Genomic DNA, 72089 nt, shown 5'->3' with positions numbered 1-72089 from the left:
GGCAGAACTGGAATTTCTATGAATCCACCTGCACCCCCACTTTGAGCTGGCTCTTGGCACACACATTGTTTGGGCTAAGACATGTACCCTTAGGATTCATGCCACATGGTTAATCTATTACCTTCTTTCCCATTTAAAATAAGAACAGTGAAATAACTTCAGCGACATGTATGTGGGCAGCCGCATTACATACACACAGGTCTCTGCTCCAGGCAGCCGTCGGTGGCCTGTAGGCAGTAGAGCTCAGCGGTGATTTCTTCTGAAGCTGTCTGCCATATCACAGCCCCCGACTTGGGCCATTTTTAGGTCTCACGTATTTCCGCTGGGTTTCTAAGAAAAGGGTTCTGTGATTTTTCAGCTTGATGTATACCTGGAACAAGGGGACTGGACTGAAGCTCGGTAGAGTGGTTCAAAACACGGGTCAAACAACACGGAGCGTCATCAGGGAGCGTCGGAACAGCTTTGGAGCACAGTGCAGAGTCAGTCAATTAAAAAAATAGACAGGAAGAAGTTCTGGATTTTATTTTACTTTGAAACAAGCCAAGCTTTGCTGAGCAAAATCACGAATATTAACAGACAAGTGAGGAGGATTGGGGCTTGGGACCAAACCAGGGAGCTAAGCATTTGACAGCACAGATATACTTGCAATTTCAAACAACTCTATTTTTTTTTCCTTTTAAATTTGCTGTTTCCCTCTTGGTTTATAACAGAGATATATCCTCTTAAAGATGAAGGGTAAACATTGCATTTGAAAAATGCAATAAAAATCCATTTGCCATTTTTCCCCCCGCAAAAAGCAAACTATTTGCATAGCAATGCCCAGGCCGTCCTTTTCCTCCCCACAGGCAAGCTCTGATGCTTCTGAAACTCAAAGAGCAGAATACAAATCAGTTGCTACTTCCATGACATCCCATGATTTCAGCTGAGAGCAATTTACTTAAGATATATTTCTTCGGCTAGGAATACGCAGCACCAGTTCTCCTTATTGTCCTGGACATTTCACCCACTAAACCATTAGTTTCCTCTGAGGACAGAAGTAAATAGCACAATTTGTTCTCACAGAAGGCTAGCTGTTTCTGAAATGTGAAGAAGCTCATGGCAAATGGGCAGAATGTTAGGAATAAATAAGAAAAATGGGGCAGCAGAAATAAATCTTCTACGATGACTTCTCTCATTCATTTAAATGGGAAACAGTCTTTGCTGTTGCTTGCAGGAATCAAGACACAGTAAAGTTTGCAAGTTCCAGAGAAAATATCTTTAGTTCATTGGTAATTTTCTACACAGATTTGAAATATAAACTTTAAAGAAAAATGTGAAGACACAGGCTTCCAAAAACAGCTAGCAATTTAGGAAAATTATATCAGCAAGGGGAGAAAAGATGTATGCTATAGTCATTTAAACAATAAATTGCTTTAAACATGCAAGTAAACCAATGAAAATGCTAAATCTTATCCTATTTTTCAGAAAGCTACTGCTACACCAAGGCAGGAATTAAATAGTACATATTGTACCCGATCTTACAAAAAAGTTTAATCTCAGTCCCACTTCGTAAGTCTCTGAAACTCCATCTGCCAAAAGATTCACCTTTTCCAGGTACTATTTCATGCTTTTCCCTTGCTTATAGCAGAGTTTCCCCCCTGCAATTTAATCTAAGTCTCTTCAGATGCTCAAGAGACTTAGAAGAAAATGATAAGTAAGTCAACTGTCTTGATGCTTTTCAAATTATCAGGAAGATCCAGCACAAGTGCAGGTGACAAACCTGCCCCAGCTAGATTTCTTTGGGAAATTGCATGAGCAAAAGCAGAAGCAAGATATCTCACTTCTCTGAATTCTTCCTGAATTTTCAGATGATACAGTGGTCTAGCCACTAGATCTAGATCTAGTCTTCTTTTCCCAAAAGACTTTCAAATGATCATCCTTATCGGGGCAACACAAAGAGGGCTTGTCATCAAAGCTGCACAATCAGAGAGAAAAGGAAGTCTCAGAGGCAAACAATTCTTTGTTTGGAAACATTGGTTTCTGAGTATTTCTGGGTTTCAGCTGATGTCAGGTAGAAGATGGCTCAGGTCAATTAGGATCACAAGTGTATCTAAAGATGTTAAAACCCAAACTCCTGTCCCAAGTAAAAAGCTCTAGTATGCTTCCTTGTGCGTGGGGGCTGCTCCTTCCTATTACCCCTAGCAGATGCCTCACCCCTGCGAGCTGCAAACATAGTGGGACCTGCAACATATATCTTTGGTGTCCAAAGCAAATGTCGTATCCAAAAGGGTCTTTTAAATCAGTTTTTTCCCACCCTTTTGGGCCAGAGAGGAATTAAAATAAACTTTCATAACCAAAGGGGTCCAAAGAGGGTGGTCCCTCAGAAACATTTATTTCAGTAACAAATGTCCATGGGTTTGCTGAATAATCTCTAATTTGTTCTCCACAATATATACTGTGATTTCACTTCCCAAACAGTATTTTCATTTCCAACCTGACAAACTGATGGATCATTCTTGTTATCTGTCTCAGAGCTTCTTCACTGAATTCTGAAGGGAAGTTATAGGGTGAAATAAATTCAGAAGATAAAGTGGTTGAAATTAGAAGCCTTCAGATTTCAGACCAATTTCTTCTCTAACTTTCAACCAGTAGGGATGTGAGCATTACACAGGTCTTAAAGTGCCATGACTTGTATGTTGCAGAGCAGAGCAATGCACAAATTACGTTAAAAATAAACAATTTAAACTTTCAAAACATTTTGCGCTCATATTAAATGCCTTAGCAACTATACTCCTTCCTTTTATATTCAAGCAGGGTTAAATATAGATTCTTTTAGCATAAGAGGACAACATAGGTGACTGTAAATATGGTTTCACGTTGGTGAGGGTGAGTCCACACTCATCTATGAAATGGAAGCTATCTCGCATGCACAAGGGGATTAGCAAAAAGCATCAGTTATGAGCTACTTCTGTTTAGATTCCCTCTGAACATGGTCACACCTAGGAATCTGGTCCATAAACTTTAACGAATGTCCAATTAATTTTTCTATTCAAGTGTGTGCCCAGCATGAGCTCCATTAAGCCTTTTGTCTGTAATAATGCCACCAGCCAACCACAAAAAAATGCACCCCGCCACTCTCTGCAGATAGCATGTAGCTATTTTTGTGACAATCATTGTCATGGGAAAAGAAATGTCACGTCACAACTGCAGCTTTTTGAAGTGCATTAAAATGCAGCCTCGTCACTAACAGACTTTTACAAACCTACAGAATCCTACAAAAGGAAGACTGAAGATTTTCCTACCTGTGTATTTGAAGAAGCTGCCTTTCCGGAGTTTTATAGCCAATAAAATTTTATCACTGAGCACAGGATGCCCAGTGCCAGCACTGGTACCAATACACAGGAGATCTTTGCATCAGGCGTGAAGGCAGGGTGTAACACACAGTTTAGCAACAGGTTGTCCACTTACAGTCACAGACCTGGACAACAGCACCACAAGGAAGCCCTTGGACAACTCTGGGAAAAGATGGAGCAAGAGTGATTGAGATAATTTGTTTTTTAAATGTGAATAAAGGCAGTTCTCAAGAAGCTGCAGGCAGAGCAATACAGTATTAAATCAGCCTACAAAGCATGTTTCACTTACCTCTCTAAGAAACCTTAAAACTGGTAAGAAGAAAGCAAAAATAGCTCTGCAACGTGATCCTGGAAGAAGACGTAAGATACTGGAGGCTGGTCTAGGCTGAAGCTCAGATGAGCCATGTCAACCAAAATGCCCGGTGTAGCAGCAAGTTTTGTGGTGGTGGTTGTCACGGTGCTCGTGTGGAGCCCGTGGGTTCAGATTCGGTAAGAATCTGAGAAACTATCCACAGAAATAGCTTTAGACATGTTTACCAGCCCACACATCAAAATTTCCCACGTAATTACCAGGACAGGTTGGCCTCACACTCAGCCTTGGGGCTGAACAGTAAACCAGGTTTTCTCCCTCCTCTGATGCCAGAGGTGCTGCCATTCTGCTTACGTTCATTTCTGTTATTCTCATACAGATGTGTTAGTACCAAATGTTAACAGAATCATAATTTTAAAAAGAAGCAGTTAAAATACCTTTGGTCAGTGAAATAGTAAATCAGGTTGTTCAAACACAGGGGAGAACCCCTTTTAAATGAGAGTGTTTCTCGAGCAAAAAAAAGCACTGAAGAGGGGACGTATCAGAAAAATGCAAGATGAACTAAGCCTCATAATAAATTTTTCTCTATACTAATAAAAATTATGTCCACACAGAATGTTGGTAGTGTTCTACATTAACTTACAGCACTTGGAGCTAACAAACTTGGCAAGCTCAAAAATAGGTGCATGTAAACTATAATCTCCTTTCTAGATATATGTTTTAATTAGGGTACTGCAGTTTCCAAAGCAGATGCCATGTAGCCAAAGAGGAATAGATTTTATTTAGGACTTTTATTCAGGAATGCATGCTGCAAATAGTTTAATATAAATGTCAGCTAGGGAGAGGATTTCACCTTAGCAATATTCAAATGTTAGGACAGTATGTCAATGGAGATACTTTGTTAATGCTGGTACAATGTTTATATAAACACCTGCAACAGAGAGTCATGAAAAGCAACTTTAATAAATTGAAGACTCAGTTAGAAGGTGTTTATAAAACACGTTAAATTTCTCTGTAAGTTATTCACGAAAGAGAGAGAATCTGTTGTTGGAGTGGAAAGACCATTAAGTTGTTGAAAACAGCTATTCTGAAATCACAGCCAACACCCAGGCTCCATACAAAGTCTCCACTATAGTGAATTTCTGTCTTGATCATTAATTTTCATGTCTGAAAGCAGTCTTGCATAATTTATTCTCATTTAGAATACCTGAGAACAAAAAACGCCCAAAAAAGGAACGGATGCTTTGTAAGTTCGCCCAAAGTGATTAATACCTCTTAACTTCAATGTAACAATAGGACATGTCTGACCTACACCACTGAAAGAAATGATGAACAGACATGTAAATCTTCCTTAATTACCTCTCTTTCTAACATGGAAAAAAATGGGTGGTAACTTGAAGAAGAAGAAGTAATCAGTCAGTCAAATCACAGAGTTGTGGAAAGGTCAGATTCTTACAGCCTAAACATCGTGAATTACAAGAAATATAAAGCATTAAAATTCCAAATGGGCTTCTTTTTGACAGAGGTTTTAATGAGAATGGGAAAAAAGAAAGCAATCTGTCCTCACGACAAAAGCTGTAATGAGAATATTTTCCTCCTCTTTAAAATCTCTTCAATGAGAGAAAATATGTTTCTGTACCAGGACCATGAAGGATTCAATTCATGGTTGCTCATTATACATTTCAAGAAATCCACACGATCAATTGATTTGCCTGTCATTTCTCCATTCGAAAACAACTGTGCTGAATCATTTGGCGTGGCTTCCAGCTGTCCTCTGCCATGACTCCCGTTTCCCACTTGGTTTGTAAAACGCACATTTAAATTCTCTAGTGGGCAAGGAGTAATTAGGAAAGAAGCATGTATAATTACAAATAAAAGCTAAGCAAGCCTATCTAAATTACGAGATTTTAAATCCCCCATTAAAAGCATGCCCATTAGTGAAACCGTCAGAAGAACAAGATTTTATTTTTCCTCTGTAACACTCCAAAACCCAGATCGCCTTTGGACAAAGATGCCCGGAGCTCAGTGCCATCCTTTCCTGCACAGAGCCATGGACAGGCTGTGCCGGGCTCCATCCTGCACCCATGGTTGCTGAGTGGGTGCTCAGCTGCCATGTATCCACCCTGCAAGCACCAATGTGATTTCTCCAGCCTCTTTGCCCAGGAATTCCCGAGTCCCAGATTGCATTTCTGTACTTAACGACCCTTGTTAGGAACGTGTCTGATGATTTTAATTCAATGTGAAAAACAACATTTTAAAAGTTTCTCAGCATTTCCTTACTAATGTACCTCAAATGTGGCCAGGAGAACAGTGGTTCCTGAGTGTGAAAGTGTCTTATTCTGTTCTTGGCTTCTCTACTGCATATTCCATCAAGGATGTAAAAGTAAGTTTGGTTTTCCATAAGAACTAGAAAATAGACTTTTTTATGTTAGGTTGTTGGGTGTTTTTTTAATATATCACTAATCATCATCAATTTTGGTAAGTGGCAGACAAATAACATGCATTACTTCAAGGTGATTACATCTGAGGCTGTCTTTAAAGGAGCCTCATTCTGACACCAACATTACTACTACAAGTGGGTATAACAAGTACTTCTTTCTATGTTTAAAAAATAATCACGGGGTGTCATGGTGTTTTACCACTGCACTTCCTCTCTCTCTTGCTCTCTTACTACATCAAGCCCCACAGGAAGCAATCATTTCTATGCAAATGCTGCGTAATAGAAATATAACTTCTCTGTAACCTGGCTTTCCTTGGGGAAACCAATCTGCTGTCTGTGTTTGGATATGTGCAAAATAAAACCACTGTGGTTTCCAAGCAAAGCACTAAGCTGCAAAATTTTATGATATTAATGGCCTTCTGCATCATTTACATATTCATGTATCGCTTCTGACTTGTGCACACTTTATTATTTTTGGAGGAGCAATAATAATCTCATTTACATGGTAACTGACATTGGCCACATCCAATAACCTAGAGGTAACTGATACAAACACCACACAGACCTTATCAGCCATGCCACCTCCTGTAGTATTATTTCATAAACCACTCAGAAAAAATGTTTGAAAGACGATGACAGCTAAGAGGGAGACCGTTGGTAGGAACAGTCAATTGCAAAGTGCTTTATATTCCCTGATCTCAATAGGGAATGTCAAGGTTGTAAAGGTCAGAGACCATTTGGGGCTAAAACACGAGAAACTGGCCTGTTCACAGCAAAGTATGCAAGAGGCTTTGCATACAGACTGCTTGTCTCCTCCTGCTCAGAAGTGAAAAAATGGCAAATATGGATAATAACAGACAGGAATCATTAGCAGGGAGCACTTCTGTCATCTCCATCAGTCTGCAAAGCAACTGGTGATCTCTTGAGTAGGTACAGCCTGGCTGATGAAGGAAATCACCCACTCCCTCTGGATTGCAGACCATGCTGCAGCAAGGTTTGGGCTAACAGGGCCAGATTTGTCCTTTTTGCCTGGGGTCCAAAATGTCACACCAGGGTCTCACTGCAGGCAGGAAGAGGCTCTGCCCCACATTACACAAAGCCGTCAGCACTCCTCCTGAACACACAAGCTGTGCTATATTCATTACAGTCTAGCCACCAAAAATCTCTTTGCTTTTCTAAAAGAATTGAACTTCCAGGGAAAATTATAAACATGCAGGAAATTTAATACTGAGAATCTTTGAATTAATACATGGGCTCCTCGGTGCTGATCTCAACAACACTGCTCATGCTCTCCAGTGTGTAAGACTTTAAAAGTGAGCTGTACTATGCAGCCCTTTCATATTTGTGCCAAATTACCTAAAATAAATAAACATGAACCCTTTGCATGTGTAACTCTTAGAACAAATGTTTCAAGAGCTATTTCCAGTGAGCCTGCACTCTTTGCTTTTGCACATCTTACAGTCACATGGTGGATTTGATCTCTCCTGATCTTAAAAGGTCACCATATCAAGAAAGTAGGACCCTAATAGCTTCTCTCTAAACATCACCAGCATGTGTAATGCCAGCAATGTGTCTCGTCTTTGCCTTTCGTGACTGTCCAAGGACGTGGGAGTTAGTTTTTACAGCAATTACTGCAAGCAGATGTAGAGAAGGTTCTCAAGTGTTATTTCTGGAGCAGGTATTTGGGTAAATTTGCAGGCACTTGGAGGCACCACAAATTGCCACATTGCTTTAGTGCATATCCTTTTTGTAGTTTGGAGAAAATAATGCCTGGAGAAAGGATTTCTTCATATAAGAAGCCATGGCTCCAAATTAGGCTTTGAATGGAGAGAGATGCTGAAGTGTGCAGCAGTGAAAGAACTTCTGTCTAGAAAAGGTTAATCCAGAGAGGAATTTATGCTGTGAAACCTTAGTTACACAATTGCCAGCTCACTTCCTGGCATGGAAAATGGTTTTGAACATGGAAGAATATCAGATTTCCTTTAATGGGACCTTTCTGGCCAGGAGTTGCAGCTGTTGCTAGACTCACACTTTCAAAAGAAGAGATGCAATTAATGTTCATACCAGATACAGAGACCATTTGTGCTCACAGTTACTGTGGATATCTCGAGCACACACACACACGTTTCCATCTTCACCTCCAGAGGCAGAGTTCAGCCTTCTGAACACCCCTCTCCTTATCTCAGTGGTTAGGGACCCAAACACTTCTGACCACCAGCACCTCTCATGCCTCAGTTCTCCACCTGAAAAAAACATAAAACAGTCGCACTTTCCTGCTTAACATGGCAGTTTGGAGAGAAACTGCAGGGAAAGGTATGAAACCTTGCAGACTGGTAGATATAGGGAATGTCTAAGATTAAATATAGCTACAAAACAAGCACTAGCCACAGAGACTATGGCAGATTCTGAGCATCAAGATGTTCTGAATGTAAAAGGAAGACATGGTGAATTGTTAACTCAGAAATAAAAGAATTAAACCTTCCACTTTTTAAGAAAATGCATACAGTTGGAAAAAAATCTTGTCTGAAATATAAAATTTATTTCAAACAAGAACTGCCCAAAGGTAGTTTCATAGAAATTCCTATTTTCTATTGTTTCAATGTGAAAAGTGATAGCTGCATAAAAATCAGCAAGTAAAAAAAATGGCTCATAAAATATCTCATATTAAATTTAGCAGATTTTTGTCTTTCTTTTCATCAAAGTCTTGGTTGTACTTCACTTGAACTTGTTCATCTCTCTAATCTTATCCATGAGGAGGTAAATGAAACCAAATGCATTGCTTTTGTTTGATGAAGGATTTTAGCCTCCCCAGGCTCATCTTTCCATTAATAACACAGCCCTACCTCTAACAAAAGATTATATTTTCAAAAGAGAAAATAAAGAAGAAAAAAAACAATGCATGATTTGAGGAAGTAAATAGAAAAAAACCCTTTCCGTTAATCAAATAGAAATAAAGCAACACGAGAGTCCGCATTTTGGAGCCAAATCTCCATCCCTTTGAAGTTTCTGGTGTCTGCAGGTGTCTCTGGGTTTTCACTCTTTCTGTCTTTACTGTTTTGGTTTGGGTTCTTTTTTTTCCATTTTGATGTATATCCGTGGCCTGATAAGACTTATGGCAGGCTTATGTGCTAAATTATCATATTCTTCCATCAACCTGGATATGCCGTTTTTCCTGCTGCTGGTGAATCCGAGGCCCATTTTAGGAAGAGCTGTGATCACTGCTGGGTGCTGCTGGGGACTGCAGTTGGAGGCAGTCCCTTATTCAAACTGGAAAGATTTGAGCCCTGATCCCCTTGTGTTTGAAATGGCTGGAAGTGTACTTTTATAACCTTGTGGGAATTTAAAAACATTAGCCTAATTAAAATTGTTGTTGTATTTGTTTTGTCAGGCTCTCCCTTTTATCTGCATGATAATGATTTTGCCTCACCAGTTCAAGAAGTGTCTGTGGGTGGAAACAGTGAGTGATAGATTCATAATAATGAGGCTCTAAATGACTACAAAAGACTTTACATCGCTGTGAATCATCCATCTACAGTGCTGCATTATTCAGAAATTAATGCAACCCTATAAATGAATAATGATTTAAATGTACTTTTAAAAATTGTTAATGCTTCAGCATTTTTTCCTTCTCTACATAATCAGAAAATTGATTATGACTATGACTAGACCTATGTTCTTAATTTAACTTATGTAATGGTAAGGTAGAAAAAGTCTTGTGACAACAGTGAAAATGGAAAGATTTCCAGGAGAGTAGAAGTGGCTTTACAACCTTCAGAATTCCCTAGCCAAATTCAGTGGACTTCAGAGGGAATTAACACCAAAAAAGGTTCCTGAAAGGCTGCAGGGTCTAGAGAAAATTGAATTATTGCCGAAGTTGATGAAAAAGATCCAAAATAGATCAGAATACATGTCAAATAACTAAGAATAATATGACCATAGAAAACATTTTTCTTGTTATTTGTTTTCTCATATAACTCTTTTTTAAAAAACGAGTGATTAAGTGAATCATAAACCAAGGAGCTGTACGAGCAGTAGAAATAACACAAACTAAATTCCAGAGAATTTGTCTGAGGATGATCTCCTATGTAGTTTATCTGATGAACAAAACAGGGTGAACACAACCACAGCCTTCATCACAGTGGGATCTATAAAGGCATTTCACTCCTCTATCTGGATTTTTATTTTTAGAAAATACTGATAGCTCTCTCTCTTTGAGAGAAGATTGATAAACAGATTCGAAACTGGTAAAGGCAGGAAGTTAACATATAGATAGAGACAAAAAAATGTAGAGAATGGTCATATAAGTCTTCAGAAACCAGAATAAAATCAGGTATGATGTTACAACATTGGTTTCAGCAATACACAGGCTGCCCCTCCAGCCATGTCCTGAACTCAGTGTATATGCTGGTGTACTGTAACGCAGATTATGATCCCAATTCTAGTCCTGTAAATCTTATTATTCTATCAAAAATCACTAGAGGTATTCTGGTGTTTTTAGGAGGATGGAGGATGTGACCAAGACTAAAACTATCTATGCATTTTACTGAAAACTACGTGAACAACATATAAACCATTTCTTCAGGCACATGTTTTAAACCAGATATTATGTAAATTATTAAATGCTTTTCTGTTAAAGTCTTAAAAGCAATTTTTCGGAAGCAGACCAAAGATGAGAAATTCTTCTCTTTGCACTAAAATGCGTGAGCTGTAATAACTCGCTTCACCAAAAGACTGTTGAACAAGGTTTCTTTTTTGTGCAATAGTAAAAATATAAAGGACATGTATTTAGTGTTTCATTTAAACTAGATACTTAAAAGAATCTTCAACCATAGAAGATGGTTTCCATAAAGTCATCTTCCACTAGGATTGCTTTATGTTCTGCAAGTCCTTATTAAATTGTCGTAAATTACTGATGCTCTAAAGGACATGAACTCTACTAAGGCTAAGTCACAGATGTCCCCCTTATTAAAACCTTGCAAAAATTGCTACCAGTCGAGCAGCAGAATTGAGTTTGTATCAAAGACGTAGTGAAATATTGCCACCCACCTATCAAACTGCTGCTTCTTCCAATTACTTGGAGTTTGATAAACTTACCAATATGTACTTTCATTATTACCTAATTCTGCTGATAAACTGTGATCTCAACATTTTTGTCCACAAATGATTTACTAGGCTGAAAACAATATTGCCTGTCTTAATTCATCTTAGCCAGCGAGGTTTTATTAAAGGACTGGATGAACGCAGGGACTGTGCTGTTATCTGATTCTTTGGTATGGGACCACCCTGCCTGCAATGAAAATCATTTCGGGGTACCCAAAGACATCTGCCTTACACTCACCCATACTACCTAGTCTTCCAATTATGGAGAGACGTGGTCCTGCTCTATATCATATTTAATACTACAAGCGAGATTTTGACACTAATAATGACCAAAACCATTTCCTTTTCTGTTAACTGCCAAGCAATATTTCTATGTCTGCAATCTGATCACTTGTACTGAGTCAAACAAAATTTTTCAAGCTTCATGTCCAGGATTATACATTTTTCATAGATGCCGAAGAAGAGAGGCTAAAGTTTTCAATTTTTTATAGATTTAAAGAGAGATAGATCTTTGAAGCTGTTAAGATTTTTTTCCCCTTACAAGAAGAAAAATGTTGATCTCAATGATAAATATTAGTCAGCTATTGAAATACAAGTGTCTCATCTTAATACTGGATAGGATCTTCAGTGTCTTTTCTCACAGCTGACTAAACAGTTAAGCCAATAACACCAAAAGCAGAGTGGCTGTAATTTTCTAATTAATTCAATTTAAATTTGGGACTGTTTTTTTTTCTTTTTCCCCCAATGTTACTTTGTCTATTTTTTAAGTGTAAGCAGTAGCTTCTGACTTCAGTACTCTCTGGAGTGAATTAATTAATTAAGAAAAAACCAAACTTCTGCTATTGTCTAGAAATTGTTTTGGGGTTTATTCCAAAATCATAATGTAAAATGATCCTTTTGGTATTCAGTATCAATGAACTGAGTCAAAAAAATCCTGAACTACCTCATGCCTCACATGTGCACGTGGTTTCTCTGTTTTAAATAAACTCAGTACATGGATGTTCTACTTTATATAATTAAATTTGATGATTTGTATGCAAAGCATACAAAATCTGGCTCTCCTATATTTTGAGGATAGCTAGGAATCTGGTTATTACTTGTATAAACTCACACAGGAAGAGACATGAGCAATAAGCAACAAATCCAACTCATTTAAGTACTTTCTGGACACACACAAATGGAACATAACTCATCTGTCTTGTACTGTCCTGATCTTCATCATTAAAAGCTGTCAACCTTAAAATAACTTTGTGTTACTTGTTTTTAAGAATTCCAGTCCTAGTTCTTGAGATCTGGTCTCAAAAGGTCTAGGAAATGCAAGGAAACTTGCACAATTAAACAGGGATTGCCATGAATCATAAATGACTCTCTTTTTAATGTTTAAGACTGACAAATGTGCCAACTTTTCAATTTAATTAGGGAAATTCTCTGTAAGAGATGTATTTTAGTCAAGTTCTGTTCTCCTAGCTTCACCTTAGGTTTCATCCTTTACATCATCCAAAGAAATATACTCAACTTGTTCTCTCAGAAATCATCTCATGTAGATAAAACCAAATGTTTCATTTTACATATTTAAATTTATCTTGAAAGATGCCTTCAAATCCTTCTCTGTCTGTCAAGAAGACCCATCGCTTTTCTGAGCTTCCTAAAGGAACAGCTTCCCAATGCCAAGCAGTTAAAGGACGTGAACTTACCATCATGCAACCACCTTTCACAACCACTTCACCTTCCACCTCCAGCCCACGAATTCTGCTACTGCATTTCATTCACTGAAATCTGCATCATGGAAAGGCCAATCAAAGGAGGGGTAGAGAAATAATCAGGGAGGAATAAAGAAATCAATGACATTGAATGTTTAAAGTAAAAAAATCTATGTAGCATGTTTGTATTAATCACAGATTTTGAAAAGAAATAGAAAATATCTTTTCATTGGAAGGATTTCAGGCATTAAATTTTCATATACTTTTTCTTTGCATTTTCTTCAAGACTCTGAAACAGAGAAGTCATTGGATCCTTAAGATACAGTCTTAACTATGGATTTATTACTATTGATTCATAATATAGTAACCTAGGAGAAATATAAGTTGATTAAAATTACCTATTTTTATTGAATTCTTTTGTAATGAATTTTCCTCTAGCTGAACAAAAAGCACATTAATGCAATCTAAACTTCTCCTGTAGTGAAGAATCAGAAGCAGCAAAATGGACAAATCACTTTGAACTTAACATGCGTTGTCTGTTCTAATCTCAGCTATGATTACAAAAATACTATTCCCAAATTACATCAGATGTACACAGTTTGAATGCATGTATTGCTGTTACTGCAGTGCAACAGCAATATCTATGCCATACACGATAAAGTATATTATTCTAATATGATTAATTTTATAGTTATGGTTACACTTGGAGAGTCTCTTTTAGTGAGTTATGGAATATGCAGGGACTGGGATTCTTAAATATGAAAAGTGTTGCTTAAGACTAGTTCTACAATTACAAAAAAAAAAAAAAAAAACAGAAAAAAACCACAACTTTTTAACATAGACAAAAATAATATAGAATTTGTAGAAAGACTGTAATGAACACACACATGAATGCTATTCCTTGTCTTGTCCATGTGAAATTAAGTAGATTAATGTCATTCCAGGTGTTGGACTTTTCCCTGACTTCCCCATTTCTTGGTTTTCATAAATTATAATGCTTTGAAAATTTTTGAACTACTGTAGCTTGAGTTTTCTAAAACTTAGTGAGCGGTAAGTGACATGACATTTAAAATATGATTTATTCTATTCCTGAATTACATGTGCATTACCTTTTCAACTGGCAAACCCACAAAGATTTAATAGAGTTTTTGTCATCTGTTTATCCAGGTATATTAGTGTATTTTCTAGGACCTATAGAGATTTAGGTGAAATTCTTTTTTGACATATATATAATTCTGCAAACTTTAAACACCATTAGCTGACTGAAATGTGTGCATACGAGAAATTAATCAAAACCAGTCCTTACTAAAAATCCCTCAGTTGAAGCAATTAACATAGTTACTTAAAATAAAGAATTACCAAGTTGGAGATCAAGACGTCACTCCCTCAAACACTGAGGCAGTGTCAGGTAGGCATGGAAAGTGTGACCACAGGCACAGGGAAAGTATTTTCAAAGTTTTTTTGGGATTGGATTTAGCCTCCTTCCCTTGATGAATAAAACTTTCATAAGCATTCTGATAATGGCTTTGTATGTCATGGGCCAATTGAACCAAATCTGACAGCTGAATAAGATCCAGTAATTATTTTGCTACAAAATTTGTGCTGTGGGTAGCTCAGAGAAAAAAAGAGTGCCTATACTTGTCCCCTATTCATGAGCAATGTGACCTTAAAGCTTACTCTTCCATTTAAGCACAACTATTTTCCAGAGGTTTGTAAAAGAACAGGTTTTGTAACAATAGAAGTGTGATTCTCTAGCCCAAATCCTTGTTTTGTCTTCCACCAATTTTCTTCGTCTTAGTCATAATCATAATCATTTTCTTCCCAATACTGTTACAGTTTTGGCAGTTTTCAAGATTGCCCTGTGAGACATCTCTGGATTGTTTCTTCTTATTCTCACAGTCCTGTAAATTATATTGAAGGGCATCCTCTTTATTATACTTGTTTGGTCCTTTTTTTATTTATTTATTTTATTTTATGGTAGCATGGCTTATCAAGCTCATGACTATGTCTCTGTGCTTTTTCCCAAAAAAATGTAGCAGCAAAAGGTGCAAAGAAAAAATTAAATTATTCCAATTTTGTAAAACTAGGGGGTTAGGTGAAAGAGAAAAGAGGGTGTGAACAATTTTGTCCTAATAACTATTGATCCTACTGGGGAATTTTTCTAGCAACCAGCATGTAACTGCCAAAATATTCAGCAGAAAGGGATTATAGGTATATGCAGAGATAACATAAACTTCATATAAATCAGTTAAATAGTCAATCAACCAAGAGACACAAATCCATAGGAATCCTGGCTTCATTAGCTTCACTGCTCACAGAACTACTTGGATTTCTTTTTAATGGTGCTTTAATCCTGTTAGATTTCAGAGGTAAAGCAGTTACGAGATTGAGCTAGAATCTATTCCTTCTTATGCATCATTAAACAATGCCAGAGTGAATTAATTACATCTGATCAACCCACTGAAGGCAATGAGGCCATGAAAGGTGCAAGCTAGGGGCTGCAAAACATTTATTACTGATGACGGGGCACCAGAAAGAAAACTCTTTGACTTTCAGATCCAAGCGTGAGCTAAAGATCTAAGCTTGAGTTAGTAGGGCTGATTTTAGTGAAGTAACTCTTTCAATCTATAAAGTGATTGTATTTGAAGTACAAAAATGGAATACAGAATGCTGTGACATTATTTTCATTTTTTCAGAGCCTTTCTTAAGAATGATACTACAATTTCACTTCGATCCTTCGGGCTTCACCACTGACCTCGATTCCTGTAAGACTATATTCAGTATACAAAAGAGCATACCGGGCAGGATCTCAGGAGCCCCCAGCCCATCTAGATGATGATCCAAGAAGCTACTTATGAATAGCAGAGGTTGCAGTGATGTTTGCTAATCACAGCCTCTTCAGCTATGTGCAGGCTGTCGCTACATCTCCACCAGAAAGTTGGTGGCTCTCATTCCCAGGACCAAAACCTCCCAGATAAGCACTGCAAGCCCTGTGAACAGAAAAAGGTATATTTCTGCAAGGAAAGAAACACCATGGATGGGGTACCATCAGGAGTGTTAACCATTTAGATGGTAGCATTGTTTTAGGGAGCTTGTCCCTTCCTTACTCACTGGACAAGGTTGTATCTTTTTTCCAGATCGATATAAGACCAAGATGTTACTCTGCAGTGCTGAGACAGCTCTTACTCTCAGTAGGAGCTGGACCATACGGGAATAATGGTAGATCACCCATTTGGTTCATTCAGAAACTGAACCTGTAGGAACAAGGTTGGGCTCAAAGTTGGATTTAGTCAGCTAGCCACAAAATATGAGCCCTAGGGACAACTCAGGTGTCAGCACAAGCAGAATGCCACACAGATCCATCAGGTTACCTGCATCTGTCTGTCTCTCAAAGAAAAGCTTCTCTTTCCTTATCTGAGACATATCAGTGCTTTTGTTCTTCACCCCCATGATCTATGTCCTCCTGCCTCCACCTCTGAACTCAAAGCCTCCTTGGCAAGCCAAGATTTTCTCCTGTTCAACACAGAGAACATGCAATCTTTTCATCCCTCCAGAGGCCAGGACTAGCAAGGAGTGCCCACGGGCCAGCGATCCTACCAGGGCCACGTGGGCCTGCTCTAACCACTGCTCTAGCCACTCTGAGGTGGCTCTTCTGGATGAATTTGCTTCTCAGTCTGCTGTAACTCATTACAGAAGAAGCTGGCCCTTTCTACGAGCACTACATCACCTTGCTGTTTCTGCTGTCAGAATGTCAAATAAAACTCCACCCCCAGCTGAATGGTACGACCTTCCCCTTCTGCCTACTGCATATCAACATCTGCAACCCCACATCAAATTTGCAGTTACAGAGTATAACCCCTTTCATAAGTTTGTTAAACATCAGTTAAAATGTTGAGACCTTTACAGTATCACAATCGCTGGGAGACAGATCCGAAACCTCTCTCCTTGGGCAATTAAAATTAATCTTCCTTCCAGTTTTCATTTATTTGTGACCCACTGGTTATTGTGCCAGCAGCAGCATCATAAATTATTTTCTCCCAACTCTTAACCCCTTGAGGTATTTGCATATAGAAGTCTTTATTCCTTTTCACCTTTCATTTTGGTAGGCTAAGCAAACCATAAATTATGTTCTTTGTTCTCCCTATCACTCTAGCAGTACTTCTCTGTACATGTTCCTATTTGAATTCACATTTTTTAGCATAAATACACTGCATTTAAATGAAATTTAACTAACAGCCTGAATTATATTTTGCATTAATACTATAACTGCATACCTGCACAAAGACTACATTATGCAGCCCTAAAACAGTGACATCTCTATTTTATAATACCTTAGATCTAGCAATCTAATTCTTTTATCTGTCAAGACTAGAAAGTGGATAAGAAAAATTATGATAAAGCAATTTTGTTGGGGTTTACTGACCTCTATTACATGGAGATATTTCAGTGTCATTGGTGCTGGCAGCGTTCACACAGCAATTTGTCTGACCAGCTCCCCAGCAGCTGTCCTTACCCACCGATGAGCCACCTTCAGCCACATGCTGCCCAAGGGCTGCCCACTCTTCCATGAGGATCTCCAAAATTTGGAGTTTGCTCATCTTGCAAATACAGCTACAGCTACGGTTCAATATAACAATATTCTGTGCAAAACAAAATGGCCCGTCTTTAGTGAGTTGTTATGTTAATGTAAGTCTATGACCCAGTGAGTGATGGGATACAGGCTGCTGACAAATTTAGATACTAGACCTTTCATCTATACCATCTCAATTTATACAGAAAGCATATCTAATCTTTGGGCAGTTCTTCTTGTATATTTTGCCAAACATCTTTTAGAATATTAAAATTGACATAATTTTTCTCAGTAATTTGAAAATGTCAATGAGAAAAGTTCATTTTTTTTTTCAACAGGATGTGTTACAGAATTAACAGATCCTTATCCTTTTTTCCTCCACATCTTCTGTCATAAATGAAAAGAAATTTAACAAGTCAAGCTAGTTAAACATATTTAACACAGGTACCTAAAGTAGATTTTAATAAGTTTCAGTATTCCTAAAATATCTCTTCTGAAAATCATGTAGCTAAAAGAAATACATTAGCATGTGGTGCGGTTTTCTTTAGCATGACTCTTCAAGAAGGTATCACTACAGATCATCTTTGTCACGATGTATTATGAAGACGTTTTGAGTTCTGCTCAAGAGAGTACTTCACATCACGTCACCTGGCACCGGCTGTGTACAACACTCCCCAGAAGTCAGGTCTCTTAAATCCCATGTTCACTTTGCAGAATTTTAGTAATTTTGGGAAGCTATCTTTATGTTAGCTTTATACACTGCATGGACTCTTGTGGGAAGGATTAAAATTGCTACACTGTTCAATGCCTTAATGTAGTCATTTTTTGGTATTTCAAAATCCTGTGCATCCCCACCATGGCCATTCTGGTTTTACAACTCTGTATTGTAGAGGAGGGAAGTTTGTACAACTGGTGTAAGAGTATTGAGAAAGACACCCAAACCCAAAGCCCATGGCTTATTTCACATACGTGAGCAGTCTCACTGCTGAGTTGGGACAGGTGGAATAGGAAAAGCTTTCCCTGTCTCACAAAACATCAGAGATTGGTGTGGAGAGATACTAGAAAGAATAAATGGCAGTTTCTTTATAAATGTTGGAGTCACAGATAAGAAAACTGTCCTTCAAATCTTCACTCGTCAATAAGAGTGACAGGACACGCACGTTACTGCTAACTGCAATCCCAATTATTCAAAGACTTTTTCACCTCTTCAAATGTCAAGCACTGTGAAGAATCCCACTGAAGTCAATGGTCCTCTTTTATAAAATTAAGCATAATGAAGGTCTAGAGCTAACATAACTCAACTATCAAACAGATTACCTTCTTCAGATCATCAGCGTGTCCCAAAGCTATTGCCAGGAGTTTTTAATCTATAGTATAATCATGCCGGTACTGACTGACACAGAATATTGAAAAGAAGTTATTTTTGTGACACTGATTACAATTGTGTGTGCTTTAAACTTGAACTCTTAACATGAATGCAATTATAAATCAACAAACACGTTTACAGAGGTTTCACTTTTTATCACATAATGGTTAAATGATGGCACACTCAAAACTTCATAAACACCAGAATTGCACAAAATTAAAAATTGTAACTTCTTAACTAGAACTAGATAAAACTATAATAACAAAAACTGGTTAGGGGAAAAATAAGTCTGGTTAAATCTAAGTTACCCGTGTTTTCATTACAGAATGGAACTAGAAATAATTTAATGAATAAAAAAGAACTGTAACTAATTCCTTGTTACAGAATAGTAAATACCAAGCATTGCTGCTTGCAGTAGAAACAGTTTACAGTCTTTGACTAAATCCGTCATGCCTCTGCATTCACGTTAAGCTCGCTGAGTATCCTGGGTACCAAGCAGTAGGGATAAAGTCATTCAGCAGCTAGCCAATATGCATTGTAAAATAAATGTGACGATGTCTACACCAGATTAAAAACCTGCAGTGATAGGCAGTGAAGAAGAGCATGATAAAAGGATGCACGCACCAAGTTATCAGATTTTCAACAGGAATGAAGCTGACAGTCATATCAGCAAGGAGATGGAAGGGACAGAGCACCGGCAGGCGCACGGCCACTCCTGGGGCGAGTCTGCCCGTGGGTGATGTGAACAGTAAGGCAGGGTTTAAACAGTTTAAACAGTTAAGATGTGGGTACCTGATCACATAGAAGAGTCAAAAGTTACAGACAAAAAATACCTGCCAGATTTTACAGGACAGGCCAGTTAAGTGCCTGGAGAAATCTCCATCTTGCCAGTTTTCTAAGCACAAGTCTGTCTTAAGAATCTGAAAAAAACGTACTTGTGCTAAATCTTCAAAAATGTTACAGTTGTAAATGACTGTAGATCCTTTTAGCTCCCTTTCTCTGTAAACGTTGACTTCTTGTGTTCTTGTAACTGCTGTTTACATTATACTTACTATTATTGGATCCTGATTTCCCTGTGAAGTTGCTTGCTTCCATTTCTAGATCTGAACTTCTGAAAAAAAATAGAAGTAAAAATACAACTATTGCTGGATTTTGTTTAACTGATCTTTAATATATGTTGGCATGGTGCAAAGTTCATTGACTATTCAGACTTCTCCCTGAAACAGAGAAAATTGGGTTTTTTTCCCTTAGGCTAGGAGTTTTATTTATGGACGCTGGTGAAAAAAGAAAATTTAACTGATGTTCAGTGGTTATTGTGTATGTGCTCACAGGACCTTTTCTTACCAAAGTAACCCCCAGCATTAATGAGTTAACCTTGTAGAAATGACCCAGATGTACCATTGCTGTAGTTGTCTAAATAGGTGTTAATGACAAGGCATTTCAGTATTTTCTTGGGAAATCAATAGTTTCAAAGTAGAAATTGTGATTTTCTGCCAAAATTAATGAATCTGCTGCTCTAGAGGTCGGGATGTCATTTGTAGTGTACTGTGCAGACTGTGAAAGAAATAATTTCTCAGTGCATTTATTCACATTGAATTGTAGCATTGGTCCAGTGTGAATATTAATAGATGTATAAGCAAGAGGTTAGAAAGTATAGGCTGGAATATAAGGCAACAAACACCTGAAGTCAGGGAGGTATCTGAACTAAAAAAGGATATTATTTAAGTGTTTGTTCTAACAAGAATAATGAAACAAAGTACTTCAGGTCCTCAGAGTGGTATTTTTTCTGTGGCTAGCTCCCTAAGAAAGGTAAAAGAGTTATGAAACAGCTCATTTCCCCAGCTCATTTCAAATGTTGTCCTCTATCTCAAGTTGAAACCACTCCAATAAACCCTCCAGGCCTCCTCTTCTCCCAAATCTCATTTCCACGGCTTTGGCCAGCACAATAATTCTGTTGTTCTAACATGTGAGGAACTGTCAGCTGGGTTATTTACTGGGATGTGGTGCCCATGCTGGAGGCTGAGGAAACCATCTCCTGCTTCAGACTGCAACTCCATGTTCTTCAGTTACAACCTGGAATTACCCAGGTCCTAAATCCCACTGGTTTCATCCTGGAGTTACCTGTTCTATGATGACAGAGAACCCAAAATCTAGACTGCACTGCACTATTGTGCATCATGGCTTTGTAGCTGAGGTCTGAATATTATTTTCTATGACTTATTGTTAAGAGAAAGGGCACATACCCAACTTCAGTGATTTCCAGAGTCAGTGGCTACTCGGATTTTAAATACATTCCTCCATTTTAAAGTATTATTCAAACATTCTGTAAATAAAAAAGTTTCCCTTGTCCCTAGGCATATTTTCCCAATGTTTCACAGCTCTAATTATTATGAGCAATATCTTCATGGTCTCCTGCTACATTGCTCAAAAATATAACGAAAAAAGATCTATTTTGAAAGTTTCTTTGAACTTCATAAGTCGATGATTTCTTATATAACTGCAATAAAAACCTCTGGGAAAGAACCTATTATGAGTACTGTGTCAGCAATTTTAGCTTATTACAGATGGCTTGCTCCCCTTTCCACATAACTATTTAATGAATTTAAACTAAGGATTGTATAATTTCATAGCCGATAGCAGCCATGAGCTTTTACTGGGTGGTTTTTAAGCTGAGATTACGGACCAATTTGGGAAAGGAATTTAATGAAGAAGGTAATTCTTAAACACAGCTGAGCAGTCTTTTGACTTCAGCCATTTCAGCAGGAACCCAGCACCAGAAAACATCTTCCAGAAGCTGTTTCAGGGATCCCACAACGCCTTTCAGTGCGAGGGTAGCGCGTGGGAGACGTGTTGAGGGGTGTTGGCCAGTGGAGACAGCTGCTATGAGAAGAACTGATGCAGCGCCAGCAGCAGCGAGCAGTGGTGCAGAGCTGATGTGTAGCAGAGCCCTCCGGGGAGGCAAATGTCTAAATGCTCCGTATTTTCATATTTTCAGGTGGCTGGTAGGAGTTTCAGCTGTTAAGGGTGAACCTCCAGGAGAAGCTGTTAACAGGCAACAGATTGCCTCATTCAAACATACTGGCTATTAGATCTCAACAACTGGATGTTTCCTTATTCTGTTGGTTTTAATTTCTTACTCATTTTCCAGCCAATTATCCTTACATTTTAAAGCATTTACTGTAGGAAATATTCTCTGTCCTCCCTTCCTCCGTCCATTCTGTTATGAAGCAATTGTTACTGCTCCCTGTTAGAACAGCAGTTATCAATAAAACTATTTATATCCTTATGGTCTGCTCATTCTCTGGTCAAAGTTTAATTGTGTTAAGAACTGTAAATAGGATAAAAATAAAACAAAGCAGCTCTCCTTCTCCCTCCCCGTAAAAGAATACCAAACTGTTTCCCACAGAAATCTTCTTTCTAGGATAATAAAAAAAAAAAAAGCTGGTGAAAGAAACACAACATGAGGACAGAAAAAGAGTGCAAAAATACTGTATCGACATAATTCTTTACTCTCATGACAATACCATCACAGGCTTTAGTATCAGTAGGAGGAGAATGAGGTTTTTTTACAATGTGAATTGCAAGCCTCTGGCTTTCAAAACAATCTTGATAACAAACAATAGCACAAAAGACAAAGTTTTGAAGGTTTAATGAAACTTTTTAGATTCTCCTTTCTCAGCATGACTTTTGTACAACACTTTCTGCAAAGTTTTGTACAAATTGTTGAAGATTTAGTATTTGGTGTAAAGCATAAATTTACTGTTGGCTAAAGATACAGGAAATCTTGCATGTTTAGGGTGACCTTATGCTTTTATGAATTTAATTTTGTCTTTTACGGTTTTGACATTTGTGGACATGAAGGATCAAACCAGAAGATCCAGTCAGGAAGATTTTGGTTCATATCCTACACTGACATTACCTACACCGAAACAATGACCCTTTTGCTTTTGCAAAGTCATTAAAACCAAATTCACCACCATCCACTGACTCACCTTCTTCCCATAACAGTCACATATGTAATATTACTGTTGGTATTTACTGTCTCAAATAATACCAGAAAACAATCTAAAGGTATGTTTTCTGACTTATAGGAATGAGAGAGAATGGATCTAACTGAGTGTGATATTTTTCATTTGACTAGTACGTAGGGGGAAGGAAAAAAAAAAAAAAAAAGAGAGAACCGCTGAACTGGACTGGCTCTGCAGAGCTGCAGGAAACTATTCAAAACGCCTGTGTCTTCCAGGTTTCTAGAAATTCCCTGTGATCAGAGATGGATTTTAGAGAAGACAGAGGAACAAGTCATGCCAGACTCAGACCCCTATGGATATAAGTCAGAAAAGAGATTAGAGTACACACTAGTTGCTTAGTGGTTTGCAGAACTTAATCTCTGTGCAAACACAGCTACTTTCCCAGGCATAATTGTTTTCTTGAATCTGTTGTACTCACAGTATCAGGAGGAAAAAATTATCTGTGTTAGTCACAGGTAGCCAAATGCCATCTGTTAGCCAGCCTGAAAGTGAACATTCACCACAAACTCTTTCATGATTACAGTTTGCCTTCTGGAGGAAGTACCACTGGGGATAAAGCCATGCTACAGAAATTGTTGAGAGTTTTGCCATCCCCCACTGGTAAACTCGTTGTTCTATATATTACAGATGCCCTTGTTAATGTTTTAACTATGCTGTTTAATTTTCTGTTGCATTTTATTGGGAAATCACAGTACATTCAAAAAAGAAAGAAACCAAAATACTATGGTTCTCCAGCAAAAAGTGAAACTCAATGTCAAAGGGAAGAGTTGCTTGATATCTACTTTCCTTGTGAAGCTGGCTTCATCAACCTAGGTTTATGAAAGGTATGTCTAAAAGTTATAGGTCTGCAGAATTTGGCCACTACCCACAAAAATATCCTGATTATATTGAACCATAGTGTGGCACAGAAATAAAGTTATTTTCTACTGTCTGTTATCTTCCAAATGCCTCTGTACACCACTAATTATCCACTACTAACCATGTGAACACATACTTGACATCTTCTTCATTCTAGTACTTATTTCAGCTATTGTCCTTTTGCAACCTAAGTGCTAGAAACTTGCCTTCAAGTAAAGTGAGGTTAAGTTATTAATACATAATTCAAGAACTAAGCCTACGATACCTGTAAAAGTATTTTTTTCATTTCTAGGCTAAGCTATGCAACAACATCAGAACAAAATGGCCAAATTCAAACATTTTTGCAAACAGACAACTAAAAGTAAACAAATAAACCCATAAACATTAACATTTCAATTACTTAACATTCTAAACACTGTGATAACAACTAGATAAAAAGCACAAGAGAGATTTCTTCAGCATCAGTATTATTGGCTGCATATATTACTGCAAAGTCAATAAACAAAGTTTTTATTGTTAAATGTATAACTAAAAAAGAAAACATCACATTCACCTAGGAAAACCTTAACTGATATGAAACAGAAAATCTTATTTTGAATCAGCACTCTAGAATCCAGGCAGAAGCCCATACCACTGACAACTCAAGAATTTGGTTTGTCTGTTTTTTATTACTCCAAAGTGGAAAAATATATTGATTTGAACTAAAAGAGTGCATGTGTATTTCTATAATAATATTCCTGAAAAAAAGCACCTTAGGACTATCAGGTATAGGATGAAACAGAAAATTAAACTAATATATAAATTTTTCAGCAGTTTTTCAGCATTTTTGTGACTAAGATTCTGACCTACTTTCCAGAATATTTCTGAAGCTGGTGTAACTCTGTCTAGTAATCCCTAAACTAGAACTGAAAGAAACTCATGGTTTAAAATGAACAATTCCTTTTGGAAGAACTGATTCTCCAATACCAGGTAAGTCTCTATGCTACTACTCGTAGTTAACTTGCACATCATTAGAATTTTATCCCGTTTCTATATTGGCAGCAGCACTTAGCAGTAGACTCTTTACTAGGAAGATACTCTCAAGTCTGTCTGTCTTTTTTCTCTCTTTATGGTATCTTTTACACCCTTGGTTAGTGGGTACCTCAGAACTTTAAACCCAACAAATCTTCTGTAGGAATTTCTACTAAAATGAGGGGTCTATTTGGTAAACACAAGTTAAGGCCAGAGATACTAGAAAGAATAAATGGCAGTTTCTTTATAAACGTTGGAGTCACAGATAAGAAAACTGTCCTTCAAATCTTCACTTGTCAATAAGAGTGACAGGACACGCACGTTACTGCTAACTGCAACTCCAATTACAGCTGTACAAGAAAGTTAAAGGGGGAAAAACAAAATAAACCAAAATAAAACAAAACAAAACAAAATAAAATACGAAGTTTCACTAATGAACTGATCTTTATAAATAGCTTCTACCATTCAAACAGGTTTTATCATGTTCCTAGAATACCTATTTAGATCTACCACCTTCTTATGCTACATTATGCTACAATATAACATAATTTCATTTATTACACATCAGTAAAAAAATTCAGGCGCGTATTAGAGTGTGAGATAAAGAGATAAATTGCCTTATTTATTGAATGCTTAGCACAATAATTAGCATTGGAAAAGATCATACAGAAAGATGTTTCTGTAAGTATCTATCATTTTTCCAGCAATATGCCTATGTTGAAAATTGGGATGATATGATGTTTAACCTGTATCTGCATCATTGCAGCCATTAATCTTTTCCAGGTAAAGTAGAAGCTGAGTTCCCAGTTCTACAATGTTACTTTCTTAATATTAACAATTTAGCTGCAAACATTATTTCTGTATCTGTTCCTTGCCAGCCCGGGCAGAACTGCCTCTCCATGACCTCTGCTGGGATATCTCCTCGCTTTATCGCTCCCTACTCTGAAATTCTGCAGCTATTTCTTCCCTTGCATCTGATTCTGCTCCTCTACCTTCCTTTTTTGAGATCGCTCGTGGCTTTCTCCAGTGCCCAGCTGTGAGGATGCTGCATGACCAGCTCCCCTGCCACGGCCACCAACCTGCCTGTGGTGACACCAGAGCTGTGCACGGGAAAGGGATGCTCCAGCACAACCACTACAATGAAAAAGAGTGGGCTGGATGAAAAAGAACCGTGCTGAAAAGAAATCTAAGAATATCATCCGTGCACAAAGACTCATGAAAATACATGAAGGATTTCCCTTGATATACATTCAGACACAGATTGTGTTTACCTCTCTGGGATGTGAAGCTGATTATTCATCATCAGTATCTCATCAGTAGCAGAAGTTTCAGTCTCCACCCGCACGCAATGAAAATGATATTATGATCACATCAGCATTATTTTATTATTATTGTTATATCAAATCATCCTCCCTAGGTTCATGTAAACACTTTTTTTTTCTTCAACTGAAATAGCTCACTAGGTGGCCTCTTTATAAAATAACGAAGAATAAAGGTGTTCACATAGATTTGCGTCAAAAACTATTCATCCATCCAAGGAATAGAATGAAACAGCATCCCTGTACACCTGTAATAAAATCTGCATGACTGTTTTGATAGCACTAAGTCCCTAATCAAATAAAAGGGAGCTAACATCATTAAATAGAAACATCCTGAGAGGTAGTGATAGAACATATTCAGCCTCTGTTCAACCCTCACAGATATCTGGAAACAGAATTTTACACAATATCAAACACAAGTTCAGACTGTCCAATATTAAACTTACAAAGATCTATGAGACTAAGAAGCACCTTCAAGCATATGACAAAAATCAATACATTTGTGGAATTTAACACAGTGAATGAATGCTTTCCATGCTAATGACAATGGGAACTTCACACAAAAAATTGCAGCTATAGAAAATTGCCAAGGTCCCAGTCTAAACCATTCCTTTACATGGGCCCAGGATCTCCAAGACCTAGGTGAGTCTTGAGCAAGAGTGATAGAATTGTTTTGATGATGAAAGTCTATAAACAAAGGAGGGTTTGGGGACAGGGGATTCTGAGGCTTAAAAATGCTTTTGAGAAGCTCATTAAGGAACTGAAATTCATAAATCTCTTGAGTCCACTGATAACAGAAATTCAAACTGGTACTACTGTCCCAAAGAGCACACTTGCCTCTGTTGATAAGGCTCAAAGCAGAGACTCCAACCCTCCCTATCATGAACTGTCTCACCAATTAACATAACTGAGCTTGAACTTCAAGACACTGTTCTGAATTAAAGTAGCTTTGCTGTTGCGTCTGCCTTCAGGGATGTTTCTCCAACTCTGACAATCTCCAGTGAAGCAGCATCTTTAACCAATGTCTATAAACCATTGCTGTGTCTTTCGCTACCCTGGCTTAGAAGCCTTTTTTTCTAATATTCAGTCAAAATATATTTTCTTGAAAATTATTCACCCTAATGTATCATTGCAAAAGCCCTTCATATGTCTGACAGCTGTCCTGCAAATTTCCCAAGATGTGACAGCCCTTGGAATGTGCATTCAACACCCGAAACACCTTCAGCCAACTAATACTCGTGTACTGTTCCTTTCCATGCGTGTATACGCATGAATTCACATGCACACACACAGCCGAAAGACTCAAAATGAAAGAAATCCTGTTTTATGAAGCACATCCTTCTGTTCAGACTGAGAACTATATTTCATTGTTGACATTCCAGGTAATTTGAAGAGCTCAAATATGAACAAGTCTAACAATACAATCCATGACACTGGAGAAAGCAAAACTCATTAAAAGCTCAGCGCTGTCACTTAGAAGATGCCTCCACAAAATATGTGAAAGTATTTTTGAGAAAGGTTTTCTATTTCTATAGGAACATCGACTGGATGATCTACTGTAAATTCTTTTCACATAACATCTGTGACTTTTTTAATTACAGATTTATATCCAAACGTAAATTCATTATTACACCAGCTGTCATTTTAATAATAAAAGCAAATAAATAAATGTAGATTTTTTTAGACTGTAACATCTAAACTGTAGACTTGAAAATGTTATCCATCTATCAAGTAATAAAAACTTTTCCCATCTACAGATACCTAGATTTTCTGGGAATGACAGTTATTGGTATTTCAGTAAAGCTGTAAAAAAACCAAAATGAGGAGTAGTTTGTTTTGATTGATAGAAAGGACTTTTCACTGCCCATTTATCTGAATCCTGGGTGTATATATGACAGTATATGACCCAATCCATAAATAAAGTCCCTTCAATATTAAAATAGAATCAAGTTTTCAGTCCAATTTTTAACTTGTTAAATTCATTTATTCCATTCTTTGTTTCCTTCCTTAATCAGTTTCTAGTCCATGAAAGTCCATTATGTCCTGCCCTGTGATTACTCTTAGTTTCCTTAATAGCCGTTTCAGCTTTTTAAAACCCCAAATAAATTATATGTATCACTTCTCAGTTATCTGTAATTTTGCTGACACCCTGGAGGAAAGAAAATTCCCCTTTTGGGAGCGCTGCAATTTGTCCTTACAGTATCATGTTCATTATAATTCTATAGTTATTTTTCAGCTAATTTACTAAATACTAATTTACTAAATACTAAAGCCCATTGGTTTATAACTCTTGAGCTCAACCCTAACATGCATTTTAAAGTAGAGAAAACATAGTTTTCCCTCTGGTTGTCCAGATTTTAACAATAAGATAGTTCAGGAAACTCCTTCTTCAGTTTCTGGAGAAACTCTGAGGAAGAGTTACCTCCATTTCAGGGAATATACATTAATAATGCTGCCAGTTATCTTTTGTAGTTTTAATCTACTGAATCCTTTGCTGTGCCAACAGTACAAAGCCTAGGTGGTAGGGCTATATTCCTAGGAAGAAATGTGATTATTACAAAATGATGTAGAAGAGATTATCTTCATCTTTAATCAATAGCTTAAATGTTAAACAATGCATATCGAGCATTGAAACATGGTGTTTACTGCTTTATCCCTAGTGGAGTATAATTATATTTTATATACATGTAAGCAATTTCATTTGTTTATATCAAGAGATACACTAGTGCAATATTCAAGGTAATAATAACGTGCACAATGATCCAGAGAGGATTTAAATATTTTTAACAACTCTGCATTAATTAACACATCCTTTTATTATTTTAGCAGATTATCTGCATTCAGTATTAAAACAGAAAATCAGGAGTGAGCTCAAGCAGAAGTGAGTGACTGTTTGATTAAACCCCATGTTACTCCTCTCTTCCTCTGGAGTAAATCTGTTCATTTCAGTGGATTAAATAAATCAAATATGTGACAAATTAAGTATATCTCTCTCCCATCCTCTAAGCGCAGGATTTAAACTCATCCTGACCTAAAAGTGTGTGTTTATAGGGAGAACTTACTGTACATGCTTGCCTCTGCACAGAAACCTGACATGTTTCGCTACCTTTGTGGTTATTTTATATAAGCATTACCCTTTGTAAGGTCTGGGTGCATCTAGGACAAGGAAATCAAATATCAGGGGATGTACCTTTCACTCCTTGCGCTCATGGAATTTTCTGAGCCTCAGATCTTTTGCAGCAAAGAGGCAAAACAAACAAAAAAAACCCCACCTCATCGATGGCTGCAGTGGAATATGACTATGTTTGCTAATTTTCCTATGTTTTTCCTGTAGGTTTTGTTATTAAAGTACACATAGAGAATGAAAATATCCCATGTTCACATAAATGTCAGAAAAGAAGACACTGCTGAGCTCCCCTCCTTTCCCTCTCCCCCCACAGCAGCATTACTCGTCCCTCTCTGCACCCCTGCTCACCAGCCAGCCTTGTGCCACTGCCACAGGGCAGTTGCTGCTTCCCTCCCTCTTCCCATCGCTGGAGCCAGGTACGGAAAACCAAAGAATCAAAACAGCCACTATCTTTGTAGAATTTTGATAATAGAGTTCTGTAATGGCCAAGTGATCAGTTTTGACGTGCAATGCAAATCTGAAGTTAAAAATATCATTTTCCTGCAAAGTTAATTATGAATCATTAGAAAGACTGAAATAAAGTCTCCTACCACTTTCCTTTTAGCTTTCCTGAGCAAATATGGAAAAGAGAAATCACTTTAGAGAACTGTTACAATGTAGCAGACACTCTTTTTTTTTTTTTTTTTTTAACTAGTCTAGTGTCTCTAAAGCATATGATTTTGTTGTTGCATCTGGAAGTACTACAAGCTAACAGATGTAAATTACTTTAGTGGCTAGAAATATCTTCTGCTGAAGTGTATTAAAACTAACAGGTACATGAATAGACACACATCTCATGAGTGTGATGAAAAGTTGATACTTACTTTGAAAAAGCACTAGTCAGTTACAACATACCAAAATAGAAACAGAAAAGTAAAGTAACTTTCCCCAGAAAGTAGCCCTTTGTAAATTTAAATTCAACTGCTTTCTTGGGCTGTAGGAGGAAATTATCAGTATTGCTGAGGACACAGAAAATTCCCTTCTTTTTTTTTTTTTTTTTTTTCCACATCTTCTGAAATCCAGAAAGAGGGATTGCTTTCTTCTTCTCTCTTTCTTTTATGTCACTCAAGAAAGAATGGTGTTTCAACAGCACCAGAGATGGGTTTGTTGGTGGATTTTTTAAAGAAAAGCACAAGAAGGCAGAAATAGCACAGTACACTTCCCTCTATTTTCTTTGTACTGTACCTCAAGTCCGATCTCTGAGAAATCTTTTTCTGCCACCTAATTCTTGAACACTTAAGCTAAATTTCGCTGTGGATGGAGAAGAGGGAATTCAGAGAAAGGACAAGGGGAAGAAAGAAGGGGGAAGAAAAGTCAAAGGTATTTAAACTTCCAGGAACATACTAAAGGTAGAAATGGTAAATTGATGCACGTCTCTATATACACAGCATGACATCAGCAACCTGTGACATTCTCAGCCACAAATATCACAGAGGCTGAGACTTAAGGAATTTAAAGGATTAGAGACAGGTAAATAATGCACAAGCATATCCACAAGTAGAGGTGAAAGAACATAGTAAGAGCGAGATATGGTTCAGCAAAGACCAGCGGAGCAGAGTCTGCGCCCTTCCCACGTGAGCACGCTACTCCCTGCCAGCGCTGGGCCCTGCTCCCCTCTTCCTCAGTATTTCCACAGGAAGGCAGTGGTGGTACTGCTGGGACTGTGTTGTCAGCACACACAGTTGGAAGCCCATCAAAACAAATCCACTGTATAAAGGTGGTATTTATGGCAAAAGACACCACTACTTGCCTGTATTTCACAGAATCATAGAATGGTTTGGGCTGGAAGGGACCTTAAAGATCATCCAGCTCCAACCTCCCTGACACAGGCAGGGACACCTTCCACTAGCCCAGGTTGCTCAGAGCTCCGTCCAACCTGGCCTTGAACCCTTCCAGAGAATGTCTGCAAATGATCACCTTCACAGTCTCTAGAGTAAAACAGGCAGGAGGTGCTGAGCAAGACTGAAACATATTTTAACTCTGCTTTTCCAACCCTCCCTGTACTTCAGCAGCACCACGTCAACTCAGGGGCTGCTCTAAAATCATCTCCCACCTAAAATCCCCCAATGTCACGACTTTTAGAGTGGGGAAGATGTCACGTAGCCAACTGCCACAGCTCATGGAGGTGTTGCTCCTCAGAGAGCTTCCAAAAGTTTGTCTTGGGGTGAGGCAGCTCCCCGGTATGTGGGCAGTGCGTGGGGCAGCGTGGATTCTCACTCTGCATGGCAGAGCACACTCTGATGCTCCCACAGCCGTAAGGCTCGTGTGGGGATTGGCAAAGGCAGAAAGCCTCTTTGCTTCTTCTCCTGCCAGCATTACAAATGCGCATCAAGGCTTGAAACACTCTGTTCCAAAAATATAACCTGCACCCCTCTCAAGTGATGCAATTAACATAACTTGTTGACTGATTTCCCTTACCATGTACCTAAAGCAGTGTTACTCTATTAAACATGCTTCAGTAAGTACTCGTCTCACTCCCAGGATAAAATATCATTTTAATAGCCTCAGCAATAAACACAATACCTGCAAAAAACACAATGTGGAAAGCAGTACGGGATGAAGAGGATGCTGCACACTCCTTGGCACGTACAACCTCTACAAAACCACAGAAAGGTCAGGGAAGGGGATGTCTGACCCTGCCAGACATCCACGGGAAAGACTAAAATAAAATGGCTCAGTTGGATGTGATTAAACCCTCTGACAGACCCTGGGAGCTGAGAGCCTGCTGTCGTTCTTCACTCACAGTGACTGAAGGGACTGTTGATTAGATGAGCTTGGAAGAAATCTTCGGCTCCTGAGATCTAAATAAAATTGTCACTCACCTGGGTTTCCCTTTCCCTCATCCCCCAGCAGCCACGGATCCCTTCTGAACAGCCCAAACCCTTCAGCAACCTGCAAAGTCCCTTTGGGGAAGTACTGAGGATACAAGACTTTGACATGTGTGATTTTATTTAATGCCTGGCTCTATTAATTTATACTTGTCACACTGGGCTCTGTTATGCCACAAGATATTATTCCTCTGTTTTAATTAAACCATTTTTTTACCTCCTTGTTTGTGCTCTGGTGCAATTCCTTCGATTTTAGCAGGACTGTTGCAACATAATGCGAAATCAGGATCAACTCATGTTTTATTTTCATTGAAATACAAATATTAGTCATTTTTTTAAAAATACTGTATTTTTGATCAGAAAAGAAAAATGTATTTTTTCTAGTGCAGGCCTGCAGATTGCACCAGTAAAACATCCCAGCATGAATGTAATGAAGATGCAGCTTTTGTGAGGTGTTACTGTAAGCCAGGAATTAACATGAGCTGACGATAGACTTAAAAAGCTGATTTTCTTTGCATAGATAAGCCATTCTGGACTTCCTTAATTTCTCAGTTAGCTTCAAGAACAACACAAGGATAAGTAAGACTGTCCTTTCCTCTCTTACTGTCCGTTCGCATTTATTAATTTATAAGAAATAGTTTACCTTTGTTTAAATGGAATTCACCTGCCTCAAAAACTAGCTGCAGTGTGAGCTAAAGGCTGCTGTAGGTCCAACAAAATTAAGATATCTTTATACACATTGCTTCTGCCTTGTTAGTTTTGTTTTTTTTCAGTATGGTGGTCAAGTACATCTCTATTTAAAAAAAAAAACAACCCAAACCTTAGCTGCCATGTTAACCACTGAGAATACAAGAGTGGCCTGAAATAGTAAATAGTTTTTTACTGAAATTTCATTTTATCATGTTCTAACACTTACTTGTTCTCCAGAGTAAATTACCTGCAGAGATTGTATTAAAGAATTTCTGGGCACTGTACTGAAGAATAATAATGGCAATTTCATAGTGATTTCACAGTATTAACCATGCACCACACAGAAAACTATCACAGCAAAATCCAATTTGTTACTTTTTCAACATGGAATTTTACTTCTCTTTGGTTTGTAATTAGTTATTACAAAAGTTTAATCAAAGTCTCAATTTCTTCCCCCTCTTTAAATGCAGCACAGTAAGAGTAAGATGTAACCAATAATTAAGTAAATTGGACTTAGTACACAGGAAATTGATAATTCAAAAACATTATCCATTAGCAACTTGTATATTCATGTAGTACTTTAGTTATTTTTAGAAGAGGTAATATTTAAATATGTGATTAGAAAATAAAAGTATTTTTCAGGTCTATTAGAATGATAAATTCTTTTACCTGTGTGTAGAGAAGGTTGCACTAGGATTTTAAGAGAAGCTGTTGTTCAAATAAGTGGAGATTGACCTGAAAGAGAAAAATGTAAATGGGGAAGCATTACAAAATCACAGTATGAAAGAATGATGCAGAATCTTTTCAAAATAAGAAAAAGCATCATGGATATAGTGAGAACGGAAAGAGAAATATCTAAAGCAACAGGGAAATTAAAGACAGAATTGGGCCTTTCAGACCCTAGAAGAGTGAATAGTAGGACTGAAAAGATTATTTCAAATAAAAATTATGTAGACAATGCTAAGGCAATATTTGGCTGGTTGCAGTTCTTTGCAAAAAAGGAACCTGGCTCAGCAGCCAGATAATGGTGCTCACAAGTGCTGTTCAAACAATTCAAACCCTGTTCTGCACATAGAGAAGTTAAAAATTGAGGTGTAGCTTTAAAATATGTAAGACTTTTATCAGCAGGGATGAGAGTTGGAAAACAGAGTCCTTGAGTTAGGTGTTCCATCAGGAAAGGATGTCAATAGCTGAACTGCTGACACTTTCTCAAATGAAGGAAGCCAATATTCAGAAGGTAAATGTGGGACCTGGAAAGCTCTCCTGAAGATGGGACACTGGCAAACGTCCTGTGAACTCAGCAAGTCTAACACTTAGACAATGTTTTCTCCAGAAGGAAAGCAAAAGAATAGAGGTGGAATAGTTGTAACTTTTTCCACTTTTCATCCTTTATCTTATACTGTAGGCCAGTGGTTGGACGAGTCACTAAAGAAATAGAGAGCTCAGATTCCAAGACTTCCCTGACCACAGAAGTTTTAAATGTTTACCCCCACAGTATCCCAAAGTCTCCACAGCCACTGAATCCCATCCACATGCCCCTAACCACAAGGTATTTCTGACCTGAGCTTGATGGTGCTTTCTGAGATGTTTCTGTGGGAGGATGCCTTCCACCCAGCACAGCCTGCAAACTGTTGAGCACAGTTTGGGAAAAATGAACTGTGCCCACCCTCAGCTTGGCAGACTGTTCAACCACTGTACTTTTAGAAAAAGTTGTGAACAATCACCTACATTTTCTGCAGTGGCAGCGATTGGAAAGAAAGCTGCTATAATTGCAGGGAAGTTGGTCCTGATGGCTGTACTCAATGAATGAATTCCAATGACATTAGACAATGGAATAACATCTCATTTCTGGGTCAGATCTATGCAGGTTTATGTGACAAGTTGTGTACACCACAATAGTCTTGGCATGCACAAAAGTGTAATTCCACGTCCCCCCAAAACTTGAAAATCACAGGGAAGGTACCCAGTTTCAGTATATAAATCATAACTGATGCATTTTGGGGATAACAATTTTTGACTTGAACACCTCAATTCCACCTTAACTCTGGCTTTAGATTGGATTCTGTGTCATAGAATATTCACTGAATCATTGAGGAATGGCATTCCGTGGATAAAAAATAGAAATATTTAATTAACAGCTCCATAAAGAGAAAAAGTGTTTTGTGTACTCTCTGTTTTGCTGTAATGGTTGGCAGATGAGGCGGCTACTCTTACATTTAGAGCTGCTAACTTTGATGTATATTTGCTCAATATGTATGAAACCAGACTGATCATTATGGAGTTCTGCTATTTCAGTCAAATTCATCCCTATTTTCTCTTTGATTTCTCCTCTTTCTCCAGTATATTAGTTTTTAGCTGAATGAGTCTGAGTTGTCATTTGACGTTTCAATGCTACATCTTTGATTCATGTGATAAAACAGCAAGCACAGCAAATGACATCAAGCACTGTCTGTGGAAATGCTGATTTACTATTGCATTGCTTTGTTCTGAAAAAGATACTGAAATAATAAATCTATGGCACACGAAGAAATCCTGGACTAAATTTTCAAAATATTAGAGCTTGGGTTCCAATACAGTTAATGAACTTTTGTCTTCAATTACATGGACACATAGTATATCTTTAAATAAAGTTCATAACCAAGCCACTGCTGTCCAAAGTCTAAAAAGTTATATGATATTGTGGCTGTACTTCACCCCCTCTCCTTCCCTGGATAAATAATTTGCAAGGAACTGAGGACCAATAACTAAATTGCTAGATAAACATCTTCAATTAAAACTATGAACTAAATTTTGGGCATTCTGTGAAGCTATAAAAATAAAAAAATTAATCAGTGGGCATCTTACATGTTATAGTTATCTATTTTAACATAAAAAATAGAATTACATTATTTACCCTTGGTGCATAAGTTACAATGCTATATTTAAGCCTCTACACACCAAAGCTTGAACAACAGTAAGTCAATAGTGAATTGTGCTGTTGCACAAAGTCACACCTCATGGTCACTTTACTATATTACCACTTTATTCTAAGGGTAAAATTAGTTAATATGGCATTAGATACACACCAAATACATGAAAGATTAAGTGGACAGGATAGATTTCATTAACAAATTCCAATGTGGTTTTAAATTACATAAATACGTAAGTTCATAAATATAGCATTTTAACTGATACTGCAAGGTCAAGGAGAGAAACAGAGGACCAGAAGCTTACAATTTTATTTTTGTTGCTTATTATGGGCTTGACGCTGCCGTTCTTCTGGTTTTTATGATACTGACTATTCTTTTATCTCATGTGGAAAACACAGGTAGGATTTAATCGTCATGATTATCCTGAAAAGTGAATACTCACTTTAAGAAGAAAGCTATTATTATAACTGGCTTGGTCAGCTGAGTTCACCGCGTGGGAGGATATCGAGTCAAGGCAATAGCAAACACTGCAAGAAGGGAGGGAGAGTCCACAGTGTTGTGCAAGATTGAGTGCATCTATCCTGCACAACAACAATAAAATGGGAGAATAAAATGTAACACTGGCTTACCTCAAAAGGTGGTCAACAGCACAATACCGAGAGTTTTATTCCAGAAATATCCAGTATCCTCTTTGCCTGGAATTGCAAGCAAGTATTTTTACATTTCCAGGTTAAAAATAACTACTGAAATGTCAGACCTTGTAGTAGGACATAAAATCCAAACTTCACTCTGATGGTCTGAGGGTTATTTGTGGAGAAGAGTTAATTGTTGATGGGTATAAGAACTCATACTGGTGCTGACAGCAATACCAGTATATGCATACCTAATCTCTTGCAATTGAAGTCCATAAAAAATGAGATAGGTTCTTTATTAGCTAAGAGAGACTACTCTTTTCTTAAGTCTTCTTACATTGCTATAAAAAAACCCTACACAAATGTTTGCTAACAATAGTTTGCACATAGGAGATGGTGTATTTACACATCATAATGGCTGGTCACTGGAGCACAAGATGATTTTTTTTTTTTAGTTCATGTTCTACAGTAACGTGTTTTCATTTTAATAAAACAGTGTGTGTCCCTGAGCTATGATTAGTATGCGAATTTTCCAAGGTAAACTTTCCTGTTTGAAGAGAATCACTTAATAGCTCTCTCCATTTTACTATGCATTACTTTCTCTGTTTATACCATTGCTGTGTCCTCCACTGCATGACATAAGCAGTGGAAAAAAACAAGCAAAAAGTATCCTCATAAAAAAAAGATTGCCAAGGGATATCAAACTCACTTTGAAAGCTGTTATCTCCTAAATGTGGATACTCACTCAAGTGACTTTGAGACTCAAGAATTTACGTAGCCAAAATCTGGCTCAATACGTGCATTAAAAACCAAGTTAAAACCACTCGGAAAGGCTATAAAGTTTGCTTTTTTGAAGTTTCACAGTCATCAATATTGAGTCAGTGCAGCACTGCAGAGATGGGGATAGGAAATCAGTGAGTGGCATGAGAAGCAAATGGGTGAGGCAGACAAAATGTGTATTGGCAGATGTGGGGAGCTCAGTCTTTGATGTCAAATGCACTCCTGTTTGAGGCATTTTATTTGTCTGCAAGTTTATTTGACTGCCTGTATTTTGGGGGGTTTGAATACCTGAATGAAGCAGAGCTGACAAGCTATTTTGGTAGGAGGCTGGGGTTGTTACCACCACTAAGAATTGCAGCATTATCACTGCTGAGTCTTTGATCAACTTGTTGCCTAAACTTTGAGTGATTTGTCATTTCTTTCTAGCATGGAGACGGGGTGAATCTTAGGGAGAGTTAGCAGCTTGTCAAAACTGTGACTAATGAACAAAGGAGTTTGAAAAATGACTGAAAGAGGCTCTTTTCCTTGGCAGCTTTGCTCCACGCCGGGCGATGGCAGCGGCTGTGAGCTGTGGATGTGTCATGTTTTCTTCACTTCCTTTCTTTGCTGTGTAAAAAGGAACAAGGGCAGACCTGGAGCAAGGCAACTGAGTGAGATACTCAGGTTTTGGAAACACTGTAAAATCATTTTGAGGGACCAGCATCACTGTCTGTGTCGGGAAGTACTCAAGGATGAGGATAAAAGGAAAAATGAATGCAAGGCAGTTCCACAACCATTTTATATTCAGTCAGTTCCAGGTCACCTGGTGAGCATCCTACCCAGCAACCTATGAGGATGTATTTGAGTGGAAAGAAGGAGAGGATTCCAGGACATGGCTGGGGAGGGCCAATAGGTGCAGTAGAAAGATGCTCATGTACACATGGAGGTACCCCCAGGAAGGCCAGAATGCATCGTGGTGCCTGGGAGATGCCATAGTGCAAAATGCCATTAGTCCTCAGTGGGGACATGAAGGCAGTGGGATGGTTTGGTATTTTTTCAGAACTAAAAAAAAGTATAAATGCCTGTAGATGACTTTAGAGTAACTGAAACAGTAGAAGATTAATATTTAAATTACTTCTGTGGCAATATCTCAACTCTTACAAACAAAGAAAAGAAGAAAGATAAAGATTTGAACACGAAGTAGTGGCTAGATGAGTAAGTGTATAGTCTTGCTTTTGAGGTTGTAAGTCCATTTTTGCCAAACCAATATGGTATAATAAGGATTGATTCAGAGTGAAAAACCTCCTAGGAGACAGACTGCCTAGAGATGTACAGAACCAATACAAAGTTTGGTATACAGAACAGTTTGAACAAGGAATGAATGAATGAATAAGCCAATTACACAGAGAATCACAATAAATAAATAGAAATAAAATTAAGCAAAGGCTATAGAGCACTGGAGGTGCACATATTCCAGTGTTAGGAGCTTAGCTAATATGATCCATTTTGTTTCCCCTCAATGAGTATTTTTGACCTAGTTGGTTTTAGTAAATGCTGGTGGAAAGTCTTCATGGGAATAGTGAAAGTCATTGATACAAATTTACAAACTTATAATCTAGGAAGGATCAGCGAGCCAAAAGGAAGAAGGAAATAGCATCTTGCAACTCACAGTTCTTAAGAAAATGCTCCATTTACAGAGTAATGGGCTAGCATAGAAGCAGAGTGCTTCATAGCTGCAGTTCTTTAGGACACCAAATCACAGAAAAGAACAGGAAAACTATAATCACCAATTTATAAACTAATTGAAAATTTTTGTTCTTAAACAGTACCAGAAAACCAGACTTGATTAAGTAATATTTGCTTACAGAGTCAAAACACTGCAGCAATACAAAATAGAGACACAAAAATTTGTAGCCTGGATAGAAGAGGTATTCATCTCAGCCTGCTGGTATGCAAAGAATTGAGCGAAGGGCTGAACAAGTAGGTTCCAGGACTGGAAGTCTAGACGCCCAACTTCCTGCAATGTCATATATCAGATCTGGATTATAAACCACAAAGTGTAAGATGTGGTTCAGGATTTTTCTTATAGTTCAGCATTTAAAATGGTTCTGCCCATTATGAATGCCCATTATGAATGAAGCCTCAACCAGTAAGTTATACTTCCGATTGACTTTTTTAGATTGAAGTTACAAGTGTCTCCAATAATGAAGAAAATAGGCCAAGAAAAATACAACCAAAGCTGAAAAAAAAAAAAATTATGTGGAAAGAAGCTTGGGAAGCAAACCAGCTATAAAGCATACATGACTGTGGAAAGAAACTGGTAACCAATGTCGTGAATTTGAAGCAGAAGCTGGAAACTGTGGAAAACTGATAGGGTAGGGTCATTAGGTTAAGCCTCTGACCATCTGCCTTAAAAAAAAACCATTATAGTTAAAACTACAGTATCCTTCCTAACATTCAGAAAACTCTGGTAGAGATATACAGAATTCCAGCAATGGGATTTCTCCATAACTAAGAAAAAATAGTAGAAAAATTAACACCAATAAATTCATTGTATAGTAGCTTACCTGTTATTTCACTAAAAGCCAAGTGATTTACTCTGTTCATGAGATGATGAGTCACTTTCTTTTCAAAAATGAATTGAAGATGCCAAGCAGCAGCTATTAAATATAGGCATCATAAAATGAGGAGGGACAAAATATGCTCCTTCTGTAGGCTTCAGACAAATCTTATTTATTATTATTGACTTTTAATGCCTATTCAAAAACTAGCAAATTTCTGGATTAGTAAAATAAATTTAATGTTTTGTCAACATATAAAGGAGATAAAGAGAATGACAAAGTAATTATATAATTATCAGTTTGACAATGATTAGAGGCCGAGTAAGCGAATGACTGATGCAGAGCTCATTAAACACAGAACTAATGTCAATCAAACTCAAGTTTATAAAGACTAGATCATTGCCCAGCTAACGAGGTGTCTCTTTGTAAGATTATAAGTTGATTAAGGAAAGGTGAAAACATAAGAAACATTTATGTTGGGTCCTGGATGCTTCATTTAAACAAGTAAAGTTAGAAATGAATGTGGTGAACAACAGAACGAGCTTGATTATTTCCCAAGACTTATAACGGTGAACGATCAGTCAGGATGGGATTGCCCAGGGTGGATGTCTGAGAGGCTCTTTATGGGTCATCACCACACACAACGCAGTTTTGAACCAACACGCTGTACAGTGAGCAGGAAGGGAACACATGCAGCACAGTTCCTGTGACTAAGCTGGTGAGTCGTTATTTATTAAGCTGCTATAAATTGATCACTTACAATGTTTGCCCATATTCATTCACTAGCTATTCCTCATCTCCCCTTCCCTTTCTCAGATCCCTATAGTTTATCTCCTACACCTGTCCCGGTTTGAGTGATGCATCTACATGTTTATCAATCATGTTCACCTGATAAAGTCTTCCAATTTGTTCATTTTTAAATTGTTCATCCTTCAATGTATAACACTTCACTTCATCCTCTTAGGTTTTAAACAGTGTCTACTATTTATTTGTCAAATGTCATTCAGAAACTACTCTGTGATATTACTGCCCTCCTCTTTTTACAATATATCCCATTTTTTCAACCAATTCCATTAGCATTCTCCCATTTTTCTCCAGAGGACTAGAGAAAACATCAAATAAGATCAGTTCTTAGATTGATTCTTCAGAAATTCCGTATCTGAGCCTCAGAGTTCCTCGCAGTGCAAATCAAAACAAACTTAAAAGCCTACCAGAAACTACATGGTGAACAAGATTGAAAATGTATTATTCAGGCCAGCAGAAAGAGATAAGATTCAGTTTTTGGACAATGGCATAGAAAAATATACTTAAAACTAGAGATATTTTTAAAACAGTGACTAGAATTAATCATGACATTTTAGTGATTATTTAAAACTGAAAATAGTCTAATCCGACAATATTTTCTAAATGGCATGAGTTAATCTAAGTCAGGAATTTAACCCATGGCTGCCGGATTACATGGTAACAATAGTTTTTCATTTTTCATGATCTATTTAGAGTCCCAGATCTGAAGACAGAGGCAGAATTCCCGATGGATTCAGAATATACCTACTCTCCCTATGTACACAGACCTTAAACATGGATGTCCACAAACAAGCTCCTTAGCATTCCTACCATATTTTTTTTTGCCTCTATGTCTTCTATAGAGTTATCTAGAGCTCAGAGTGGATTTTTAATTTTATATTTGCCCTCTAATATTCCTTTTGATGCTGCATTAAGTGATCTAATGATGTCAATCACATATTGCTCCACACTTACGGTCTTTTGGACTGTCCTAAGCAGACACACCAGCAATCCACTTTTTTTGCCATGAGAGTTCATTTGATAGAACCTGGAAAATCATTTATAGGACAATTTTCAGAAAGATTATGACTTCATTTCAGTTAGAGTTGTACATGAGCACCACCTTTGATAATTCAACCTTAGGATTTCTGCAGAACACATAACTATCCAGTAAAATCAGTAACATCCATAAATCAGAACTTGAAAAAGTGTGAAACTGTATGTAAAGTCTCACATCCATCACCATTTTACTACACTTGCCATTTCACGATACAGAGTAATATTTTTTGAGAAGTAATGGTTTGTTCTGGACAAGAAATTTCATTAGCATACTTAACTATTGGATGCTATTGATGTATCAGAGTCAGCATGTTTTTCCAAAGAAGGGGCCATGCTGTGGCATGAAATATGAAGCAGAGACACACTACAGAAAAACGGTTGAAATACTGAGAAGTTGGGTAAAGTAAGATTTGGCAGCTCTATACCACTTTTTCTTTTAAGATGCCAAAAACTCTAGACAGAGCCAGGTATTGAAGATAACTTCTGGGCAGCAAAGAGCCAGTTGCCTGAAACAAATGGAAGACATGTATTTTATAAAGGAGTTCTTGTGATACTTCACACTTATTTTTTTGTTGAACTTTAAAATAGGATAAAAGAGGTCATGGATACAGGTAGGCAATCCAGCACAGTGAGGACAGCAGTAGAAGTCAGAATCCTTCTCACTTTCTCTTTATTATGAAATAAAAATGGAGCTATGAATCATCACGGCATAGACAAATCATCCGAGGCATCTTAAAACAGCCGCTTGACTGACTGCTGTAATATCACCTGTCATTCAATAAAAAGAACTGCAGTACATGCTTACAAGTTGATAGAAATGTGCCCAAAGCCAAATGGAAACCCTTGGCTTCATTAAAATAACATGATTTTAGAAGTTTCTTAATTAAAGCATTTGAAGTCCCTTTAGAGCAGATGCAGTGACCTTTGTGAAAGCGAGGTGTGTACTGGCACGACAGACAAGATCAGGCCGAATGGGCAGAGGTTATAGCAAAAATGACCGCAAATGCATCAGGGATGGAGCTGCAAATCGGACACAGCATCTGCAAGGGTCCCGGGTCACCTGAGAAACACTTCATTCAGAACTGCTGCCAAGTTTAAAAAGTTTAGGTTGGAAACAAAACGGAAAAGCAGAGAGTTCTTGACAATGCATGCTTCCCAGACTTCCCAGCTCATAAAGCCAACACAGACAAAGCATGCCAGCTGCCACAGCACAACCAATCTGGAGGCTCACTCTGAATCTCAGAGCGTACCACTGCCCCAGCAGAAACAGCATCACGTATAAAGCCCTTCCCACAAATGAATTCCACCCTCTGAAAAAACACAAATTATAAGAAAAGTCATGATACTCTCATGTAAGTGTATTCACTTTTTTTCCTATGGCCAGTGTCTTAATTTCTGCAAAGACTTCGATCTGTGAAAACAAATACAGCTTCTACCAGAGGACAACAGAAGTTTAGATCACATCAGTACCCTTTTCTCTCACTTTAGAAATTCCACTATGAAGGCTAAAAAATCCACAAAGGTAACTTTTATTTAATTTGTTGTTTGGTTTTTTGTTGGTTTGTTGTTGTTGTTGTTGTGTTTTGTTTGTTGTTGTTGTTTTTTTTTTCCTGTAAAGATGCAGATTCACGCTTCTTAAAGAAATTACACTTAAAATAAATATCACGATATAGTGACCTTGCTCTCACCATTACCACTATATGTACCCGTTTCTGGGGTTCTGTGATAGCAGAAGATTGAATTTCCATTACAACATTAAGAAATAAACTCTCTTCAGTTCACTTAAGTAGGTAGTCTTTGTCAGAACCAGGAGGTGATGGCAGCAACTGTGAGACCCAATTCATACTGAAGTCAAATGAGATTTTAACTGTATGTAGATTTAGGATGAGATACTTAAATTGTTTTTCAGGGTTGCAAGAAATGCTTAGCCAAGAAATCTGCAGCTGTCTCCTAGTTTATAACTTAGTCAAATATAAGGATAAAAATACAATATAACATGAATTCTTTTTGTATTCAGAAAGACTTCTGGCATACATTTGTGCCTGAAGATACTACACATAGCTCTTCTGCTGATTTCATGACTGTTCAGACAATTCAGCTGTAAATATTTTTGTGTAAAGGTCTTTTTTGAGGAAAAGCATTCCTCTGAGTCTAACAAAATAATTTTAGTATCTTATTTTCCTATTTTTTTCTTATTTGTCATCATAGGTTTATCCTATAAATCCCAACCTTTTTCCACAATGCATGCCAGATCCTTTAAGACTGTATAGAAATACAAGGCTCTAATAGGGAAGACACATAGACCATATTCCAAAGACACAAACTAAGAAAAAAGAACAGTGAAAGAACCCATGAATCCCTATTTTTAAGTATTTACTTACATTAAAAAAAATATTAAATGTGTATGAAAAAAGACCCTTTGCCAGCAGTTTCAAAAATGAGGTCACTAATATTTTTAAACAAAATAATTTTGCTACAGGGTTACACCCAACATGGCCTAAACCTAAAATCTGTCAAGAGTTTGCCATCTGTTTCCTATTGCGTCACACACCGAGTCTTAACTGCCACAGTCTTGGGGGTTTCTTTTGGCAGATGATGCATAAAAGTGTGAAAGAATAAAAGTCCTTTCTGAATTAGACTGTCAACAATGACTTTGATTTATGCTCTTTTTCAAGGATAAGTCGCATGTGTAATATATGTGTTATGATAGTTGCCATGAACTATTTATTAATATTTTGCTGACTAAGAAAGCTTTTGACAGAGTTATCATCTAAAACCCAGCTGAAGGCAACATTTCAAAATAGCTATGAAAACTGAAGACCATAACTTATTTGTTGCAAAAGGAACTTTACATCCTTCTAATATCTAAATAAGCTTCTGACAGCAGAGCTGTCCGTGAGTCCTTTGGAGATGGCCGAGTGTGGTGCTAGAACCAGGGCACATTTCTCACCAAGCCACAGAAGGCATCAGGAGGGCATCAGGCTGTGCTTGTGGTGGTGCTGACCTACCTCCAACTGCCTGAGCATTCCTTCACTCCCAACCATCAGAGAGCAGAGTGAGAGCTCAATTTCTTGCATGCCTGGGGCTCCCTGGGCCATCTCCATGGGGGCCTGGGCTGATCTCAGATCTCTGAGGATGGTTTCACTTGCACCAGGTCTCTAGGAATATAACCACAGCTTTTCTGTTTCATTTTCTCCGCAGAATAATCAAACTAAAGCATCCATGACTCCCTTCTAATTTTTTTTTTTTTAAACTTGGCATTTTCTTTTAGAAAGACATACCTCTTTCCCAGTTCCTTTCAGGTTAGAAGCGTATCTTTTATCAGCTTTGCTGCTCATAATTTTCCTCCTTTTCTGAACTCATGTGCTAGTGGTTCCACTACCACAGTGACTACCCAGTTGCAAGTGCAGCCCTCCTCCCTCTGGGAGAGATTTCATCCAGGCTGAGCAGGTACTTCCAACCCAGTCTCCACTTTCCCTTCCAACAGTTCACAGGCATCCCCACCAGACCCTTCCTCAATAAAACGGGATGGTACCTGTTAGCAGCACCCACAGGTGTCCCATCAGTCTCAGAGCCCAATAAAAACTGCTCCGTCCAACCTTGCTCAATCACCTTCCTCACCCTGTTAAAAAAATCCCTTCATAATTTTTATTTTAATTGTGGTTCCCTGACGCTTTCAGCCAAAACCAGGCCCTTAGCACTATCCATAGAAAATAGATTCTTATTTATGCGGTGTCTGTTGGCTTTATTCTCTCATCTACTTGTTTCTTCTCACACTGCTGCTGCAGCTGTTTGAGTCTGTGTTAGCACTGGGCAGAACCACAGTTTCTGAAAGTTACAGCTATCTGGGAGTACAGCCAATTTTTCCCCTTTCCTATTTCTTTATTCCTTGTGACTATTTGCCTTTGTAATAGAAAGAATTCTCAGTATGAAGGACACAGTTGTTGATATGTTTCTAGCTTTGTAATTGCACTGGAAACATGAACAAACTTTGTTTTTCAGGGTGACTGCATTGCCCTGAACACTTAGCGCCTTTGACAGAGGCCAGTTTTAATAGCTGAGACCTTGCAAAGCCACTTCTCTTCTGCTAAGAAAGAATTTATAATATCTCGCCTGTAATCAGACTGAGTACACGGTTGAGAAATGCAGTCTTTATGTGTCAGCTCTGCTTGTGTCAGTCAAAACCGATTAAGATCACCTGTCACTTAGCATGTGATCTAATTCAGCTCTCGTAACTCCAGTGCAGCCAGTTTCATCACTGGCACAAGCTTTCAGTGGCAGACAATGATATTCTGAGACATTTAATTTCAACCCTTATAAAACTGCTTAACTGAATGTATCGCTCTCAGCTCTCGAGATATCTAAATGAGCATTCATTTGAAACTCAGAAGAATTAAATTCATCAACCCGAAACAATTCACATCCATAATGCCTCATCTCCGAGAGGGCCCATGAGAGGTGGGCAGTGGCTAGAGGAGCGGCCTCCTGTGCAACCTGTAGGCCACCAAAAGGCCTCGGTTACCGCTCCAGGGAGGTGAGTGTTGGAGGAAGACCATGCAGGTGGCATGGGACATTTTGCTGTGAGGGTGGGGAGGCCCTGGCACAGGTTGCCCAGAGAAGCTGTGGCTGCCCCCTCCCTGGAAGGGTTCAAGGCCAGGTTGGACGGGGCTTTGGGCAACCTGGGCTAGTCGAAGGTGTTCCTGCCCATGACAGGGGGGTTGGAACTAGGTGGTATTTAAGGTCCCTTTGAACCCAAACCTCTCTATGATTTGGTGATTTGCTAACAGGGGCTCAGCTGCATGGAGGCCCTCACAGAGAGACGAGCGCTCCCAAGGCAGAGGCCTATACAGATGCACACTGGGTGGGAAAGGCAGGAGAGCATGAATCCTTCCCAGAAAACACTGTTTATATATTTACACATTTTGATAAAGGTTCTTCATTTTTCAGTCTCAACATGGGCTGCTGCATGATTGATGAGGCTCAGGAGGCTGTTATAACCATTCAGGGAGCAAGCTATGTCATCATTTATACTTTAATAGCTTAAATGCCAAGGTCCTTATGCAGATTGGGGTATTTTTAAACCCACCACCACCTCAGCAACAACCAACCAAAACAATTTAATCAACAGCACAAGAAACAGGACAAATTTTAGACAGCAGGATATATAGATATACACACACCTCACATCGTAAGACTTGCATGGAACACGATGTCTTGCAGTACAGTGTTTACCAGCCAGGGTCTAAGTTTGGGAGCATAACTAAATGATTCCTTTAATTACAAATTCTCTAGAATTATTTATATATATATAAAATACCCATTTATATATATATCTATACACCTACCCATATACACTGTCAAAGATCTCATTTCAGAAAGACACTCATTAGTATTTAGAAATAGATTCTTTCCACCTTTATTGTTGGCCTTAAAATTGATCAAGGGAGGACACAAAAAATCTGAATTTTATTTTGAAGTAAAAAGGTCTTAGAAGGTAGTATACAAAAGCTATAAAAATCCCTAATTAAAACCCCAGAGACCCCAGAGATCTCTAAAAAGCACTTATCTTCTCAGAAGGTATATCTTTGTTCCCAGTATATCTGTGCTCATAAACTGAAAATAGGTGAACACACTTTTGGCTGTATAAATTATTGCCTAATATCTCATGCAACATGTACAGATACATCTCGTTACAAAGGGGTTTTTTTCCAAATGTAAGAAACATTTCCTGGCTTTCAAAAGAGAAATTTTAAATGTTATCATAGTTACAAGCATAAATATTTCCTGGATGCATGATGTTTAGTGCCGGCAAAATCTATTAATATTTTTTTTCACCAGTTTACTACACTTTCTTCAAAACCAAATTAGTTGCAAATTCAATAAATAAAGTTACAGGTAAGAATAGAAAAGAAAAAAAAAACTGCTTTAAACAAAGGAAAAAAATCACAGCCACCTCTTACTTTCTGTTCAGATTCTAATCTCCCTCTACATCACAAGGACTTTTGAACTACATTTCTATGGATGCTGGTGGGATGCTAGTTTATTTCTCCCATGTATTAAAGAGAATAATTCATCTTCCAGAAAAAGAAAAAAGTGCATATGCAAATATAATTTCCAAATAAAAGCATTCTATTAAAATTCATATTTGTGAATAAGGTAACTGAAACATAGTATGCAGCTGGCAGCATTTGTATAAGCAAAACATAGAATCACATGTTCCAAATGATCATTACATTAATTCCATTTTGCCTTTGCTAGGATGATAGCACAATGAAGTTAGGTATTTTACCATGATTTCATCTACTGGCACTTCAGGCTATACCAATTTCATCATCTTTTTGTTTATTCAGAACTTTGGAGACAAGATTTAATGAATTTATATATGCAAAATCTCGCTAGTTGCCCTTTCACTAGATTCCTTCAAAGGTCACAGGTTTAGCTTAAATAGAAAGTGTAAATATGATTTAATTCAGAAATTTGTGTATCACTTTTTTAGGGTTTTTTTTTGTTTGTTTGTTTGGTTTTGGTTTTTTTTTTTTCACTTGTTAATGTAGAAGTGCTGCTTGGCAGCTCATCTCCATCCTCGGGGGTTTTCAAATTCAACCAGACAAGGGCACAGCTCACGTGATCTAGTGGTGGTTCAATCACAGGATGGGGTAGTTGACTCAGGTCCCTTTCAATCAGCATTTCCATAATCTATTTTAACTTAGATAATTGTAATGTGATTACCACTAAAAACTAAACCCCTTGAATTTCTAGACTTTGTACTGTAAAGGCTACAATGTCATTTTTTAGCTGCACAATTAAATCGAAGATTCAGTCTCTACTGACCACAATTCTGGGAATTCTGAGAGTGTTTTGAAGTTAGATTTCATCAACAGCATTTCATCTTAGAGCCCAAGTCCATAAACAAGCACTCGGTGTGTAACTGAGATCTAACCGTTTCTCAGTGCCTCAGGCACAGGGTGTCCCATTCCTAAACTGGGAAGCTGTGTTGCACACAAGCTGACCTGCAGATGGGAGTGGGAGTTGTGGATTACAGGAAATTGTTTTGTTTAGACTAGAAAATTGTTATCAAAAACTTATGACAACACAGAGCTAAGGCTGCCTGGTTCGCCTAATTTACTTTCCTAACTGCAGACTGGCTACCTTTATATTTTTGGACTTGAAAAAAAGGTCAAGTTAAGATATGTGTTGACTATGTAATATTATTTCAGCATTCCCCTTGATAATATCTACTGGAACTATTTGTTCAGAGAGAAGCCATAATACATATACAGGAGCAGATCTGAGGTGAATATGCAATTGCTGACATTCGTGAGTCAGAATTTTAAATACTGGTACAGGTACGTGCCGGTGTCCTTGCAGTATGTGCTGTAGCTGTTTCTAAGTCCTATACACTTTATAAAGGGTACCTGGTAGCAATGTCTTGGAGGAATCAAAGACAGTGACATTTAGGAATTGAGTCTGGTTTGTGCCATGTAATTCAACGCTAACTAAACAGAAAACCTTTATGCAAATTGTGATGGGTACAAAAAAACAGCTGAAGTTCACAATAGATCAGTTAAAATTCATTCAAAACAGTGTTAGAAAGTAATGCTGAAACCAAAAGGCAAACTTGATTAAATACTGAAAATCCATCCAAGTCCTTCATGCGTAATCTTACAGGTATGAAATTTTCATGTTTATATACAATATTTAACTAATTAAACTATAAATTATAGTCAGGCCTGAATCCTCATTCTGTGAGTTAGCTTTTTACATAACACAGAAAATAAAATTTTAAACAATAATATGAAAGTTCATTTTTAACTCTCATTTCCAGTTGGATAAAAGTACTCTTACTAATATCCTTTTGGTAAATCCTTGCTTTTGCCACGACACAGGAGATCTTAACATTTACATCACTCAAGAAGTGAGACAGCTACCAGGATTATTAAGGGTTTTCCTGCAGCCAAATTTATGAATTGTCATAGAAGCTGCTATTATTTTACATGAAATTTAAAGTGAGCCATGCACTTTTTAAGATGCTCAAAATCCAATTTTACACTTGTCTTAATCACTGTAAATCAGTTCATCACATGTACAAACTGCCATCTGCTCATCCATTTACCAAATTTCCAAACATAAACTCATTTTGCTACTTATGTACAGATACAGAGTGCCATGTGTGTAAGAGATTCACACTAACTCCACCAGTGTGCAATCCTTTTCCACATAAACCAAACACTGCAGATGTACTGGGATGTCTCGGGTGTCAAAAGCAACAGTGACTTGCCCACAGTGGCATCACAAACAATGGGGACAAACAACAGTGACACATATTTTAGTGGCATGGCAGTCCCTAGAAAGCCCCATAATTCTTATTAATACAAGATTTTTTTTTTTTTTTTTTCACCTATCACTAGTCATACCTACAATCCAACACCAGGGACTGAAACGACTGGCACTTAAATCTATATTAAATTACCTCCTCTCTAAGTGTCAGAAATACCCACTGAAATGAATGAGCCAATGGACTTGAACATCAGGCCAGATGTTCAGGGCATAAGAAAGTAGGTCAGGAGATGAGACAATGCACGCATTTATGCTAAATCATCCAACATATGTAAATTTATAAATGGCTAATCTCTAAGAATGGAAAAGTTCTATCAGAGCTACACATCAGTTTTGAAATGGTAAGAGACCACAATTCTATTAATCAGTTAGAAATTCTTAAAATATCCCTTCTTAAAAAGAAAGACCATGTTACTGTTAAAATGAACTTGTTTATACATGTGATATTTCTGTAGTAGAGGAAAGAAAAGGAAAATAACAGGCTATTTTGTCTTCTGTATCTGCTTTGTTACTAGATATTGAGACATAAGACATCTGAAGTTAATTGTTGTCTTAGAATATAAATCCACTTACTTTTTCCAGGTGAGTTTCTGGTTTAGGATTAAAAAATGGTTTGCTTCTATTGCAGAAGTTTGAAACAATGAAACGGAAAAATTATTTTCAGTACTCTCTTCATTTTAAGTATATTTAGATAACCCAAATTAGGCACTGACCAGTAAAAATAAGAAGGAAAACTAAGATTTTTTTTTTTTAATTGAGTGTCTGCATAAAGCAATAGGTTCACGTACATTTGGTCTGTATTTTAATTTTAAAAAATTATTTTATCGCTATCAGTCTTGCTGATGGAATGAAATAAGTGCTATCCAGTTACCCTCGTGAGGGCATACATCTCTGTATCCATGCTGATTCAGTTTCTTAAAATAAAACTGTGATTAAGCTTTCACTTCTTTTTTTTCATCCATAGTTGTCTTTGGATACTAGTTACCAAATTAAAATGATTGACTAAAATGGGATACCAGCTATAAATGACCAATTTATCCATATGTTAATATTTATCAGTGTTAACACTAATCTCAAATATTGTTACGATACAATATAGTTTCCAGTACATTCACTGTTTTAGTGTTCCTTCCTGGCTCTTGAGGTACATGCTATTTTCAGAGGTTTAAAAAATGGGAAACGTGAGGACAAAAATACAGTGATGATTATAGATGCTCATGTCATCAATTGGGATGGAAGTATATTGGCATAGCTATTCAAAATATTTTACTTTAAAGAAGGCCAAAGTTAAAAATATAGATGACCAGCCTGTACAAGCAGCTGCTGAAGGGCACTGTTGACTTCAGTTTTCCTAGATATTAGTGAATAGCTACAAGGTTCAGAAATCCACAAAGAATTTCACTGGAGTTGTATGACCAAACCTTTGCTATTTGTTCCTCAAGCCAGACAACCACTGTGCTAAAGGAGTCTTCCTGCTAAACTAGAAAATACGTTGAAATTAAACAATCTAACAAAAGAAAAAGGAGATGCAGAAGGTTATAGAAGACACAAAATACCCACTACAACATTGGTCAGTCAGGTAACCCAGCAACATTATCTGTACCAGTGCTTTTGGGCTCCTGCGGTGCTGGGTAGGGCCAGCACAGAATATTTCCACTTTGATTATTCTACTTAAATACTACAGCCTTTACACTTGTAGAAAACATTATGAACACCTGTAAACGAGTTTTACTCTATGTGAACCCATAACAAATGAATACAAATTATTTTTTTAAAAAAAGCAGCAAGCTCATAATGTCATAACACATCTTCGTGATAGCCCTCTTTTTTGATGAATCGGTGTTTTTTGACTCAAAATTTTGTCTTTACAATCTTTACAGAAGGAATTTTGTCAGGGAAGTGAACAACTGGAACTGATCTGTTCTATGTTTCAGAATGTATTTTCCAGAAGGTAGACTCAGTAGAGCTACCTGGACTTTTTCATTTAGTAATGACTAGAGTGTATGCATGTGAGCCACACATACATGAGAAGTAAAGAAAAAAGAAATCTCCCTTGGTTATCATGAAAGGCTTAACAGAAAAGATAATTGATGCCACATCTCATATGAAATGAGTTAATGGGCATAATGAATTTAATTTGTAAAAACTCGAATTGTAAACATATTCTCACAGCTAAAAAAGAAAACCTGTCCAGATGATTTTCCACCCAGTAACAAACTCAAAGCCAGAGATTCTCTCTCACAGGAACCCCATTAATACCCTGCTGAAACAAATCTGAATTTAATTCAAACTCAGTGGGTAACAATGCTGTCTGCTTTCCTCTTTACTGCAACACTATAAAAACCCAGGAATTAGATTTAGGACTAGCCACCTGCTTTCAAAACAGTGTGCCAAGACCTGAAAGTATTCTCCTTACTTTTTTATTATCCTTTTTTAGGCTTATTATTGTTGCAGATCTAATTTCACGAAACTTTTTTGCTTTGTTGATAGGTAAAGAATAGTAATAGGCAAAACTCTGCATATATTTTTCTTTGACCACATGATAATTCTCAATTTCTACCCCCCAAAAATCACTTTACTATTTATCACCCTGTATTGTTTAGTCAGTGAAGACAAAAGGTGCTAAGAATGAACAATGATGCCCCACATTTTTAGTCTGCTCAGCATGTGAGGAAGCAATGCAGACTGGACTCAGAAAGAAATTAGAGAGGGCATCTGCATTGCTCCTACTTATTCTGTGCGTTCCATTGCCACAGTTCATGATGTCTCATCAAAACCCTCACTCTCTCTGTTGCTGTTTGCTTGTGCCATTATCATTTTCTAACTGCACTGCCCTTAACACAGACCTGAAGGAGCAGGTGAAAGTCATTCTAATTTTGCTGAGGGTAGCTTTTGTTAAAAAAACAGATAACTAATGCTGCAATTAGCCCCAAAAGGAGAATTTTAGCATGAAAGAAAGCTGCTAGATGAAAACTGAAATCCAACACCCTAAATAATATAGATTTAGTATTCTTACCACTAGTGTCAAATGAAATTTTCTGTGGAAACTTCCATAAGTCTGAAATACTTCTGTCATGCCTATCACTTCATTACTATTACAAATTAATAATAATGTGTGCAAGCGGGAAAGATGATGGTATTTAGATTAGAGACATATTCTAAATTTCAAATGTAGTAACAGAAAACATTGATATGTCTATTTACTGGTAATCTGGAAGCCTTTAACCACATTGCAGTTCAGTGCTCTAAAGCATAATTTTTAACAGAAGTGTCAAGACATTGGGTGACTTTCTCTCTGCAATGCTATAAAATTGCTAAGCGGGAAATCTACAGAGGAAAATGCTGAAGATTCTCAGAATAAGTCAAAGTTAAACTAATAGTAAATTGAAGTACCATCAGAACTATGACATCTTACAACATGGAATATATTTTCAAGCATCGAAAGGGCATTAAGCACAGGAATATGAAAGACAGACTCTTAAAAAAATAACTATGCTTTATTTTGCAGAACAACATTGAACAGACCTTGACTTAACCTGTATTCTCAATACCATTCAATTACAACTTTGTCCCAGGAAAAAGTGTAAAAAACCTGAGAGTGAAGAGTGACACAAGCACTATTAAACAGGAATGAAAAAAAATCAACAGAGTCTGGTAAGCATCTTAAAAAATAAATCACTGAATTTACTTTAAGGGATTAAAACCCTCCCCCCTCAAAAAAACAAACCAAAGCAATAACCACCCAGCCAAGCTCCATTTGGGATCTGGTTATTCCAGAAATCATTCTGCTGAAGAGTTGTTTGTTGTTTTTGGCTGGCCCCGCTTCTTCAGACCCATTAATCCTCAAATATCTCCAACATTCATCTCAGCCCAGGCATTTATGCAAAATCTCTGGCCACTGAAAAGTAGCCCCCAGATGCTCATCTCCTCTTGATAGCTGGGCACTGCAGCCAAAGGCTCACATATTTGCCGTGGTAACCTGATCTGTCTCACACTGACATCTCGCTCTTTGGGACATCCCCAGTTTGCTCATGTGGGGGCTATGAGGCACAAATCCTAATCTGTGGCCAAATCTACATTGCTTGGCCAAAGCTATAAAGGAAGAAAAAATGTGAGTACCACTTTCTCCTACTTCATTTAATGGTGCTGGCATGTGCATCATCTTTACCATAGAGATGACTTGCTTCTCTTCACATCTCAAATGTGATCCCCAGCTAAACATTTTTTTAGAAGTTGAACCTCAGTACACCAAAGACTTTTTCCTTGGAGAGAACAAGAGAGGGTAATGAATTTACAAATAAATTAACCAGTTTCTGGTGAATCCCCACAGCATTCAAACACACACAAAGTGCAGCCCAGCAGACTCTCATTTCAGGAAACATTTTACTACCTTATTATTTCAGGAAGATACAACTATAGGAACAACAATGTCAGCGCTAACTTTCCAGGCTCATAGCACAGATTTCTTTACTCCTTCACCTCAAATCTAAAGTAGTTAGTAACTTTTGTTAGACTATCTGAAGGCTTCTCAAACAACCTTTTGTAGGGGAAGATAAAGGTACTTTTCTATTCAAGGGAAGCAGATAACCACTGGCACTCATTCGATGACCAGTTTCGCTTTTTCCCCCCCCCTCTTTTAAATGAACAGCCTGTACTAAAGGAAGGCTGTAAAACGTTGACTATAAAACAGGAAACAAATGGTTTGGCTTGGCTGTGAAACTCTTTCAACACTTTCCACTCGAATAAAAAGCTGCGATTCTATCATGGCTACCTCCACTATGATTTCTATTGAACTAAAATTTGGCTCAGAATTGCAAGCAAGTCCTATTTGCAGGCAGGGAGAATTCATGCAAACAAAACTGAAATGATAATTGAGAGAGAGTTTTTGAATAAATGCTGTATTTGTCCTAGTCAATACTCCTCTGTGGTTCCAATTCTGTTTGTCAAAAGGAGGGATTATTTCCTGAATGTTCAGATTACGCTGAATGTGAACACTCACATAGGCACATACACAGAGAATCCCTCAGCAGGAATTGTTTCTCTTTATTACGGACTATGCAGAGTCAAAATTTGATTCTAAAAATGCTCCTTATGAAACCACAGATTGCTTGTACGAGCCACACAAAACTACTGGTAGCCAGCAGCAAGTACTGCTCCCTCGAATCCACCTGCAGAGCCACATGAGGCAGGAAGGCAGCGGAGGAGCTGTGGTGTAACTCAAGGACCTGGCCAATTTGCACTGATCAGGGATGTACGGCCCCAAGTCATGCTCCCATTGCATGACTGGAATGTAAATACATGCAAAATCTCTTTTTAAAGCACTCTGAATTGCAAATGCTATTCCACAAAATGTTCTGTGAATGTACATTAATGCTGTTATGTTGCAGTTTGTGTCTGGCATATAGGGAAGTACATACATTGTCTCATTGCAGTGTAAACACCAGAACACTGGACCAGGTTCATCCTTCACTCTCAAAGAATGATTAGATTAAATTAGCCCAGAAAATGTTACTGGTTCCAAAATCAAGGTGGATACTATGACATATCTGGTTCAGCATCCTTAATTCACATCAACCAAACTTTGATTTACCTCTTTACCAAGTTCTGTAAATTTTAAGAATCAAGATCCAGGTACATCTGCTCAATGGAGCCTCCCAGTAACCACCATTCCAGGTCTAACTCTTCTGGGTTTGAGTTTATCAGTTCAGAGGAACATGATAAAGGAAAATACACTGCTAAAACACAATCACTGTCTTCTTTACAGTGTCTATCACATTTCTGTGATGGAGAATTTAAATCAGTGTTGTCTATCGCTAGTAAGGTGCCAGGAACCTCAGGAAAAATGAAAAAGGAAATAAAAATAAAATGTAGTTGCCAAAATGGAGTCACTATCTGAATCTGGTCTTGTATTGGTTTCGATGTGTTTCTCTTTATGTTTGCAATGATTCATACTAGCGGAGGTAGATACTGCTGCCAAAAGCTGCTGGCTGCTAAATAGTTTGAGTATTTTCTTGTTTTGTTCCTGGTATATATTTTAAAATAAGTTGACCGTCATCTTTTGGTTTTAACTCGCATTTAAAAACAGCAGGACAAGAGGAGTGTTATTTCAATCTCTATACGCAAAATCCCGAACAAACCATGAATCTCTTTTCAATAAAGTTGGAGAAAGACTGCTGCAGTAAAAAGATGAGAGAGAACCAAGGAGTCAAAGTGATCCATGAGGTTTTCATCATTGCCTGCAAGCCCTTCGGCAGGGCAACTACTGCCCGCAGCCATGCCGGTGCCTTCGGGCATGAGCAGCCTTGCCACCTGGTAGAGGAGAGATCCTGTTATTTCTACTGTATTGTTATTTGCCATTCCTTTCCATCCTTGCCATACTCACAGCACCGTGCCTCCCTTCACATAGAGAAGGAAATTGTTATCTTTATGTTGGGCTTGCAGTGAAAGCTGAAGAAATCCAGCCCTCCTTTCCATGCAGAAGAACAAGATGTGCTAACAGAAATGTCTTACTTATCTAAAGAGCCACACATACCTCCTTCCAAAGGTGAATTTAGCTCTCACAATTAGGCTAGCGTGAAGGTCAGTATTTTGAAAATGTACTTGATAGTTGGAAGGATATGAAAATAAGTTACCACATGCCATAGTCACACTGTACTTCTGTAGCCACCGGCCACAGCCATGGGGTGAAGGATGCTGTGAGGTGCTTCTGAAGAAGGAGCTGTTGCAAGAACAAAGAATACATCATGCAAAATCTCTCTGTACTAACTGAGCTGCTACTTGTAAAGTTGCTTACATGTAATTGCAGAATATTGGAGTTTTCCTGTTCATAAAAATTAGGATTCATATTCTGGGTTTACAGGATTCTGTATCCAGAGAAGGCAACTTTTTATCTGGAACAGCTTTATGACAGACGCCAAGCCAGAACTCCTGCAAGGGCCTCATGCAGCGTTGCTGTACTTTGACGTTAGACTCAGTCACAGGGATGTGCAAATGGGTGGGGAAAAGAAGCCCAGCAGCAGAAATTGAACTTCTGAAGTCTCAAAATATTGACAAAGCTCTGACTTGGTTCCTAAGATATCTATGTAACTTCATCCACCTCTATGTTGAAAGTTGGGGGATAAACTAAAAAAAAAAAAAATAATATTCTTGAAGGCTGCTTACAAGTCTGAGGGAAAAAGAAAGTTACCATGGGACTGGGAATGTGTAAAGCTCCGATATCATGCACCAGGAAATGTGTATGTTCTGAACACTTTTGAAAAACTAAGTTTTCCAGTCTAAAATAAAGACTAATCTTTTAGTCTCATCTTTAGTCTCAGAATTAAAGATCTAGTTTCACCCCGGTATGCTTTCAGAGAGTAAACACAGAAGGAAAATGTGTTCTGTCCTAAAGATTATTTTATGTATTTAGGCATTTTATGTCTCAACACTGCAATCAATTAAACAGGGCACCCACAAAATACAAGCAGTTTGTAATTTAACATGCTTTAAAATCTTTTCAAGACTGGACCATTATTCAGTAAAATAATGGGGCCAGAAGTAGTAAACATACATTCAAACATACAAGTAAGTATCATCTTTTTAGATATTTCTTTCTTAAGAGCAGCGGTGCTCTTGAAAATCATCAAATCTTTCCGTGATTAGATTAAAAAAATAATCACAGCAGGTAACTGAGAGGCATAAGAGATGTGCAATCACAATTAAACAAAACCAGAAAGAAATGGAGAGAATCTGTCGACTAGATAACATAGAATAATATAAAATACATAAGCTAATGCGTCACCTTTGAAATCAAGGGAATATGGTGATAAGATTTGAGTGAAAAAACTGGGAAATCTTTCATAACAAGTAACATCTGATCCACTTATCTTAAAATCAAGGGTGGCAAAATCTTTTGCTTCACTCTGAGGCAAAAAGCATTAGCTGAGGTTTCTAAGAGCTGCTTAGCAGGAAATCTGACCAGTCTTGAAGAGGCTGTTAAATGAAGATTACAGTAAACTGTGTTTCAAACTGTGAGAAATCATAGGAGGCAATCAAAGCATTGCTCTTGACAGAAAGAAATTCCACAGCAATGCTTTGCCGTTAGCGGGGAGTACAGAGAGAAGAAGCAGGATTTGCCCCGTGGCCATGAAGCAAACCATCGACTCCCAAACATCTGCTCCAACCCAAACAAACTGCTACCAAAGATCGGATCCAGGTCGTAACACTTGCATTTTTAATTGGGAGGGTGAACCCTGTGCAGTAGCAGCAGATCTGGCTGCAGCCTTGATGCGGTCAGCGCCAGCAGCACTGCTCAGCTCGGGGTGATGGGATCGGCACAGTCCCAGCAAGGTTATTTTTTGGAGGGGTTTTGGTCACTGGCAATAGTTTTGTGTGATACTAAAATATTATTACCCACCATTATGAATATGACAGATTTAGAACTAGTCCTTGTATTGGGAAAGAAATTCAGCTCTCAAATTTATTCCTCTTACCATAGGATTCAGAGATATCTTTCCATTTTCTCCAAAAAATCAGAAAAAACTCACTATTGTTAATAGCAATCTAGAGAAAAATCTAACCAGGAGGATGAACACTGTGAAATCATAGAGCACAAAAATCTTTCAGGAGAAATTACAGTGCAGGAAAATAGCAGAATAATGTTATTGAATACAAGCTTTTATTTTAAACTGTAAATAATAATGTTTGTCTTGGGATTGGTTTTCAATTATAAACCTCATACAGTTACATCGTTTGTTATGTATTTAGCCTTCAGTATGAATTGTATATAATTACTAGATTGAATTAAGTGAAAAACTTGGTAATGCTCTGCACTACTAGGCATTCTACTAGTCTTGAATCTCCAATAACAAAAAATCAAATTAATGAGCTCTAACTACATTGTGATTAACACCAAAATGTAACTTTTAGGCTCTTAATCTTACTGCTGCAATAGTTAATTAACTTAAGCTATATTTTAAATCAACTAGGCAGAGTATTAAAATGGACAGTAAATGTAAGAACTGACACGAAACACTCTACAACTGGATCATCACCCTATATTACATAATGGAGTCATAACTTACCAGTTACAGCAAATACTGATGCACCTCAATGAAATTTGCACCTTAACTGTTCTAATTTATGTTTATTCTCTAACAATAATTAAGTCTTTCTCATTAATAGTAACTTTTCCTATTTTTTAACTGGTGATAGAGAGCACTTTTTTTTTTTTTTTCATGTGCAGTAAGGGTTATGGGTTTCCTTACTGACATTCAACACAGTCTCTTTATCAGTTTAATGTCTTTTCTACTTACACTTTTGGCAATGTATGCTAGGCTTTTCCATTGCAGGGTTTAGGATGCTGCATAACATTTTACTTCAAGGAAACACAGTATCTTTATATAAAAAGTGCCATGTTTTCTGTTCCCTTCTTCATACTACAATAGCTCAACTGTATGCAGAATTTGAAATTATTTGTATGCAAAAGATATGTTAAATTACCTACTTTTTCTGCTCTTGAGCCTCTCTAAAGGAATTGAGGGAAAACATCTCTATCTCAGGGATTTTTTGCTGCTCTCTTCCAAAAATTCTTATCAGATTTTGGATTGTTTTGTGTCAATGCTTAAAATTGTTACTTTATCTGAACAGTTTAACGTTGACATTTAATTTTTCCCCACGTATATATGATCACAGTTTGCCAATACAGATAGAAATGGTTAATTTTTTTCATTCCCGTGTTACTATCTTTTAATTCAGTACTTCATGCAAAACCACCTCTATAGAAAATAATAAACAAGGAACACTCTTAAGTAAAAATTCCTGACATCAAGTGATACCTTACCACTCTGAAATTTGATCTTGTGCGAAAATTTCTTCTTACTTGCAGTGGTTGAGCCTAGGATATCAGCATCCTAACTAGTGTCCAAATGTCAACATATTGTAGTAAATAAATAAAATCTGAATCATCACTTAGCATGCATAGACTGTTGGATATAATTAGCATACTGATTTTAAGGTAATGGCGACTTTCTAATTTTATTCTGGCCACCTTGGGGATAGATTTTCTGAGGGGAAGAAAACATATATATATTTCACATGCACTAAAGCAGAATCACTGCATTTTGAGCTAGCTGTGCACTGAAAGATGTGCTTCCTTATGAAAAGAAAAAGTTACAAGATACACTGCAAAACACCATCTCTCTGCTAGCCTGCATCTTTGGAGTTAAGCAGAGATAAGCAAGTTTGACTACACAAATCAAATATTTCATGTCTTTTGGGGGGAAAAAAAAAATCAACTGATGTATTTAAACCAAATTCTGAAGTCTCATGTAAATCACCTGAGTTTCATTTTTACCCCCAGAGATAATCTTGCCTAGCTGTCTCTCTCAGAACTAAACTTCCAGAGAAAGCCCATTTTTCTGCATGCTGTCTATTTTGCTCTAGTTCCAAACAAGCACTCACCCACATTTCCTCCTTCTTGAATCTGAAGAAAAACTTAACAGACTACTCACATCTTAATTGCTCAAAATTCATCTTCTGTAACCCTTAAAATATGTTGATAGTCTGAATCTCTTTGGATTTCAAAGAAACTGGAGTAATTTCTATCGCATTTAGTATCATTTACATTCACTGACCTTTAACTATTCCTGGGGAAATCAACAGGAGAAGAAATAATCATTTTGCTGGTTTTGAAAAATGAAGGGCCTGTCTGGGTTCCTGAGAGTTATCTCAAAATTCCTGGAAGGGGCTGAATTTTCAAAGTGCTCAGCAACACTGTGGCACTGTGAGCCTCTGTCAGGAGGGGAATAGGGCTTGAGAGCCCTAAGGAGGACCTGAGGCAAGGGGACATGGGAGAGACAATGAGGCAAAGGAAGGACCCCCCACTGGACATGAGAGCTGGGCATACGAGTGCCATATTGACAGCATCATCCTGTTACCACACTCTATGGAATACACCAAGGTTTATGTTCATCACACAATCAATCTCTTATTTCCATCAAAGTGACAGACAGAACAATCAAAATAAGATAAATGTGTTGTATTATACAGTACTGTTTAATCATATGGTTGGTTTCTGATAGCACTAAAAGTATCAAAGGGAGAAAAGAACTGTTGAGTTTTAAGATTTCTTCGTAATTTGTGGTATAGTAGTTACCCACACACACACGATATCCTTACAACTAAATTGAATATGAAAAGCAAGCGTGATGACCCAGCATGCGAGGTACAAATTCTCAATTATCCTGCTCCATTTGCAACAAGAATCTTTGAAAGTATGAAAATGTTTACTGCTTCTTTGGGGTTTCTCAAAGCATTCAGGTGGCAGCTAAATAAGCTTGAGGAAAGAAATTCTTTGGGCCAAAGATTCTACTCCATTTGGCCAAAACATGAAGAAGGGAAGAGATTATTTTAGTTAGCCTTCAGTGCTGAGGAGCTAAGATTACTCCAGTGTTCTAAGTATTAGAATTTTAAAAAGTAACATTTGGGACAGTGCACCACAGTTACATGCTTCAGAACAGAAATTTGCTATCAATTTTCCTTACAAGTTGAGCTCAATTCTGCCTCCTGTTAAAAGCCACACTAGCTTAGCTTTTAGTTAGGATTTTTAGAGGATAAAAAGTAGTGATAGCGCAAGCCTTCCTTTTACTGGAAATAATGGATGCTTCAGCTATTGACAGTGAGAAAACCTTGAAAAATAGAACATAAAAGAAGGGATGTACTGATGGTTTTGTCCATTTGTATGCAAAATATGGCTAGAACATATTTTTCTTTTTTTAGTTTCCTTAGGTTTAGTGTTGCTAAAACCTATGTCTAATAACGCATTTAAAATTAAGAAACATGGAAAGAAAATGAATAGGTAGAGGAGATCCAAACTTGCTCCCAGCTATGTGATAAGAGGTTAGAATAAAAAAATATATGCTATGTTCTTTGCTTTCTTCATTTGTGGCAAGAAAGATCTGGAGAGGAAGGAAAGCAGGACTACCCTGATATTCATCCAAGCATAGGTTTGCCCTGCGGCCTGTGAAAGAAATTAATGCTAGGATAACTGCTTGAGTAATTATGGCAGATTCCTTACCCAGTCTGCAGGGCAATCCACTCGTCTGACAGATGAGCTGCAGTTTGGAAGGAACCAGAACTTCTAACTGCAACAGAGGGTGCAATAAGAGTATGATGTAGAGTAATTGGTGAGCAGAAAATAACATGCATCCCAAACAGGGGAGAAAAGACCCACTTTGTGCAACTGGAAGATGAACTTTATATGCCTTCTTTGCTTGTGAAACTCCTTGAAAGATCAGGATTTTGTTTGCTAACCAGGCAGGACTAGCAAGGACTGATCATACTTTAGTGGATGTCTTTGTTTCAACTCCCAAAAATACACAGATCAAGCTCCTAAGGAGCGAATCAAGCTGTGAAGTCATTCAAATGTACTGGTGAAAGTGGGATTGCTTCTCTGCCTGAAAATCCCAGGGAAATTTTGTTGCTCCTCCTCACCCTCCTCCTACACAGGCCCTTGTGTTCTGTCAATGGGATTATAACTTTTGAGGAAATTACAATCAGAGTTACTCCGGATTGTAATCAGTTATAATCCTCAGAGTTACTGAGGATTTGTCCTGATTTGTCACTATTGCTTCTTTGCCCTCTCTTTTCTTTAGTTTAAATCTCTATAGAAAATAAACTAGCTGGAAAACAGTTTTATCTTATGGCTACAAAGCATTTTGTGCCCTTTTGACACACTATTCTTGTGCTCACCCTAAAATTCTTGCAAACTGTTGCAAATCCTGAGAAATGGAAAAGAAGAAAAAAGTGAATCTGAGAGAACAACATGATAGACTAATGGGAAAGACGAGCAGCTTGCTTTTTGATGCAAAAGGTCTTGAACTTTGATACAAAAGCCCTACTTCACACAGTTTATGCCCATGGGCAACTGCTCTGATAAAAAAAGTGAGAACAATAACAACTGTAAAGTACTTTACCTGATCACATCTAAAAGAGCAAATAGCAAAAAAAAAATTGGTATAAATAATGAAAAGAAAGGGTTGCAGTGGCTTCTACTCCTTACAGGGCCCACAGAAGGCTTCGTTTCTATTTGTGTTGTTGCACTTCGCCCAGGGATGCTGGCTGACACACAGTAAGCAATAAGAGTGACCGTAATGACACAGTGCAGGCAGAAATAATTCACATAGCTGTCAAGAGGAAAGCAAAAAAGAAAAAAAAAAAAAAAATCACCCAAGTGGCACTGAGGTGGGAATGAAAATCAGCAGCATGCTTTTATTCCTACTTAATACTTCAGGATTATTAATGAAGGTTTCAACCACACGCAGCCTCCATCTTGCCTACCTTGTCAGTTTATTTAATGCAATGTGGTGCAAACCGCCTGAGGTTATAGGTTAGGCTCAGTACCTTACTCAAGCTCTGATTATTTTTTGTTGTTGTTTTATTGCAAATGCCACTTTACAAGATGAAGCACAATTGGTGGCAGTAATTTATTTAATCAGTTTGCAACATGAGAGTACAATGAGGGAAAGGACAAAAGCGACATTAGCTTACTGCAAGCCATCGATCACAGCATTTTCTGGGGTGCTAAAGTTTTTAGTCTATCAATCATAGAATATCCTGAGTTAGAAAGGACCAACGTTGCCTTTCTAACGTCAAATGCATGAATATGTTAATCCATGTACTAGAAACACATATGGCATCCAACTGGTAACAGTGGACACACCAAGCTTCCTACCACAATCCTCTCTACAATCGCACCTCGCAAGCACGAACATAAACCCGACGGCTGCTGCAGACACCTCAAACGCTTCATTTTACTGAGACTATCTGGCAGATGACCAGATATAAGATATCAGTGCATCCCTAATCCTCCCCTCAGTTTCTTTTATTTTCCTCTTCACATCAAGATGCAGTTTCCATATTTATGCATAGAATTTTCCTTGACATTTGTAACCAACAGAACCCAAGGCATGGAAATGAGAACATTACAGACACACAGATAAAAAGAGAAATAACTGCTGTGGGAACACACACCTCAGTTCAGCCTGTCCGGTGTTAAAAAGCCTAATTCTTCTCAACCATAGACTCTCTATCTCGCTCTAAAAAGCCATTTCCATTATAGGGTAATACAGACGTGAACGCTTTTGTTTGCTTGTTTGTTTTTGGTCTTTGTTTAAATGCATTAACCATTTTTTTCACTTTGAAAATCCTATTTTGTATAGATAGCATAATTTAAGTGTTGTTAAATTAAAATTTCGAGTCGTATTTCCTTTACCATACCTTTCTGCATTAGGAAGGAAGAGATAAATTTTTAATCTTTTATTTTTAATGAAGATTAAAGAACAGGTTCTGCTTGGCTTGCCTTGGCACACCATACATTTTAATGTATATTGATTTGTACAAATGTCTCATTTAGAGCATATTTTTGTTAGTATTAATGGGTCGTGGATGGATAAGATTAGTCCTCCTGTAATATTGCCAATCTCATTGGTCAAAGTTGAAGAACACATTACTTTGTTCTGAGATGAAAAAGGAAGACAAAGAGACAGCTCCTGAGACTGGAATATCAAAGGATCGATGTGCTCAGAAAGAACAGACAGCTGCAGTCTGCAGGAGCCAGCACAAAATTTTGCCTTATATTGACTACAAGTGGGAATTTCGGGCTTATTCTTGCTAATAACTTATTTCCATTTTTCTATTAATTTCCAGGGAATTCTGAGTTGATTTTTGAAGGTGAGCTGGAATCCAGCAGAATTTTGTTACTATCTAGATGTATAGATTCTGTTAGGCTACCTTTTGCTATATGGGCACATATACCATATGTAAATGAAGAAAATAGCAGTTCACATTTTCAATGTGAGCTTTAAAAATATTTCTTTAAACTCCTATTTTCATAATACAAATAGTACAATAACAACAAAATAATATAATAACAAAAATGTCATACATTTGTTAGGCGCTTTTTTTTTTGTTACCTATTGTGGTCCATTCAGACATTAATGCTTTGTAATGTCCCACACATGGAAATCTAAACTATATGAATACATGTTCTCTCATGTAATCCAAATACAACCCAGAAACTTGTAGCAGGTAAACCATACCCTTTTCCAATAGTTTAAACACAGAAGAAAAAAAAAAAATCAAAATAAAACACGTAATCTAGATCAGTCTATCTGCCTCTCTGTCTACTCTCTAGATGCCATCTTAGATGATTTCCTACTCTCTTTTTCTACTCTTGAGCCACGGTCTTTTAATTCATGATTGCAAACAAATACATTTCAATAATGTCTTAATAAAGTTACACAATCCTGTCTACCATGGATACAATCATCCAGTAGACTGACACTTTCAAAAAATGCAATTGATATTTCTCCAATATTTACAGTTGCCATGAAAACTGAAGGTTTTCCTTGTTGAGCAAGAAGTATCTTGATCTTTCAGACTGCAAAGTTCTCAGCATATGATGGGGAATCCCAGCTCCATATATCCTACAAGTTATGCAAATGCCAGATAACTCCCTTTGCTTTCTCCAGCAGATGACAAAAAGTAACACTTTCAGATTCACTGGAATCTCTCTAGGGATTTTGCTAGTTGCAAATAAAACTCGTCAAACCCTGCTTTCAAAAGCTATCTTCACAGAGCCATCCTCTCCTACCATAAAGATTTGAAAACGTTAATGCTGCAGCAAATACATCCTGAACCATCTAGTGCTACCAGCGTCTGTTACCACAGTGAAATCATTTCATGGACAAATTGTCCATTTGCAACCTGATCCATGTCTTTTGTTTCACTTTTCACCCATGCAATACAATTACAAATCGATTATGCTCTTTTTCTAGACCTCACTCCTTTTTAAAATGGACATGACTGTCCATATACTTAATGACCGTCTCTTGACAGGCACTATTCCCTCTTTTGTAACAACAGATGTGGAGGAGGATCATGGGGTACTGAAGTACAAATGGAGGACAAGCCTTTAATACGACATTCTGGAAAGAAGAGAGAAAATCAGGGAAACTGAGATGTGGCAACACTGTAATTTTCAAAGCATAAAGTCAAAATTAGATCAGTAATGAGAACACAGGCTTTGGAAACTATTCATCTGCAATGAGAAAGGTAACAAAGAAACTTAACTGAATGAATGTAATCATAAATAAGTTTAAGGAAGGCTTTTTCTTATTTCATAAACTTGTCTCATAGCTCCATGTTTCTCTGGCTATGACCAGGAGACACGTCAATCCTTCCTCATTCCCTGTTCTACTGTAGAGATTCCACTACACACCGGCACATAGAGGGCTCTTGGCAGCAACATCCATAAAGAGTCGAAAAACCTGGAGTCAATACCAAAATTAAATTTTGAAGGGTGATTTCTCCATGTTGGGGAAAACAGCTTTTATAGGGAAGTAATACCATGTATAAAAAAATAAATTACTATTAGAAAAAGCATTTTTCGAAACTAGTTAAGTGCTTTTCAAAACACAGCAGATTTTGTTTTACTTCCACTCTGAAAGCTCTGCTGAGTGTCTAAGTGCTGCTTCCATGAGAGCTGGTCAATGACTGGCTAACAAAACCCAGGATTTCTATCCAAAAAAGCAATCTAAGTCATCTTTGTCCATTTATTGAATTTTATCATAAACAAAACTAAAGTAAAAAGCAGTTCAGATAAACATCACAATACAGATTAGCAGAGTGGAAAAATGCTTTTGTTGTTAATGTAAGCCTATGGAAGTCTTAATGCTGATTTTAGCAGTGCTGGGGTATATTATCTCTTGGGGAATGTCCTCAGCAAGATCCTCTGCAAACACAGAGGAAACCCCTGCCCCAGGGAGCCGCCTCCAAGGAGAGAGATAGTCACAGCCCTGCTCATTGCGTAGCAAAACTGCACACCCTGACCTCACCCTTTTTCCTCAGGCCAAAGCCCTGAGGGCTGGTTGTGGGTTTGGGAGACCTCAGGCCAATATTTCACCACAGACAATATTTCTTACACTCAGCATTGAGACATTTCCCTTTTTGCACTTTACAAAGACATCCTAATTATCTTTTTTTTTTTTTTTTTTAAATTCATTGCAAAATTCAGGAGATAGGACAGGACTGACTCCAGTCTGGGGACATTCTGGCCATGTTGGCCAGAGGAGCACTGTCCCTCACAAAGCAAATATCAGAGCTGGCACCATGTGCACACCAGGCAGAGCTCACCAAAAAAAAAAAAAAAGAAAAAAGTAAAATTCACAATCATGGTGTGTTTCATGCTTTGTTTTACAGAAAGTGTTTTACTACATATGGTACTTGTAAACCCATTTGGGATTTTCTGCCATGTAGATGCCACTTCACCTTGTTGTTGGGTAATTGGTTTCTTTGAGCTCTGCTATTCCCAAATTTATCAGCTCCACCAGCACGACTGTACTGCTTCGGATCCTGAAGCCAGTTTATTTAGCCCTAGCTAAAGCATCAGACTGCACAGTATTGTGCTAGGAGACAAATAATTAAAGGCCTGACCTGCTCCAGTGCATTTCTGCAATGGGCTTTTGCCACTGACTTCTGCAGAAGCAGGACCAACCAAAAGGTTGAAAAATATGTATTAAACTGACCACAGACTTTAGGCTTGCATTTTTAGCCTATGATTTTTCATTGCCTGTTTCTGATATCTTTTGAAATACTGGCAAATCAAAAGTAATTAAAATAAGTGTAAAAACCTGCTAGTGATGCAAAGACCAGCATGTGATGAAGACAATGGGTAAGACTTGTTTCCTGGGTTATGGAAAAGGCACACCACTATTGTAATATATTTACAACAAGGAAAAAAGATTTATAAAACTTTACCCTCTATCAACAGGCACACACAATTCATAGGCTTGTCTCTCTACAGACAAATAATGCATAATGTATTAATGTGATTGCCACCTGGATAGTCAAAGGATACAAAGAAAGCCAGGTTTTCAGGAAAACCATCTTTTCAATCATATGATATACTGTAAAAAAAGATTCGACCTCCTCCTAGAAATTGTGACAACATTTAATTTGTGGGTGAAATAAGTGAATATCTTATTTATAATCCTTAGTGATAACATATGCAAAACATGTTCACTGCTATAAATGACATACATAAAGGTCAGCTCAGCTTTGGGGAATAGTGGTCCAGTCAAGCAAAGCATTGGAACATATGCCTAATTCTAAGTATAATTGACTAAAGTGGCTAAAATTGAGCACCTGCTTAAGTGCTTTCATGGCTTCAAGCCTAATGAAATATTAATCACAAATGGCAGAGAGCCATTATACCAAGAAGGTCTTATTTATACTGAATTGAATTATATAATAATTAAGGTATATATAATCAGCCATAGTAGTAAGTCTGTCAGTGTTCTCATCTGAATCAGCACATTTCAAGAGTGCGAAACCTACAGTGAAATATTCCTGTTTCTAATTAACCTTGCTAGTGATTTTATTTTGTAAAGAAACTTGCAAAGCACCTGTACTAGTCCCAGCGACCGCCACGCAACAGCAATGCGCTCGGGAGACTAAACCCGCTGCCGGCGCTCACAGAGCCGGGAGAATATGGGGTTGCAGCATCAGTGGTATATTAACAAATGAAAAATAGGAATAACTTAAACTCAAAATGCTAGAAATGGTAATTATGTTGTGCATGGGACAGGTAGTAAACATACACGCTACAAGGATTTTCTTACCCTGTTTAATCCCTGCTACTGCTTGATGAAATTCAGGGAGTGTAGCAATGGTTTTCAAGCCTAATTGACGCTGGTTCCCTAAAAGCATGGGAAGGATTTCTTTAACTGACAATTGTCGCACTAGACTTCTTTCAAGTCTGTCCGTTCTTCCCATTACTCTACTTAAAAGATGGAGGATGCAAGAATATTTTTTTTTTTAATTTTGAGCCTTCTCAAAATACAATACATCCAAAGGATGTGGATTCAGTTTACTGAAACCTTTAAAGTTCTAGAATTTTTAAAACTACTACTAAACTTTTCTATACACCTCTTTTTCATTCTTTAAAATAGTATATAAGACAAAGTCAAGGTGTTAACTGCTTTATTAAATAAAGGTGAATTGTTGCAATGATGAGCAATAGCAAAACTAGAATTATATTTTTATCACAGTATCAGTTTCATAAGATGAGGGTAAATTGATAAACTATCCCTTCTTTTTACAGCTCTGAAATACAAAATATAAGAATGGCAATTTTGAGAGAAATAATTTTCCCTACATTTCCTTGAGACAATTTAAATATAAAAAATATTATCACAAAACCAAAGAGATTAGAATAGAAAGTGGTCTCAAATATTTTTTTTTAATCCCTCTTTACTCAGTATTACGGCAATTACTGCTCCTATAGAATCAGATTAAGACGGGGCTGATTATGCTGGGTTCTTGGTTTATCAGATCACAATTAAAGGAGTCTGATGTTTTCCATGAGATTTTAATATGTCAAAAATATTTTTTAATTAGGTCTGAACATCTTGCAAATAAAATATTGCACTACGACCAGATCAAACCAAATTAATATTGTCAAATTCTGTTTGGCATTTCCTACCAAATGGGGACAGTTTTGCTCCATATGATTTTAGATCTGTGTAAACACTGTCTGCCAAAGTAAAGACTGATGAGAACTTGTACGTGTGTTGTATTTTGAATAACCTATTCATTCATCTCATTCTGACAGAGCATTTCAGTTTAAAAAGATGAGAGTTTAGACAATATAACCTTATTAAAATAAGCTTTCACTGCACGGGAAAAAAACCCAAACTCTTGCCTAAGGATAATTGTTGATGTTACTGTTTTCAAGTGTTGATTTGTTTAGAAAAAGAAATAATTCAGGACTAGTACCTGCTTTTAATCACATTCCACAGTAAACAACATCTTAGGGCAGAAATAGCTGCATTTACATAATATGATACAGGTGCCCTGGGGTCTGTACGATGACTCCACCCTGTGCAGACAGTGATGTGGATCTGATGAACCAGCTGTCAAGCACTGACCAACCAGACTCAGCGATGATGGTGGACTGGGTATGGTGGGACCAGGTGCGGAATACCAATGTGCAGGGCCCTGCCTGACTATTGAATGGAAAATTTCCAGCTGGACTCAGCAGTGATTTGTAGCAGATGAGGCAAATCCAAGAAACACCTGTTAGCTTTGGGAAGAGGGAAAAAGTTGGCACCATAACGCTTCACCAAGTGAGTCATCAGAATATAAAGGAAGAAACAGCATTAAAGGAAAAGAATGATTTTTACTTTCAGATCTGCAAGCTACATAAGAATATTTAATATTTGTCACATTCTTTCTAGTGGGACAGTGACTCATTTAGATCAGGATTCTTTCATAATTCAGCTTCAAGTAAATTACAAGAGGACCTCTCAAACAAAGAACTCATTAAAGATGAGTTTAAAGAAGACAATGCTCTGAAGGAGTACTCATGCTCCCTCAGACAATGTCAGCCTGTGTATAAATATAACTCATAATGAGGTGTTACCGGTATGCTTTTGGCAGCTGTAAGCGAGAACACCTTGGAGTTTAAAGGCACCTCTTCCAGACATAGAAGTGAGCTTCTACCATGTGGGCTACAAAGCTGGCAGCTGACCTTGCCCAGGCAGGACGGTGACCGTCACTGTGCTGGGGAGCGGGTGGGCAGCCTGGGGCCAGCAGGCATGGGTGCAAGGTCTGGGGTGGAAAGGGTCCTCACGGCGGCTATTCGAATGTTACAGACTGCACAGTAAAGTACAAAATGTCTAGAAGGAGTTTTCACTTAGTGTTTTCTTTATCTTGTCCATAATCATGACATTTCAAGCTTAGGGAAGGTTTTTAGGTCCAAGTTCTTAGTGAATCTTGTTTGTAACTACCCTAACAATTTGAACCATAAATACAAACACTGGTTAAAACCACACAATCTTAAAAATCTAGAGTATTTTGAAGTTATGATTCAGATTTTTGTTTTAATTTCCAACACAGAAGTAATTTGTTACTCAAAGTTAAAATACTTGCTTTACAAATGCTAATGGCATTCAGAATTTGTGTTACTCAAGGAGTTACACAAATTACAGTTTAGACATCCAGCTGTGGGGAAGGTAATGACCTACCTTAGATCATATCTGTCATGTTTTAGAGCTTTCAAATATCATCTGGAATGAAACAGGTCATAAATAAATGGTCTGGGAAACATTTAGGATTGTTGCAAAATCAACTGAGGATGAATGAGAAGCCTTTTCCAATGCCTAGCAGTGCTGAGATGGAAATCCTGCTTTGATTCAAAATTACAATGATCAACAAAAACAGTCTTCTCACACAAGTGGGTTAATGAAGACCATCAATGGAGGGGTCAAAATACCTTGGGCTCCTTTTGGCAGAGATCCTGAAAAGGTTAATGAACGAAATAGAAATGGAAATCCACCTCCAACCTACCATATGTCTGCAACATTTTCACAACATCTGTGTTTATAGCGAACAACTCCCTACATGCACTGGATAGAGAGCTTTTGAAAAACTAGTTTGGATAATATTATTATTAGCAAAGGGGAAGATGGGCTTAATAATAATGTCATGTAGGTCATCAAATTGCCTTGGTCTCCAAAATATTGGCAGAGATCCCTGACAAGTAAAGCTAACATGGATTATTTTAGGAACTCAATGAACTGTGGACAACTTATGTCTGTAGAAATTATGTTATTACAGGATTGAAAATATTAGCACCTCAGAAAAATTCAATACACTAGAACATTGCATGGGCAAAACACCATGCACAGTGATTCAGTACCAGTAATACTGCCACCATACAGATCCCATCATACCACATCTCATCTGACTTGGAAAATTAATCTTGTTCTCAAAGATGAATATTTATTTATTTTGCATTTCTTTAGGAATTCTATGATAACAACTGTATACGATAGCAGCAATCAGTTTGCTCTGAATTAGTTTTCCCTTGCTCTTAAAACCTCTATTCTTTGGCTTGGTTGGGGTAAAATGAGCAGACAACGGTATGCCATTCTCACATCACTTCATCACAGTGTTACCTCCTTCAAAAGGAAGTGAAACAGTCGCATTTACCTAAGTGAAATGAACAATTAGAGAAGGGTTACTCCCTACCTCAGTCATTTCCTTCCTCCCCATGTCAGCTTTGTCTTGCGGTGCCGATTGCCTGGGGGTTTAGACACTTCATCTCCCTGTTGCTGGCTTCAGCAGGAGCTGCTCCCACACTCCCTTTACACTTCTCACACCATCCAATACAACTACAGATGTTTCCATTACCCATATAAATGTCTAATCCCTTTCTGAACCCCACTAAGCTCTTGGCTTCACTGAACTCTTGTGAGAATTAATTCCACAGGTTAATTATGCATTTGTGT

Source organism: Strix uralensis, chromosome 9, assembly GCF_047716275.1.
Source record: "Strix uralensis isolate ZFMK-TIS-50842 chromosome 9, bStrUra1, whole genome shotgun sequence".
NCBI classification, from domain to species: Eukaryota; Metazoa; Chordata; class Aves; order Strigiformes; family Strigidae; genus Strix; species Strix uralensis.
This window is presented reverse-complemented; position numbering follows the sequence as displayed.